Consider the following 72089-nt stretch of genomic DNA (forward strand, 5'->3'; position numbering starts at 1 on the left):
TAGATCATCTTCTTCACTCTTAAATATCTCACTTTAGCATTATGAAGTACCTTGCTGGTATAGTAAATTGATCGTTGAATTTAGTTTCCATCCTCTTGGACAAGTATCGAACTAACTGCTTCTGTGGAAGTCGTCAGATAAGATATAAAGTTTCTCCCACTTTTGATTTTGTAAGTAATGATGGAGATGTCAGATATCTTTTTAGATCTTCGAAGGATTGTCAGTATTCGTCTGACCACGAAAAGTCTTTCGCTTGTCTCAAGATCTTGAAGAAGGATAAACATCTTTCTGCCGACCTTGAGATGAATTGGTTGAGTGCAGCGATCTTCTATTAAGTTATTGTATCTTTTTTTTGGAGCTTGGATGCTTCATATTGATGGTAGCCTTTATTTTCTCGGGATTGGCTTCAATTCCTCATTTGACACAAAAAATCCAAAAAAAATTTGAAAGTTACTCTGAATGCATACTTAGTCGGATTCAATTTTATTTGATGTGGTCGAAGTATACTGAAAGCTTCTTCCAAATCCTAAATATGATCAGAAGTTTGGTGGCTTTTCACCAGCATATCATCAATGTAAACTTTCATATTTCATCCGATTTATGCCTTGAATATTTGTTGACTAGCCATTGATATGTAGTTCCGACATTCTTTAAATCGAATAATATTACTTTGTAACAGTAGATGCTTTATCGATTATGAAGGCATTGTGCTCCTCATCTTCGGATGCCATCCAATTTTATTATAGTCCGCAAAGGCGTCCATGAAGCTTAAGAGTTGATGTCCCGAAGTCGCATCAACTAGTTGATTGATCTTTGACAAAGAAAAATTATCCTTCGGACAAGCTTTATTTAATTTGTATAATTGATGTAAATTCTTATTTTCTATTGATTTTTCTCATATCACTTCATTGGGAGCCAATCGGGATAATTGACTTTTTCTGATGAAGCCAGCCGTGAGGAGCTTATCGACTTCTTCATCGATGATCTTCTGTCTTTCAGAGATAAAATATCTTTTCTTTTGTCTCACCGGTCTAACTTTAAGATCAATGTTCAGTCGGTGAATTATTACTTCTGGAAGAATTTTAGCATATCGGTTACTGACCAAGCAAAAATGTCAGCATTCGCTCTTAGTAGATTCATCAGTTATTGCCACTCCGAATCAGACAACGACGATTCAATTTGGATCGTCTTCTCAGGATCTTCTTCTTTTAATGGGATAGAAACAATTGCTCAGCTGGTTCATCCCTTTCTTCATTTTTTTTTGGTCTAATTAATCAATAACAAAGAGTCTTCAGATTGATTATTTTTTATAAAGACCAAAAAGCAACGTCGAGCAAGTTGTTGATCTCCAGTATTTCTTCGACTTCATTTTTTGTTAAGAATCGGATCAGCAATTGGTATGTTGAAACTACTGCTCTCAAGGTATTAAGTCCAGATCGTCCAAGTATGACATTGTAAGCCGATGAAACTCGAACGATCATGAATGTTAGAAAAATAGTACTTTATCATGGATCTATTTTTGCGATTAGTGGGAGAGTAATTTTTTCTTCCACGATAACTGTATCTCCAATAAAATCGATTAATGGCATCGAGACTCTTCTGGGCAGTCAGTCGATAGTCGTATTCAGCAGAAAGTCAAGTAAAAAAGAACATCAGTTGAGCTTTCATTATCAATAAATTTTTTTTTACATCATAGTTTGCTATTGTCACCGAAATGATGATAGCATATCATGAAAAGTTTGTATTCTCCTGACATCATCTTTCAAAAAAAAAGTATATTGTGAGTCATCGTTTCTTTGTTGACTTTTCTTCGAAAGTTGCCCCCCAGTCTGATTGCCCAGAGATCATATTGATTACCCCGCCATTGGCCAATTGTTGATTGTTTTCTCAGCTTGCGGCTGAGGCTACTGGTCGGTGGGAGGTTGAGTCGGACAATCTTATCAAAATTTTTTGAGGTAGCCATATCGAATCAGGGTCTCTATTTCGTCCCTAAGTTGAATACACTATTCGTATTATGATCGTGATCATGATGAAATTGACAGTATTTTTTCTGTCATGACTCTTTGGTGGCACTTTCATTAGTGGGGGATGTTGTAGGTATTCCTCTCCTTTGATCTCCATTAAGATCTACGTACGGAGAGCAAAAAGAGTAGTATAGGAGTCATATATGTTGCCAAAATAACTCAACCTTGAACTTCATTGACGAGGTGAAGCTCGCTTATTGGTAGTTGACCGACTTGGTTCGGTCAGAGCTTTCATTTTTTTTTTTTTTTATCTTTTCCTTCTGTCTGGTGCCGGTCAGAAGCACCTTCATCCGCATGAATATATTTGTACACGCGCTCCAAGAGTTCAGCATAGGTCCGAAAGAGAGTTTTATCCAGAAAATAGGTAAATCGGATCCTCTCAACCCCCTCTTTATGGTCGATATGGTTATATCTTCATTGAGGTCTTGACTTCAAGTGTGGCTGCATTGAAGTGAGCCATGAAATTTTTCAATATCTCTATCTCGCCTTGCTTGATTGAGAAGAGACTGTCTGATATTCGTGGCACCTTTGGCTAGTGCTGAAATAGGCCACGAAAGAATGTTCGAGCTACTCGAAAGAGTTTATGCTTCTCAGCTGTAGTCCAGAATACCAGGCTCGAGCAGCCTTCCGAATAGTCGCTGGAAAGCCAATGCAGAGGAGGGCATCAGTTGCCCTCTGGATCATCATAAGAGTCTTGTATCTCTCTAGGTGATCAATTGGATCGGTGGAGCCGTCGTATGACTCCATCTGCAGCATCTTGAATGAGATAGAATCGACTCATCTAGGATGCGCTGAGAGAGAGATTGGATAATGAGAAAGTCATAGTCATTGGGTAACTTCCGACCTTCCATCTGAAGTCGGACAAGTTGGTGGTCGATCTCTTTAAACTTGCGCTCGTAGTCATGAGTCGCCGTTGCTAGGATAATCCAAGGGTAGAATTCTCCAAAGAATTTGAGGAGGAAGAAGGAGAACACGCGGCCTTTTCTCCTTCTTGATGCTACATATATGGGAAGGAGAAGGAGATCATCACGAAAGATGGACGGTGTGACGAGAATGCTGAGAATGCGACTGCTCGATTCGATGAGAATACCGACGACTGTCGTTTTGGAGATGAAGAGGGTGAACTGTGGGAAAAATTCAGTGCAGGGATAAAATGATAATTTTAAAATTTTTTCAAAATCACTATTTTACAGTAAAAATTATTAATTAATCTAATTATTAATAAAAATTTATCCTACACTAGGATCTAAATATGATATATAGCATGCATACATTTAAATTTGAAATTCGAATTTGAACAGTAAACACTTTACTGTAATATGTTCAGAACACAATATCTTTGTGCGGGTAGTAGATCGTCACAATCTGATCACCGTCGAAAGAGTCTGATCATCGTGATGTAGCTACACAGTGTGTTTGGCCTCTGTGGATCATTCACATGAAACTTCCGGTCTGATCGACTCCTCATGAGTGCTAGCTCATTGTAGAGCCATTTCGACGGTGATGCTGATCGAACTCCTTCGATCGATGTCTGTCGATTCTTTGGATGCTTGGATCATCAACAGACATGCTTGAGAGAATGTTAAAGATCTCTCTAAAATTTGATGGGCTCACGACACTCGTAGCTCACCTTCTCACTTTCCGAACTCCAGGCTGAAACCCTGAAGAACTCACTGAAACCCTGCGCACACTTTTTCTTTCTTTTCTTTCTTTTTCTCTGGAAGGATATAGACTTCACCTTGCACACAAAGATTCCTCATGCCTAGATTTTCTCTTCAAAATTTTTTTTCACACGCCCCACTCTTCTCCTCTTTTTAAAACAATGTCAAACATCTTATCCACGTGAGAGGATAAAGATGAGTAATTGCACATTTGAATTCAAATCAAATTTTGAATTCAAATGGAAACAATTTATCCCTATCCACTAAGGATGTGAGAAGAGGAGGGGTGGCTTAATTTGTGCATGAGTGATTTCATGAGAAAATTTTCTCGTGTAATAAATGGGGTGCTAAAAGAGGATAAGGTCAAGGCCTAAGATTGGTTGCTCATTCAAATTCAAACTTTTTTTGAATTTAAATGGCCAACCAATCATCCTTATCCACTCATTTGGCACATTAAAGTAGGACGTGAGGAGGGCTTTGCGTGAGAAAAAATTCATGAGAACTTTCTTCTCGTGAATTCAAATGGGCGCAGTGGAAGTGAGGTGGCGCAGGGAGAATGGGTCAAGGTGGTTTCATTATTTAAACCAACCTAATTGAACCAAATAAGTTAGGCCCAATTAGACTAATTTAAATCTAACTTAATTAGGCTTAATTAGGCTCAGTAAAATCCTAATCAAATTAGAAATTGATTAAGTCCAACCCCTGATCAAATCAGGGACCAAACCATCTCGATGATTAAGTCAACTCTTAACCTAATCGGGTCAAACCCAATTGAATCCAATTCAATTAGACTTGATCCAAAAATAATTACTCAATCAAATTGAGTTAATTATGATCAAATCATTAATTAAACCTCTCATAAATATTGAGTCCAAATTCGATGGGTAATCGGGCATCAGAATTCATCGTATATAACCTGATCGAAGAGTCCCAAACCAGTGGACTCTTGACTCCGGTATCCAATATGTGTGGGACTCATGATCAGAGAATCCTGATTCTTGATCATAGAGTTCCAGACACGTAGGACTCATAGTCCATGAGCATTAGGACTCTTCATCAGCCATCAGATCAGATAGGAACCTCTAATGTGTGTAACCCCGCAGGTTCGAACCTAAGCCGGTAGCACAGGAACCAATTCCTGTACTAATCGAAGTGACCATCTAGCAATGGTACCCGACGACCGGATAGGTCGAATAGTCACAATCGAACACTCAGAATCTACGTGAATATGGTTACTGTATAATTCATCCTTTTGACCTCTGTGTTTAGGATGACTCAGGGTTAAACTGTCAACCCTGATTAGATCATCCGAATCGTGCTCAACTCAAACAGTCCTGTGACTCCTCACAAAGACTATCCTGGTCAAGGTTTTGCTAAATTGAAACATGACTGTATACAGCTCCTGAACTGGAGTGGTCAATCCCATATTGACACACGCACCGACAAGTCAAGTACTTGACTATACCCAGCAGCCTTCCGTCACTGAATTAGAAATTCAGGTAGTCCAGTGCCTAAGTGCAGTGAGTTGCTTGCAAGTCACCGTGGCGGTCTCAGATCGGAGGGACATTTATATCCATATTCCATCGGAGTAAATCTTGACAGCAGAAATAACTCCGGAGTCGGTCACGTTCAGTGCAGATGTACCCTTACATCTCACCTGTATGCCATACCAGTGTCTCCACACTCATTGGTTAAGAGGAAACCAACCTATATGGCACATAACGACCTATGCTTGATAAATGTTGTCGTCCTTGGTAACAACGTATCATTTGGTCACGAACAGATTTAAGGACTAAAGATAAATCCTCCTTTGTCGAGTCTAAATAGTCCTAAGGACTTCACCATAACATAGGAGTTCATTAGAAGATGAAACATTTTATGATGAAAAATATCAAAATAATTTTTATTAATTTATAATTCATGTACATATATAAAAATGAGCACAACCGTCAACAGACTGACGATTGCTTTGGGACACTATTCCCAACAATCTCCCACTTGACCTAAAGCCAATCGGTGCAGTATCTAATACCCATCTTTGACTTGTAGTCGTCGAACTCCTTCACCGCAATGGCTTTAGTGAATGGATCGACCAGGTTCTTCTTTCTGTCGATCTTCAGAAGGTCGACATCACCTCGATCCATAATTTTTGGATGAGATGGTAGCGACGCAGAATATGCTTCGTCCACTGGTGTGCCTTGGGTTTCTTCGCTTGAGCAATGACTCCAGAGCTGTCACAGTAGAGCAGAACTGGACCAATAAGGGAGGGTGCTACTCTGAGCTCGGTGATGAATTTCTCAGCCACATCGCTTCTTTGGCAGCATCTGATGCAGCGACATACTCCGCCTCGCAAACTGAATCAGCCACTGTGTGTTGCTTGGAACTCTTCCAGCAGATAGCCCCACCATTAAGGGTAAAAATAAATTCTGACACACTTTTGCTGTCATCGTGATCAGACTGGAAACTAGAGTCTGTAAACCCTATAAGTCTCAAGTCCGATTCACCATAAACAAGCTACTGGTCCTTAGTATTTCTTAAATACTTCAGGATGATTTTAACAACCTTCCAGTGATTCTCCCTTAGATCAGATTGGTATCTACTCACTACCCCTAGTGAGTATGCCACATCTGGTCGTGTACATGTCATGACGTACATGATAGATCCCACTGCCGAAGCATATGGAATCCTACCCATACGCTCTCTCTCTTGAGGTGTTGTCGGACAATCCCTCTTCGAGAGAGAAATTCCATGGCCTATCGGTAGATAGCCTTTCTTGAAATTTTCATGCTGAACCTCTTCAGCATAGTATCTATGTACGTAGACTGGGATAAACCAAGCAACCTTTTAGATCTATCCCTATAGATCCTCATCCCTAGGATGTAGGAAGCTTCTCCCAAATCTTCATGGAGAACTGTGACGACAGCCAAATTTTTATTCCTGTAATGCAGGAACATCATTCTCGATTAAGAGAATATCATCCACATACAATATAAGAAATACCACTACTGGACCATTAGCCCACTTATAAATGCAGGGCTCTTCTCCGTTCTTAACGAAGCCATACGTCTTGATCATCCTATCAAAAGTATGTTCCAACTCCGGGATGCCTGCTTAAGTCCATAAATGGACCTCTGTAGTCTGCACCCCTTAGACTCATCAGTGGATGTGAATCCTTCAGGTTGTATCATATACACCTTTTCATCCAGCTCTCCATTTAGGAAAGCTGTCTTCACATCCATCTACCAGATTTCATAGTCCAGATGGGCAGCTATCGCAAGCATAATCCGAATGGATTTGAGCATTGCCACAGGAGAAAATATCTCGTCATAGTCTATACCATAATGTTGACGATATCCCTTGGCAATCCAGACGGGCTTTATAGGTTTCCACCTTTTCGTCTGCACCCCTCTTCCTCTTGAAGACCCACTTACACCCTATGGATTTTACTCCTTCAGGTGGGTCAACCAATGTCCACACATCGTTGACCTTCATGGACTCCATTTCGGATTTCATGGCCTCTAGCCATTTTTCAGAGTCGGATCTCTGCATTGCATCATGTAGGTGATCGGATCCTCATCGTTTTCATCAAGTTCGATAGGATCATCATCCCGGATCAAGAAACTATAGTATCTGTCCGGTTGACGTGGTACTCTACCAGATCGCCTTATGGATGCTTGAACAATGGGCTCTGGATCTGATCTAATCAAATCTGATTTAGGTTCAGCAACTTGTGTCGATTTTTTCACCTGTCGAACTTCATCAAGTTGACCTTAGAGGCAACAGTCCCTTCACCAAGAAACTCTTTTTCCAAAAAGATTGCCTTAAGGCTGACAAACACCTTTTGCTCATCAGTCAGGTAGAAATAATACCCTTTGGTCTCTTTTGGGTATCCTATAAAATTACACTTGTCAGACCTAGGTCTTAGCTTATCCGTAATTAAATGTTTAACATAAGCCGGACACCCCCAAACCCTAAGGTGCGAGAGTACTGGCTTACGTCCTATCCATATCTCATATGGTGTTTTGGTTACAGACTTACTCGAAACTCTATTTAGAAGGTAACAAGCCGATTCGAGCGCATATCCCAGAGAAAATCGACAGACCAGCAAACCCCATCATGGATCGAACCATGTCCAACAAGATCCGATTCTTCTTTTCAGATACACCATTATGCTGTGGTATTTCAGGAGGAGTCCATTGAGAGAGAATTCCATTCTTCCAAGATATGTCAGAAACTCATTGGAAAGGTATTCACTTCCTCGATCAGATGAAGAGTTTTAATACACTTTTCAGTTTATTTTTCTACCTCGTTTCGGAATAGTTTGAACATTTCAAACGACTCCGACTTATGCTTCATTAAATAGACATACCCATACCTCGATAGGTCGTCTGTGAAGGTTATGAAGTAGAAATATCCACCTCTTACACTTGTGCTCATGGGTCCACATACATCAGAATATACCAGACCCAAGAGTTCACTGGCTCGCTCATCTTTTCCAGTAAAAGGTGACTTGGTCATTTTGCAAGAAGACAGGACTCACAGATTGAAAGTGATTCACAATCACCTACTTCAAGAATTTCTTCTTGAGCCAACCTGTTTATCCTGTTCTTATTGATATGACCTAGCCTACAGTGCCAAAGGTAGACTTCTGACACATTATCTATTCTAGGATGTTTACCGGAGGTTTGAACCACATTAACAGGTTGTGATAGAAAGTAAATTCCATTATAAAGTTGTCCAATAAATATTGTAACACCATTCAAAATGATATTGCTAACGTTTCTTTTTATTAAAAATTGATAACCGTTCATGGCAAAAGGCCTACAGAAATAATATTTAATAAAAAGCTTGGACAATAGTGACATTCACTCAGAATTATATTTCGAGAATTGATTACAAGGTTCATGATTCCTAATGCTAGAACTGAAACTTTGCTTCTATCTCCAACGTTCAGGAACCTCTCGCCTTCATCAAATCTCCTACTGACCTGTAGACCCTGCATCGAATTGCAAATATGATAAGGGTTTCGGTATCCAATACCCAGGCAGTAGTATCACAAATGAAAAAGTTGCAAGGTGTTATCATATAAGTACCTTGCTTTTTCTTTGGCCTGTTCGATCCAGTGAGGCAATGTATAGAGGACAGTTCCTCTTCTAGTGCCCCTGCTTCTTGCAAAAGAAGCACTCCGCCTGGCTCTGGTCGGCTTGCGCTTCTTGGTCTGACCCTGTGCAGACGTCTCAGCATGCAGCTGCACCTTCTTATTCTTCTTCTTCTTGTTCTTCTTTCCTTTCTTAAAGGGTCGACAATCAGAAGAAGACCCTCCCACAACATTCACCGACTCCTTATGGAGCTGGTGATCCTTCTCAAAGTTCTGCAGCAACCCCAACAAGCCGTGGTAGTTCACTGCAGGCTTTGTCATTCGAAAATGAGTAAGGAAGGAAGGAAGGACTTGGGCAGAGAATGAAGGATCGCATCCTTACCGAGCTGCTCGTGCAAGGAAAAATCCAGTTTACTTAGGCGCTCAATCATTTCGATCATGTACAGTACATGATCAGTGACTGAGGCTCCATCCCTCATCCGAGCATTGAAAATGGCACAACTAGTTTTATGCCTTTCAATGTCGTCAGGCGTGCCAAAAGAATCGTTCAATATTTGAAGCATCTCCTGTGGCTGGGCGTTCTCGAACCTGCGACTGAATTCATCATTCATTGCCGCCAGCATTATGCACCGGATGTTGGTGCGGTCGTTAAGCCACTTCTGGTAAGTATCTCGGACCGTCCCTCTAGCATTCAGGGCTGGCTCCTCAGGTGCCGGATCCGTTACTACATAAAGGATCCGCTCATGCTCAAGGATGATTTTTAATTTTCGATACCAGCTATCGAAATTAGTCCCATGAGCTTGTCATTATTTAATAATGATCGGAGCGACAGGGTAGTGACCATAGCTGCATAAAGAAAAATCAAACCTATATTAGTACGTAAATTATTAATACTAAAGACTTGGACTTTAGTCTAAAGTTTCTCCCAGTATTTTTACGAATTGGTAGCCTCAATCTCCAATTCGAGGAATTACTTTAATTCCTTAGTGGGTACTAGAATCCACACAGACTACATACGAGCCCAACTTTGGTTGGTCAACCTATGTGCATCTATGGTAGGTTCATAACCAGTTGTTTCTCTAAACAACTTCTAGTAATTAATTTTGCCCCAGAACCTAATCAGTAGGCTTTGGCCTCCATTGAAAAAATCTGGTTAGGTCCAACCATTAACATGATTTGATTTGGTGAATCGGACCAATAAATGATCAAGCCTGACTTTGGTCGGCCAACCTAACCACTATCAGAAAGACTAAAACCAAATTATCATACTATGAATGATAATTCCATTAGTCAATAAGCACCAGGCCTTTGGGCCTCCAATGATTATTAAACTAATGGACTCATTATCACTCACTTAATGGGAGGCTATGACTTAGTTATCAATATAACTTAATCATTTTTAGGACCTAATAATTTTTTTTTGAGGATTTTATTAAAGAATAGATGAGAAGAAAATATTCAGCCAATTTTAATCCTCCCACTGACTTCACCAAGTCAGATTAAAAAGGATTTACTTAAAGCTGGCATTAGGAGCACCTAAATCAGTCAAACTGATTTACCTAATGACATGGGTGAGCCCTAATCATCAAGTGATCTAATCAAAACCTAATTCATCAGGTTGGCCAGGTAAGTGAGATCAGTGGTGGGGATAAGCCATTAACTCGTCAGAGATCGAATCACTGCGAGTAGCTCCCGCTTAAAAATCACTGGTCAAACTGCCAAACTTATCTTAGACACCAACCAGTTCATTAGTTTTAATTTGATCAACTTAGTAAATAGGGTTCCACCGCGTAGCCATGAATTAAGTCCATCTTGGTCTAGTTAAAGACATGGACCCATTCAACTACAACTATTGGAGTTGAGTCTAGAGTATCCTTGACCTAATCTAATTCAACTTTTGATTAGATTTGACCAATTACTCTAATTTAGTCTATTTCTTTAAGCTAACCTTAGGTCTAACCCAATTATGGACCTAATCCATCTAACCCATTGACCCACAAGTTTATGCAATTGTCTTAGGTCTTAATTCACAATTCTAGACCTACTAGACAACACTTAATTCTTTTAATTAAGTATTTGAGCTGATGGGTCAGGGTTTGGCATTTCGAAAATAATTTTTAAATTTGAAAAGTTTTATTTTCTGTTCACCAAATATGTTGACTTATTACACAAATATATCAGCACATTTCATAAATAGCAATCCTATTGCTAATTACATAACAGAAAATAACTCAATCAAAATAAATCATGAATATTCCTTTCGCTGCTTCATCTGCATGGGATATAATCGCATCGGCACCCCTACCGCCATAGGAGACCCCATCGAATGGGAAGAGAGGGCCTTTAAATCCTACTTTTCTCCTATGACCGGACGGCCATGGCAACCAACCCAATTCGATTACTTGCTACTTGGATCCAGTATATCTAAATATACTAATTTTAAAATTTAAATTTAAATATCAAATTTTAAATTTTAAATTTTAAATTTTAAATTTTAAATTTTGAATTTAAATTTCAAGTAAATTTTAAAATTTTGAATTTCAAATTTTGAATTTTAAATTTTAAATTTTAAATTTAAAATTTAACAAATTTTAAATTTTAAATTTTTGAATTTTGAATTTCAAATTTCAAAATTCAAAATTCAAATTTAAAATTTTTGAGTTTTGAATTTCGAACAACTTTCAAAATTCAAATTTTAAATTTTAAATTTTAAATTTTAAATTTAAACTTTTAGATTATAATTTAATCTACGCATGCAAATATATATATCATATCTAAGACCCGCTCTGATACCATTTGTGGGGAAAATTCAGTGCAGGGTAAAATGGTAATTTTAAAATTTTTCAAAATCACTATTTTACAGTAAAAATTATTAATTAATCTAATTAATTAATAAAAATTTATCCTACACTAGGATCTAAATATGATATATAGTATGCATGCATTTAAATTTGAAATTCAATTTGAACAGTAAACACTTTACTGTAATGTGTTCAGAACATAATACCTTTGTGCGGATAGTAGATCACCGTAATTGATCACCATCGGAAGAGTCTGATCATCGCGATGTAGCCACACAGTGTATCTGACCTCTGTGGATCGTCCACACGAAGCTTCCGATCTGATCGACTCCTCACGAGTGCTAGCTCATTGTAGAGCCCTTTCGACGGCCAATGCTGATCAAACTCCTTCGATCGATGTCTGTCGATTCTTTGGATGCTCTAGATCATCAACAAACATGCTTGAGAGGATGTTGAAGATCTCTCTAAAATTTGATGGGCTCACGACACTCGTAGCTCACCTTCTCACTTCCCGAACTCCAGGCTGAAACCCTGAAGAACTCACTGAAACCCTGCGCATATTTTTTTTTCTTTTCTTTCTTTTTCTCTCGAAAGGATATAGACCTTCACCTTGCACACAAGGATTCTCATGCCCAGATTTTTCTCTAAAATTTTTTTTCACACGCCCCACTCTTCTCCTCCTTTTAAAACAATGTCAAACGTCTTATCCACGTGAGAGGATAAAGATAATTAATTGCACATTTGAATTCAAATCAAATTTTGAATTCAAATGGAAATCAATTTATCCCTATCCACTAAGGGTGTGAGAAGAGGAGGGCATGGCTTAATTTGTGCGTGAGTGATTTCATGAGAAACATTTTCTCGTGTAATAAATGGGGCGCTAAAAGAGGATAAGGTCAAGGCGCTAAGATTGGTTGCTCAATCAAATTCAAACTTTGTTTTGAATTTGAATGGCCAACCAATCATCCTTATCCACTCATTTGGCGCATTAAAGTAGGGCGTGAGGAGGGCTTTGTGTGAGAAAAAATTTATGAGAACTTCCTTCTCGTGAATTCAAATGGGCACAGTGGAAGTGAGGTGGCGCAGGGAGAATGGGTCAAGGTGGTTTCATTATTTAAACCAACCTAATTGAACCAAATAAGTTAGGCCCAATTAGACTAATTTAAACCCAACTTAATTAGGCTTAATTTGGCTCAGTAAAATCTAATCAAATCAGAATTGATTAAGTCCAACCCCTGATCAAATCAGGGACCGAACCATCTCGACGATTAGGTCAACTCTTAACCTAATCGGGTCAAACCCAACTGAATCCAATTCAATTAGACTTGATTCAAAAATAATTATCAATCAAATTGAGTTAATTAGCGATCAAATCACTAATTAAATCTCTCATAAATATTGAGTCCAAATCTGATGGGTAATCGGACATCAGAATTCATCGATATGTAACCCTGATCGAAAAGTCTCAAACCAGTGGGACTCTTGACCCCGGTACCCAAAATGTGTGGACTCATGATCAGAGAATTTTGATTCTCGATCACAGATCCCAGAACATAGGACTCATAGTCCACGAGCATTAGGACTCTTCATCAGCCATCAGATCAGATAGGAACCTCTAATGTGTGTGACCCCGCAGGTTCGAACCTAAGCCGGTAGCACAGGAATCAATTCCTGTACTAATCGAAGTGACCATCTAGCAATGATATCCGATGATCGGATAGGTCGAATAGTCGCAATCGCAACACTCAGAACCTATATGAATATGGTTACTGTATAATTCATCCTTTTGACCTCTGTGTTTAAGACGACTCAGGGTTAAACTGTCAACCCTGATTAGATCATCGAATCGTGCTCAACTCAAACAGTCTATGACTCCTCACAAAGACTATCCTGGCCAAGGTTTTACTAAATTGAAATACGACTGTACACAGCTCCTGAACTGGAGTGGTCAATCCCATCTTGACACATGCACCGACAAGTCAAGTACTTGACTACACCCAGCAGCCTTCCGTCACTGAATTAGAAATTCAGGTAGTCCAGTACCTAAGTGCAGTGAGTTGCTTGCAAGTCACCGTGGCGGTCTCAGATCGGAGGGATATTTATACCCATATTCCATCGAAGCAAATCTTGACAGCAGAAATAGCTCCGGAGTCGGTCACGTTCAGTGCAGATGTACCCTTACATCTCACCTGTATGCTATACCAGTGTCTCCACATTCATTGGTTAAGAGGACAACCAACCTATATGACACATAATGATCTATGTTTGATAAACGTTGTCATCCTTGGTAACAACGTATCATTTGGTCGCGAACAGATTTAAGGACTAAACGATAAATCCTCCTTTGTCGAGTCTAAATAGTCCTAAGGACTTCACCACAACATAGGAGTTTATTAGAAGATGAAACATTTTGTGATGAAAAATACTAAAATAATTTTTATTAATTCATAATTCATGTATATATACAAAAATGAGTACAACCATCAACAGGCTGACGATTGGCTTTGGGATACTATTCCCAACATTAACGCCGTGGAGGACGGCGGCTATGCTAGAAGCATTGAATAAGCCATCGGTTCCTCCACCGACGGTCGCTACTACTGTTGTGTTTGTTACTGTTGGAGGCTGTGAATCGCCTCTGTTAACACCTTCATTTGCTGCATCAAGGTAGCAATTTGTGCATTCGTAGTGACTCTAGGACGTGAAGAGCTGGGCTTTGCCAATGGAGGAGCAAGAGAAATATCTTTCCAATGGGAAGATTGCCTCACGGATCCTGTTGAATGTTAAGCTCTGATCTTAGCCATGGTTGCTCATATTTTTTTCCTACTTGACGCGCCAATCTGTTGCGATCAATCCTCTGTTGCACCTGTCACCAAAGAAGAGTACCTGCAAAAGAAGTCCGCACTGATCAAAATTGTGTCCGACAGAAACCCTCCGATACTTAACTCAGTGGAGAGTGATGAACAACAGATAGAATATTCAAAGTGGTAGAGTATTAACTCAGAATTGCCTTACCAAATGCTATTCATTTACCTCTTTTTATAGACGAGTAGTTGGTAACCGTCTGTAATGGTTAGATATGTGGGTCCCACTCGTTTCGGTATTATATGATTATGGGATGGGTGGTTATACCAGTTACTGGTCATGTTCTAGCCATTATGCACTTTCTATGCTGGCAGTTTCAAGTAAGCCGACTATACGTCGTAATCAAGATATTGAAAAATATGTCTTAAAGTCAATCATCTAGGTTGTAGATGATTGTGTTTCATACGAGTATACGAATTATAAAATGATAAATGTTATCTGACAGATTCATCATAAAGAATACATCTTCTAAAATAGAACTCATATGTTATGATGAGTCCTTAGAACTACTTCTAAAATGATAAAAGAGGATTTATCATGTGGTTCTTAAATCCTGCTTGCGACAAATGATACAATTATCACAAAGATGATAATTGTATCGAGTATAGATCGTTGTATGTCATATTAGTTGATTGTCCTCTTAACCAAGATATGTGATGACATGGGTATAGCATACGGGTGATATGTAGAAGTACATTTCATTGATCGTGACTACTTTCGGAGTACTCTATTGTCAGAACTGCTCTAATGGGATATGGGTATAAGTGTCCCTCAGACCTAAGGCTGCCTCGGTGACTTACAAGTAACTCACTGTACTTTGGTATCGGACTATCCAAATTTTTAATTCGATGATGAAAATTTTTGGATACAGTCAAGTATTTGTAAAGTCTGAGTGCGAGTCAAGATGGGATTGACCGCTCTAAGTAAAATTGGAGATGATGCATCATTATGTTTCAATTCAGCAAAATTTTGGCCAAAATAGTCTAGTGAGGAGTCACAGAATTTTTGAGGTTGAGACATAATATGGACCACTCTTCTTGGGTTGATAACTTAACCCAAAATCGTCCTTAAGCATCAAGTGTCAAAGGGATAAATTATATGGTAACTATATCCACATGGGTTCTAGAGTGTTGCTAGGCATACATTCGGCCTATCCGGACGTCGGATTCCATTGCTAGATGGTTACATCAAATAGTATAGGAATCATTCTTATGTTACCGGCTTAGATTTCAATCTATGAGGTCACACACATAGAAGTACCTGTCTGATCAAATGGTTGATCGACGATTATGAATCATTAGAGGGTTTAATTATCAATTTGATTGATGATTAATCCTATGCAAAGATTATAATAAATTATTTACTAATGGTTAGTAAATTAAAAAAATAATTAATTAATAATATGATTTTAATTGACTCAATTTGATTGAGCAATGAAGATTGGATTAGATCTAATTGAATTGGATTCAATTAGATTGACTTTAAATTAATTGGATGTAGTCCTATCGAATGGTAGGGCTTATTCCAATTGATCTCAAGGATGCATAAATATGAAATTATTTTATATATATTTTGATTGAATCAAATTTTATTGGATAATAGGCTTGATTGAATCAAGCCCTATTATCAAATAGTTTCTCTGATATCCATGAAGATTGTATCCCTAGATCAATGGGGTTTTTAATCTAACTAATTCTCAATTAGATTAGGGCCTAATTAGATTCATAATTGGGTTATGATCCAATTAGTTAGTTTATTATAACTAATTTTTAAATTGGTTAGAATTAGATCCAAGAATTAGTTAGAAGTTGAAAAAGATCTTGAGTCTTATTTGGAATAAGACTTAACCAACTTGAAACCGCCCCATATGATATAAGATTTTCATGCACCACATTTCTTCACATCGAGAAGAAACCCCATGCCTCATTTTTTTGTGTGCCCCCTTTCCTCTCTTCCTCCTATGAAAAAGGAAGAGGCATCCCTCCCCTTGTGGTCACCTAAGAAGAAAAAAAAATATAAGGGGGCATCCAAGAGTTGGACGCCCCAAACTCCTCACGCCTACTTTCTCTTCTTCTCTTCCTTCTTAAGATTTTGTTGCTGATTTTTGTGCATCAAAGAGAGACTTCTCTGCTAGTTTTATAGTAGAAAATTGGAGAAATTTTTTTTTTTCCAATGAGAGAAAGATAAGGAAGAAGATGGATCTTCTTTCTTATGCACAGTCTTGAAGAAGAAGGAGTTTTTTTTTTTTATTTTATTTTTTTAAGATAAAAATTAAATTATATTTAATTTTTAATATGTGGATTTAGAGAAAAAATATCAAAAAAAAAAATTGGTTGGGGTTTGGGGCTTCTTGAAATTTTAGATTAAGGAAGAAGATAGATCTTTTTTCTTATACCAGCCTTGAAAAAGAAATTTTTCTTTTAATTTTTTTTAAAATTTTTTTTAAGATAAAAATTAGATTAAATTTGATTTTTAATATAAAAATTTAAAAAAAATATATCAAAAAAATTTGATTGGACGTTTGGGGATCTCTAGAGTTCTAGATCAAGAAAAAAAAGGGAGAAGAAGAGAGAAGAACGATTCTTCTCTTGGATCCCTCTTTTGGATTTTTCTACATCTCAAAATTTTATGTGATTTTTAGTATGAAAATCAGATTAGATCTAATTTTCATCATAGAAAATCAGAGAAATTTTTTTTTTAAGGACGTGAAAAAAAGAGAGAAATATTCTCTTTTATGCATAAAAAATTAAGAAGAAAGGGTTCTTCTCTTGATCTCTATTGTAGAGATCAGATGCATAGATTCAGAAAAAAAAGAAAAGAGTCTCCTTATTCTTCATTTCCATCATGTTTATCTTAGATTAGCCAAAGGATGGTGTTCTTGCGAGCTAGCACTTCTGGGGATATCGATCAGCACAAGAACTTCGTATGGATATTTGTAGAGGTCGGACACGTGTGCGGCTGCCAAGCATCATCAAGAATCATCTATCATGAATTTTGAATGCGGTGATCTATTACCCGTGCTCAGGTATGAGATTTTGATCTCAATTAATTTTTAGATGTAATCTAAATATGAATTAGATATAATCTAATTACACATAGATATGATCTGTACTTACTAAATTTTAGATTTCAGATATGTATACATACATATTAGTTTACGTCATAGACCCTGTATGGTGATTTAGATTTGATCTATGTATGTATTATAGATTAAATTATTTAATCTATGTATATTTTGCTATAAATTTTTTTTGAAAATACATGCACATCACCCACCACGTTTTTCTTCACAAGATTGTCGATCGTATGTCAGTAGTTGTGGAAGCCCGAATGACCATCGATCGGTAACTCTGATATGCCGACGGTTATCGATCTGAAATGAGTCGAGTCGTTATAATTGGAGCCCATCAAATTTGTGGATAGCCGACTGTCAGTCGGCTAACCGATTGATAATCGGCAAATCATGCTTATCAGGTCGATCGTAAGTCGGAATCGAGGAGTCGGCTAAATCGCCCCAATAAAATTCATCTAATCATGATAGATGAATTTCTTTTAAAGAAGTACATGATTATTCTTACAAGATTTGTATTAATAATCCATTTTAATAGAAAAAAATAGTTGATTAATGTTAGGGAGCAAGAATAGCATATCATATTCCTTCTCATGTAGCTGGATGCTTCAAAAAGCTCTCCTCTCTGCTACAAAAAAAAATCAAGAATTCAAGCCTTAATTTCAATCACTAACACTATCATCAAAATTAATTTTAATAGACGATTATGAGCCAGTTAAAAAAAAAGTGCATGGTCTTTAATGAATCGATAGAAAGAATTCTAGAAAGAGATTCTGCTACCATCATCGATTGGATCCAGAATGATATAGGATAGTTGGAGGTCTATTTACTCCATGACATTTAGATCTGTCTTCATGATTTCATTATGATATATGCTCAATATGTCTGGAAGATGAATAGTACTGTTATTGGATCATTTCTTACGTGGCTGAGTATATTGATGATTGAATCTAATGTCAGAATCAAACATATATGAAAGTCTTATAGAATATTTTATTTTATGATTTTATGGAATGTACTTACATTAGATTGGGGTGAGCGGCCACTTACACCAAAAGAAAAAAAAATAAAAATCTAGTGCCGAGTGATCAAGCAAACAACGATCACTAATATTTCATAACAATAAAATGTATGTCCATTTTGCCAATGTCCAAAGTCTAGCTGTATATTATGATATCATCACAGCCATTGGATACCTAGGGCTGTCAAAATGGGTTTGGCCCATAGGGTCGGCCTGACCCAACCCTGTAAATAAGGTGGGCCGGACTGTCATATGAATAGCCCAAATAACAACTGGGCCTGTTTGGCCCACCCCACATTAGCCCAAGGGCTAATATGGATTGGGTCGGGCTAGCCCAAGTGGGCCACAAAAATTAAAAAAAATCTTAAAAAAAAACTATTATTATTAGGTTTCTAATTCCAAATGTCTAATCGCTCTGGAAGGCTGGGGGCCTGGGATCCTAAGTTTTTTAATCTCGACTCCCAACTGCTGCCCCCCATCGTCGGCCGCCGCCACTGTCCTGCTGCCCCCATATCGTCGGCCACTGCCGTCGCCCCGCTGCCCCCACATCACCGCAGGACGACTGCCTCCGTCGAGCAGTAGGATGACCACCTCTGCTAGTTTCTCTCCCTTTCACCCCCTCCTCCTCCTCATCATCGATGCCGTCATCTCCGGCTTTCGAATCCGATCACGAAGCCCCACATCGCCGACCTCCTCCTCCTTTCCATCGACGGATGCCTCTCCATCCAACCTTCAGACGATCCTCCTCCTCCTCCGAACCCCTCCTCATTTCCATCGACTGACGTTCCTCCTTCTTTCCGACCGTCGCCGACCGACGGACGATCAATGTCATCGATCGGACGATTCCTCTCCTTCTTGTCGTCGGTGCTGCCACCTCCGAGTCAGGCTCCAGTTCGATCTCTCCTTCTCAAGCTCTCTGCCTCTCTCGATTTCTCTCCATTGCCGGCCCCCTCCTCCTCCTCTCTCGATCTCTATCTTGATCTTTCAAGGCCCATGGGCTGGCCCGACTCGATCCGACCCGTGAGTCTTAAAGGACTAGGTTAGGTCAGTAATATTATGTTCTATTTTTTATATAAATCTAATCTAATTTAATTTATTAAATTTTAGATCTTTATGTGCCGAACCAGATCAGATCGGCCCATTTTGGTATCACTATGGATGCCTCTCTTCAATCCAAGTTTTTTATTTATTTTTCTTTTCGTACTGCGCGGTGGATTCCTAATCCTCTAAGCTTTGAAAACCTCCCCACTTCCTCGCGAGTCCAAGTGCTAGAAGCAAACTCGGGGGATTTGGCGCGCGCTCTCTCTCTCTCTCTCGCTCGCACGCATGGCTTCGGTAGCTTCTGCTGCGATCCCACGAAGCCAGGTAGCTCTCTATCAAACCCTACGTCTCTACCCCTGCCGCGCTTCCGATTCCGCGGATTCTTCTTACTTTCGTGACTTTATCCCCGCTCCTAGGCGGATCTAGTCGCTTTCGTGGACTGGAGAGGAGTCGAATGCCTCAATCAGAGCACGAGTCACTCGCTCGACAATGCGTTGAAACAGGTGATTGATCGGAGCTGGCATCTCTCTTTCATCCGTCGCTTTTAATTTGATTCCTTTTTGATGAAGTTGTTGCTGGTGCTAGTTGAATTCACTTCATTTCTTTTTTTTTTTCTTGGAATTCTTGTCCTGTTTTGATTTTAGGGTTACAGAGATGATGATGATTTGCATCTCGAAAGCGATGCAGATGAGCAGCTTTTAATTTATATTCCCTTCACTCAAGTGATCAAGCTGCATTCAGTAATTATCAAAGGGCCAGAAGAGGAAGGTACTGCTAGATTCTCGTGAAATTAAGATCGAAAATTGAATTAAATATGAGTTTCAGAAATTTCAAATATATACTAGTGCAAGAGAGGGGAAGACCATGTTGATGAGGTTTCAGTGATTCTTTTTTTTCCCCCCCTGTTGCGTGGTTTCTTTGGCTGTTAATTCAGATCTGCGCTACTATAGTTTTTGTGTTCATTATGTTGAATTGGTGGGAGCACCACCTGGACTTTCTGTAATTGATATCTGTTACAATTACACAAATTCTATGCCTTTCTCCATGTAAAGATGGATTGCCATTAAAATGTTGTCATAATTTTTGTTTTCATTTGCTTTATATTAGTACCTTATGTGCTAAGCATAGTTGAGTGATAGTGCATTAAAAAAGGAGAATTAGATCAAAAAAGCATACTCAAGTATTCTAAAGCTAAACTTGGAATTTGAACTAATTCTCAGAAACTTATCGAGGAGTTTGGTGGGGAAGGGCGAAGATCTCCTTCCTTTTTCTTATCAAAATCCTCGAGAGAAAATCCAGGAGACCTATGCTGAACCTAGTCTAGATGGGCTGACCTATGTGCGTAAGTAAAAACTAACTAGCTAACAAAATTAAAAGAAAAAGAGAGAAAGGACTTCCCTGGATATGCTCATGCCCCTGTCTGAACTCCTGCAACATCATCGAGCCCTCTGTGGCCTAAAATGCCGTATAAAAATAATAGTTTTTGGATACCTTAGTTAAGCAAACCACAATCTGTAGCAATTATGCTTGTTGCAAGCTAATCAATGAGCTCTTTCTGTGATTGCTTGATGATTTTGGCCTTGCCTAAAGGGTATTTATAATGCTTAGGATTGTTGTATATTCAATGTCGGACTAAAGAAAACATTAGAAAAATGCGTAAATTGTGTGAAAATTTTAGGGAGATGAAACTTTAACATTTCAAGTTGAAGTAGGATGAGAATGCATTCTAACAGCAATTGACACCGAAATCCAACTAAGTTAGCTAGCCATCAAAATGGAATTGGTTAATACCAAATGTGCTATCAGAATGATCCAAGACCAATGGAGTTGTTGATGGCCATGACCTCTAGAGGATGAGGACCTTGACTGGCATTTCCTCTTGAAAAATGCTAGTCAAGGAGGGGCAGCTAGAGTCACCCTAGCTTTTCACAATGCATGAAAAAGCCAAGTAATTTGTGAAAAATGGTACTTTGAGCATTATGACCATAAAAAGGGCCTTAACTATGACCATCACCATGATTTAAGAGGGCTACAGCCAATTTATGAATCAACTGAGGTTAACCATCTTGTGTTCGAAAGCTTAACTAATGGCTTTTGGTCAGATCCATCTGAAGGTGCAGCTATCACCTTTAAATTTTCCTCTGATGATTATCTGTTAGTTGAATTTTGATGGCAAGTATCTTATTATAGAAATGGATTTGAATCCACTTGAACTTGAAATCTTAAAATTTTATCTCCATATGTTATTCCTATGAATTTACTTGATCTTCAAGGTTTTTCTTTAGTCTGTCATTGGATATGACATAAATTAGGGTTGAATATGGGTCGGATTTGGTCGGGTTGAGAAAAAAATTTCATCCGACCGAACTCAATCGGATTGAATAAAATTTAATTCGCTGCCGATCATTTATCATGTATAAACCGTTTGAAATCGAAGTGAATGGTTTATAGCGGGTTCGGGTGGGTTGTGTCGGTTTGGATTTCAATGTTGAACTAATGTTGATTTTAAGTTCAATGTTGGCCCACTTAAGCTTATTTGCTTTTTTCTTTGGTCAATTTAATACAAAAAATGCCTAAATCTTATCAATTACAAATTTTGAACTTATTTTTGAATCTATACAAAACAAAATAGAAAAAAAAAATTTACTCATCTGAAAGTAACTACATCTGGAAGCTTTTATTTAAGAATTGTCTCAAATTGATGTGCTTCCATCAATAATTCAACATCAATATTTTATGAATCTAAATGGATGATGTGGTATTTTTTAGAATGAAGTATTGAAGTCTAAATCATGCTCTCCCAAAATAAAAGTGAGTTTGTGAAATACTAATTGGTTGGGTTCGGTTTTATACGGTTTAAAAGTATAGAAACTGAATCCGACCGTAAATAATTGATTTTCTACAAACCCCAACCTGATTTCATCCGATTTATGTCTTTCAACCGACTGAAACAGATGTTTATGGGGTTGGATTGGATGGGTTTCTTCGAGTTTCAGTTATTCACTCAGCCCTAACATGAACCTACCTCCTGAGGAGCACTATGAATACCTGACAAGCCCTAAGGCCAGAACCATTAAGCAGTTTCAGTGAGGATGCATAGCTAGCTAGCAAAAAGCATGCTTGTAAGAGCTTGAGGCTTGCTTGACTAAGGTGACCAAATTAATTAAATTTTTTTCTGCAGTTTTGGAGGGTGTGTAGGGTTCGATGGTGCTCATAGGAGATCACTTAGGGTGCCAAGTATATTCAGGAAAGCCCTTTCTTTTTCCTTTTCTCCCCCCATTATTTCATGAAAGAGAAATTAAAGGAACATAATAGTTGAAACAAATTGCAATCATGAGAAGCACATCGGCCTCACCATGCTTTACCCTGCTTGGAAGTGAACCTAGAAGTTTTGGCATCCATTAACTCAATTAAAAGAATTCTAGGACCCACTTCTCCAGAATTAAAATACTTAGAATTTCATGTAAAAATTGTTAACAGAAGTTGAAGCCTGCAAGAGACTGGTCAGCCATCTTGTTGTCCATCAACCTTCCTTTTGAGGCTAGCTCAACAACCATTTGTCTCCATAGTTGCTGTCTTATTAAATAAACAAGGCACTTCTATTGTTCAATTTATGCCTCTTGCTCCTTTCAGTTTGGTTAAATGTCCCAGAATTAATATGAGTGCTAGAATCAAAATCTCCAATGGTCATCTGGCAGGCCCAAAGATGGTTAAGCTTTTTGCAAACAAAGAGCACATGGGCTTTAGGTATGCTCTACTTTGGTTCCAGATAAACCCACTTTGTATTTGAAAGACACATGAAAACTATGGCTATTTCTAGCTTAAGTCATTTATTTTTTTGGTATTTTAATAACTCTTGCAGTAATGTTAATGACTACCCACCAAGTGACTCAATTGCTTTATCCCCAAAAAATCTGAAGGTAAAGTTTTGTCAGATATCATCCTTGTTCATGTTATGGTTAAGCTTACATTGCTATCTGTGTATGGTAGGCCTGCAAATGGGTCGGGTCGGACAGGATCCTGAGTGATCCCGACCCGACCTAGTTTCTTGATCGGGTCTTGATATTGGACCCATATCCATCCCAATAAAAAATTGGATCGGGTCGGTGGTCGGGTCCATATATAACCCGGCCCCAATCCATGAAATACGGTTCGGGTCGGATCGGATCGCGGGTTTAATTTATTTGAAACCTACCATCAGTGAATACTAATGCTAGATGACAACTAAGAAAGGCCTCTTTTCCTTCAATCCTCCAATTGTTATGTCTAATAATTAATTGTATTGGATAGCAGAGGAAAACAAGCAGTTTTTGAGAAGAATCAAGATTTTAGAAGTCCACACAAAAGAAGAAAAGTAAAAGAAAAAAAAATATGAGTTTTATATAGTGATAATTATTGTTCCAAGCTAAAACATCATACAAGAGGAATATTTGTACATGATTAAAAATGAGATTGCATATACTGTGGATGATGCAACATCTGTGCACATTAGAGCATGCTCTGAAATTTTTTATATTCAACAAAATGAATTAGAATTCAAGAAGTTCTCTTGCTTTTGTACCTCATGGCACAGTAAACATAAACCAGAAGGTTTAAAAAACTGAGTCCAGCAAAAAGTCAGAAGAAGTAATCGAGATGTCCTTCATTTAAATTATCAGGAATCCATTCAATCTTTCCCCCTCGGATTGTTATAGATGTTACAACAGTCCGAATAAAAGAACTGAAGGGTTTGAAAAATTTTTAGTTTTGAAGATTTTTAGTTTGAGAATCGAATGGGGAAGATCGAAGGGTTTGAAAAATTTTGGCCTAAGCCCAAACCCCAATTTGGGTGAGTTACTCTAACTGGGTTCGGATCCTATGTTTGGGTTCGGGTTGGGTCGGGTTATGTATCTTAAGATTCAAATTAATCCAAAAATCTCCACGGGTCGGGTCAGGTCAGATCAGGTCCAAATTCGAAAAATCTAGATCCGATCCAGAAAAGAGAACGGGTCCAATTTTTGAACCCGACCCGGCTCGGTCTTTTAAATGGGTTCGGGTCGGGTCTAACTGGGTCGGTCGGGGCGGATCACGGATCAACCCGACCCATTTGTAGCCTTAGTATAAGGATGCAAATTACCTATTTCCCCTAATATGTTACTGTAAAGACTGTTTATTTGGGGAACTATTCATGTCATACCTTTGTTTCATTTGCAGGAACGGCCTGTTAACTTAAAGTACATCAAGTTTCAGGGTGTTTGCAGGTATGAACATTTTGTATTCTGTTTTCTTGTTTTTGTTATTATTAATCATCTAGTTGCATAAACCAATACTATCATAAGATTATCTTATTATAAGTTAAATTTGATCAGCCTGACAATTTTTATTGAGGACAACCAAGGAGGTAATGACATCTCTAAGATTTAGAAGATTGTCCTTTATGGAACTACGTGAGTACTTGACCCATTACTTGCTCACCTTTGTTTTTTTCCATTGGGACATCTTTTGATCCCATTGACTTTTATCTCATCATAATTTTTTCTTTGCTGGATATTTCACTGTAATTATATCCAGATATTCTCTCTCTCTCTCTGTATGTGTTTGTGTAATGTGTGTATTTGTCTGTGTATATATGTATGTGTGTATACATATATGCGTACCATCACTTATAAATGAGTGATTACAGACCAACTTGTAATGGTTGGTGGGTCGTTGGCAGTGGTGGATTTAGGAATTTTATTTTGTGGGGTCAATATAAAAAAACAAGTGAAAGAGTTATTGGAAGAAAAAGAAGAAAGAAAAAATAATTTAAAAATAATAAAATATATAAAAAATGATAATATGTAATATCTTAAATATCTTTTATAATAAAATATTATAAAAGAGCATCGTAGTAAAATCTTAGATATTATTAAATATTAAAATTATAATAGCTAACCAAACATTATTTAATCATATATATTTGATATGAGTGAAACAAAGGAGAAGACAGAAAAAATTAAAAGAATGTTATAAAAAAGGAAGCTAAAAGGGACATACGTGATTCAGGTTGAGAAGAGAGACATGAATAACATATAGTTTTCTATTGCATTTGGATTGATTAGGATATAAAAAATAAATTGATGTGGAATTTTAAGAGGTAGAATAGATGGAGACCATGGGATTGGGTGGGGCATTAAAAGATAAATAGAGAAATAATAAATAAAAAAATAAAAAAAAAGAGAGGGGAGAGAGGTTAAAGTGGCATAAGAAAGGAAAAGAGAGGTGGGATATGTGAATCATTAAAGAGAAAGAATGTAGGTCATAATTACTCTTTTTATTTTTTGATGTGGTCCTTTTAGGATATAAAAAATAAATTGATGTGAAATTTAAATATGAGAGGTAGACGCATAGAGTTAGGATGGGGTATTAAAAGATAAATAAAGAAATAATTAATAAAGAAAGAAAAAGAAAGAGAGAGAGGGAGAGAGGTCAAAGTACTGTGTGAGAGAGAGAAAGAAAGAGATAGGGCATGTGAGTCATTAAAGAGAGAGAATGTAGGTCATAATTACTCTTTTGATGTGGTCTTTTTTATTATTTATTTCTTCAAAATTTTATACGAGTTATGGAGTCAATTTATAAAATTAATGGGATCAATTTTGGCTTTTTTCACTAGTCAATTTGGCTTTTCTTACTATTATATATATGTGTGTGTCTGTGCGTGCGCATATGTGCATGCGGGCGGGTGGACAATTTTTTTTTGTGGGGTCAAAATTTTTTGTGTGGGGGGTCAATTTTTTTTTGTGGGGTCAATTTTGTGTGTGTGTGTGGGGGGGGGGGGTCAATTGACCCCACATTACCCCACTTGTATCCGCCAATGGTCGTTGGCCAGAGTTCTGTGTGATCCAATAAGATCAAGTTTCTAGAATGTGAAACTATTTTCAATTATATTCCTTGAGATTTTCTCTATTTAAAAATGAAGTTAGTGAGTTAAGGTTTTGCTGTGGCCTTCTCAGAGGGTTTCCTCCGATGATGATCTTATTCTGAGTTCTGACAAAGGGCAACCTAGGGATTGCATATTTCTCATGTACGCTATATGACCATAGCACCACTTCCTTTGGACTGAAAACCATCATCTATTCCTGGGCTCTCATTATTGCGAAGTAGATCACCATTTTTATTCTGTGGGTAGGTTAATCTCAAGCCTAGTTCATTTGTTGATATAACATTTTATGCTCACAAAATATTGAAATATTCCACTTGGCTCCTTGAGAAAAAGAACAGATTTTAAATAATTATCTTATTTTTCATCAGTGGTATGCTAAATATGTAGGACCTAATACATTTGGCAATCTTCTCTACTTGGTCGTATGTTTGTGTTTTAGACACTGGTGTAGCCTGTTGAATTCTAGTGACTCAATATGGGATTTGTGATTCAAACTAGAGATATTTGGATAATTAGGTTTGCATGTGTACACATTGTTTATGCTTTATTTTGCATAACACTGATGATACTAAGAAAATAATTCACAAAATAAATGAGTGAACCATTTATCATTGATTATGCTTGACATAGTAAACTTGTTAAGAAGGATGTCCTATACATGCAATTGACTTATTATTATATTAATTAATATAAAAACTGTGTCAAGTCTATACATGTCTAATAAGTAATACTTAAGGTGGAAGAATCTAAGTAACACATATGAGAGCAAACATGCCTAGATGCTAAAAGTTAGTGAAATACATTATTTTTCCTATTCGGTGGTTAGACATCTGTGGTACATCTTGTGCTAGGTGCAGGCCTAAGTTAACACCAAGCATCATTCTAGCACGGTTTGATGAAAACACCAAACATGAAGTTCCCACTCTGAATGCTTTCAAGGGATTTCTTTCCCCTTCTCTTGTGGAAGTGAAATAGTACATTGAAGAGGGTATAAGCTTGTACCAACCCAGTAAAAGCTGATCTGGAATGAAATGAGACTGGATCGATTAAATTTCTTCCAGAGGTTATAAATGAGACCAACTGTTTAGATATTGCCTTATATTTTAAGATCAGTTAATGTTTTATTATGTAGTACCATTTTTTGTTGAATAATACGTATGAATTTAAAATTATCTAGAATACATTCTGTATTCATAACATGGACACTCAGTGCAATATATATGAAAAAGTATTCTATACAAATCTGCATACTATTTATGAATTCAGTGATATTTGACGTGTAAAAATATGATATATCTGCATTGTCTGTTTCAAGTATCGGTTGTCTGAAGTGGAACAACATGCCGAAATACACGGCCGATGTTGGGATAATTCCTGCTGATAATCTCAAATTTTAAACCTTAAACCATCATGCTAGATTAATGTTTATTAGTCCCATTTGTGCTATCTTCCAGAGAAACATAAGATGGTCTTAGGACAGTGATAATTGCCTCAAAATAAAACAATCACTTAGCCTGTTTTAAAATTATTTATGATGTAAAGGTAGAGATATAGGGTCTGGCAGCCCATATTTCTATGAGCATGCTGCAGGGAATAAAGAAGTGAGAGTACTTTCAGGAGACTGTGAAGGAGAATCAGCATGTGTGGTTGACTAGGTGTTTGGTTTTTGTGGCTGGGTTATGTAAGTTGTGACCCTCGATGCTTTAAAACTAGTGTCAGGTCATATTCCTCGAAAGAGAACTTACCTATTAGAAATTTTAGGGGAGTGAATAAAGAATGTTATGTGTATACGAGCACTAATTTATCAGCAATGGGTTCTGGGGGCCTATCAAGATTGACATGGCATCTCTTTTTCTTAGTCTGGTGATCTTTTTTCTCTCTGAGATAGGAAAAGTAAGTTAAGTTTTTTTAAAAAAAAGGTCTTTGTTGATTGAAATTTAAGATTTCTGGTGGAATCCCACAAACTACTTGAGTTTCATCCACAGATCCTGAACCTCTGTCCGTTTTTGAAGTGCTGCCACATGTACAAGTCTGCAAGGTGCTTGATATGTTCCCCCTTCTGTAATAAAGATACTCTAATTAGTTCAGCTCTTATACGAGGGAGAGATGCGAGGGGAGAGCACCAACAAGAAGGGGGAGTGCATTTTTCAAATTTGAAGCACTAGTCGTGAAAAGCTTTTTAAAGCATCTACTTCATCATTTTAGGATATGTTTGGTTGGGGAGAGTTGGACTCTGAAATAGGAAAGGGGATGAGTGACTGTCATTCTAGCTGGTTGGTTAGGGAGAGTCCTATTCCTATTCCAATGCCAGGAGGGAATGGGAATGCCCTAATTTCCCAAAATCTGATCCTTTACCTTAATATTCAAATCTCATTCTGATTTGGTTCCAATTCCAATCAGGAACCAAAAATGTTGGGGGATATAGCCATTCCGATTCCATTCCAATCCATTCGATTCTGTTTCTGTCTCCGATTCTAGTAGTGAACCAAATGTGTCCTTAGATTTTTTTAAAGGTTCACAGATGAATACTTTCTCTTAAGTATTAAACTAGGCAATCATATAGGCAATTAGCATAACCAAAGACAACAATATTCTTTGGAGGGTTCAGATTTACTACTCCTTTGCAATACTTTTAGGCCCTCTTGTGGTTGTAGCATAACCTGGAATAAATGGAAGAATAACTTACTTTTCTAGTTTATTCCATCCTATACTGCAAAACGCCAATTCTTTATGCCAGAATTGAAAAAATTGGTATGAGGGCACTTTGGGGACTTCCAAAATTTTTTACTCATTTATTCCTGAAAATCGGAATAAAAAATTCTGAATAAATGGCGCAACAGTCATAATCATCATGATTCGTCCATTTGCTATGTATTTTGTTCTTCACTTCAGCCATATTTTGGGATAATTCTATTCTGCAATGAAGTGGCCTGTTAAAGTATATGTATTGGTTCAATACAAGCTTTTCAACTCCACGTTTGCGCTCTCCACTGTTGTATTCTTTGGTCCTCTTTTCTTTCCTACCCAGTGAAGCTCAAATTCAAGCGTCTCTTATTATGGTGCTACTGTTGCGGGCGCACATGGTCAGACCAAAGCACTTTGCACTTACATGACCTCTTACAGGTATCTTGGTCATATTATAATGTTGTAATGAAGGTCACTCTTGAAGGTTCATTTATTTGCCAGGAAACTGCTCGTTGTTGAGTATCTAATGATGAGCTATAGATTAGGTTGCATGATGTAGCCTTTTCCTATTGAGCTGGAATATATATTAAATCACTATTGAACAGTGAGAACAAAAACATCTTCTAAAGCCCATGAAACATAAATGAAATGCAAAGAGGGCCTGAGGATTGCTTGAGATCATGCTAGGCAGTTCAACGTGTATGTTTTTTTTATGAAGCAGGAAATGACACAATATACAGTGCTGATAAGGACGATAAGGAGTTTGAACTAGAGTTCAAAGATAAGTGAGGGCAAGCATCTAAGGTTAATACAACATATATGTCAAGACGTAGCTTAATAGAACATATATTTTGCATATCATGTTTTACGTTCTTTCAGTCTCTTCTATTTTACTTCTGTCGGTCCTATCAACACTCAATTTGAATGAATACTATATATGCAGCATGCACATTTATGCATCGCGTTCATAAAATGCTTTGCGGAATCATGACTTGTACTGTCTCTAACACCAACCACTCCACCATTGACGGAGCAAGTTGGCTTGTAGACTCAACTATTTCGAAGTCTAGGTTTTTACGGAAACTTGAATAAGAACACAACATAGTGAGTGACCTATCCATTGGTAATTTTCACCCTTTCCGAATCTCTATACTCAAAAGTAACTCCAGTCAACATTTAGCCACACCGACCCTTCGACTGAAAGTTCTTTTTCCCTTTTCTTTTTTGGTAATCACTTTAACTTGTCGTGGTGGGAATGCATGAATGTGTACGGTAAACATTGAAGAAGTCTGTCTATGACCCTGTTCTTATATGACATATGGCTACTTGTGAAAACCCGCTCCTATTACAGCTCTGTCTCTCTCTCTCTCTGGCATGCGCGCGCGCAGCTGTGTATGCGCATGCATTCATGCTGCCATTCGCTTCATGTGGTATCACTCAAGCATCCGGTGGCATATGTGAGAAACCATGGGAACAAATAATGTCCACTGTAACTTCACACCATCTGTAGTGAAGGTTTAAGGGCTTGGTGTTATAAAATGTAATCTTCTACATCGTGCAATATAGACACCTGTTACAATTATAATGGCATAATATGGTAGGTATATGGTTTTATATGTAGCATCATCTCAATGTAACAGTATTTAATATCGTTTAATATTAATGCTTCTCATCTGTATCTGTTGTAGTACAATTTGATTTCACGATGATAGTATTTAAAGATAGAGATGGCAACTATTCTGTGAGCTATTAAGTCCATTTGACCATGCCTGTTGCTTCAACTAAATAATGCATGGTGGTTGAAGTTTGCGGCCAAGAAGTGTCTGTTGTAGTATATGATGGTTTTGGCGTTGCAAAATTTTTAACACATATATTGTTACTGCTTGTAAGAGCTGGTCACGTTCAAGTTAACATGAAACATCCTGTACAAGTTATTGTAAAAAACTATTTTTTTCCGTTTTCACTGTCATTTCATCATGACGACTACATTTACAATAGCATTGAAATGCCTTAGTTAACGTGTTTCGCTATTCTTACATCTGTGTCGCTGTTTTCCAGCGATATCTTTGGTACTTTGCTTTATATGCCATTATTGCCTTATCGATTGTCTAGATGCGTTGGATCATCATGCCGGTTATTTTTGTACAGAGTCCATCCATCTATCACTTCTCGAGCGATTCGCAGTGTCCCCTAGGATTTCATAATTCATACAGTATCTCTGGTGAGAATAGAAACATGAGGCCATGAATCTAACATCCTTCAACATATCACATCAAAAAAAAAATCAGTGATGCAGCTTTCTTTTCCCATATTAAAAGAGATGTGACCGTCTTTCTTGGATCCGGTCGGAGCTTACCTATCTCCATTAAATGTAGGAATCATAGATAGATGTTAAAAAACCCTACTTCACAGGATAGAGGTAGATTGATGACATACTAGCTGTGGGCAGAGACGACCTTCATCAAGATCCAATAGAGTGGCATATCCTCAAATTTATACGATTATTCTGTCAGGGCAGTCGTTCCTAGGTTCCACTTGATTGTCCATTCTTTATGTGATCTCCCTCTCTCTCTTTATTTGAGGGGAAAAATCCCTCACATTCAAAACTGTAATTTTTAAATTCTACACGTTAATTGCCCCTGTTCTTCTGTTCTTCTGCATGCAGGGTGGACACAACAAACATGAAGGATCTGGAGAAGATTGAAGAGCACTGAGTGTGTGATATCGGATGAGATGTAAGCAATGACAACCAGTACACATTTTTATTTTTCCCTCTAATGGATTCTCTTTTAACAGAATGAAATCATAATTTACTAGGTTCTTACATTGCCCCCTTGAATGTTCTTAGCGTGCTCCTTGTGGTATATGTCTTACAATTTTGTGGTTCAAATGATCCTGGATTTCTATTTTGTATCAAATAAAATAATGTATTCTCTCTCATTCGTGGGGACAAGGTGTTATGAGGGGGTGGGGGCGTGATCTCCATCTCTAGATTTGATTTGCCCTCCCGTTCATTATTGTGATGTGATCTCCCCTAGCATCGCTGCGGTGCTCCGCTTCTGTATTCCCTCTCTCTCCCATCCTTTCTCCTCTCTTTTGTTACAGGCACCTCCCCTGGCTTACCTTTTACTTTCTCGAATCTTGCGACAGCTCGATGTTCCTCCGGGTGACCTGTTAAAAGGCACGGCTTCGGTACCATTGGGTGGTCAAAAATCCTCTGGTGATCTTACCAGAGAATGTATGGGGGGGGCTCTCTGTAAACTGACGCATGCTATAAACGCATGTCCAAAAGCAACAAAAGCAATAAACATTCATGTAAAAGAAATAAGAAATGACGGGAGTGGATCCCGTTTGTTTTCTCCGTTTCCCTTCTCTGTTCCAATCTCGTCTCTCTTCTCCAATTTGCTGATCTAGCTCCTGTATACATAGCATTGGGAGTTCTCTCTCTCTCTCTCCTCTCTCTCTCTGGACATCTTTTATACTCATAGATCTTAAATTTGCTCGTATATGACGGTCTTTGCCTTGCTGTCGGCAGCCTTCACCTCCTAACATCATTGTCCTCATCCGACAAGGATAGCACCGTATCAAAGATCAAACTGGCATGGATAAGGTTTAGAAGAGGGCTCAAGTGTGTATCACCTAATCATGTATTATGTATTAGCAGGATAACAGTTTAGGCTATGTAACTTACAGTTTGATATGTATATTTATAAAACACAAGGTATGTATGAACAAGATAATGAGTGTGTATTAATGAACTACTAAATACATACCGGTGCACGTGGAAGGTCATGCATGCTACTTGGACATATGTTATATATTAGCAAAATAATGATCTAGACTATGTACTACGTCACTTTGAGGCATGTACAATATATTTTAAGATGAAAACAACTGATCAATGATCTGTTGGGTATGTATCAACATACCGAGAAGTTTGCATTAGGGGTGGTAGTGGCAGCAGACATTTTGGGTGACAAAGGTTTTAACATCAAAAGGGATCCCGTGGAAGAAGGGGCAGAATGATAGAGAAGAGGGGATGCTATAATGTTGATTTGGAGGAGGGGCTGGCATTAGAAGCCGTCGAGATTAAGAGACGTTTGAATGTAGGGAGAGCTTGGAAGGAGAAAGGGGAGATCACTAAGCTACTCATTGTCTTCCACTAGTTTATTTATTTATTTTTTTAACTGTGGTTTGGCCCACTTAATGGAGGCCTCAATTGGCTGGGTGAGAATCAAGTGATTGGGGCTTCGTGATCCATGCAATAGTGCAACGTGGCACGATAGCAGTACGGAGCCTATATGATGTCCTTTGATCAATTTCCCAGAGTTTTTTTTTTTTTGTTTCCACATTGGACCGCTAGTTTTAACCGTCTGCTCTCCTCTCTCTCCCTGTTCACCCTTTTCTCTTTTTGTTTCTTTTGTAGCTTTTGAATGACCTGCATGATGTCCGGTCTCCCTTACGTGAACGACATTTCCTTTTGCTGGAATCCTGCGTTGGATTGGCATATCAATTTTACCGTCATCGGTGCCATACGGTAAAGGAGCCACGAGGTAGGGTATTGCTGAGTTAAATATTTTGAATGTGTAGGCTCTTATTTGCTGTCATCTAGAGGATTCATTGGCATACCTGGGATGTATTGTTGGGCCATTCATGAATAACTGCCAGCAGCTGTGTTTGATGACAAGAAGCCGCATATATTGAGTTCTGGTTTTGGTGGTTGGATCAGTGTAAACCAGGCAGGAAGGTTCACGTGTGGCTGAATGTGATCTTTGTAGCTGGGTGGGCCTTGTGAGTTGGATTGTCCTGATATAGGCTAGCTTGTGGCTCTTTGGTTTCAACTCATTGTGGTTTACTCTTATGGAATCCTTTTCACCATTCACTCTTTGTTAACATGGAGTATAGATATTTTCTCTCATATCTAAACTTAGATCCAGCCCGTACCCGTTGGAATCCGCCTGATTGGACTCGAGAATTTCCAATTTATCTGTCAAAATTTTGTTCAGGAATCTCGATATAGCACCAGAAAATAGGCTTGGCTGGAAAGGAGACCTGAGGTGATCAAACCCGGGCAAGTGGTGTGTCGGATTTGGGTCTAAATACTTGACCTGAAGACAACTTGTGGCAAATCTGGGTCAAGCTGGACCCAGACCCCACTTGCAGCCTTACTTAAAGGTTCGAGCACCCTGGTAAAAGCCCTGAGTGAGAACTAGTGTCAAATTTAAAAAATTAGATGCCATTATTAATGTCAAATTAAACATTTTATACTTGTGCCTCTATTCATATTTCATAGATCATGGGTGCAGAAAGTTAGTCGGTGAAACCTTTACACTTTCCTCTAACATGGCTTCTTTTACCTTTGTATCTGAATTTCTATCATAGCTGCAGTATTATCGCAGTACACTAAGTTGACCCCTTATTCCATCTGCTTGGTCACCAGTGATAGATTTTCCAATACTCATTGTAGGGGAATGTGAGCAGGTATTGAATTTGTCACTAGCTATACCATTGGTCCCAAAAGCCTAGCAAACCTTTCTTTCTTCATCTACAGTGGAGTTGGATTCCAAACTGGCAGCCTTATTCATCCATGCTCGTGACCCATACCGGTATTCTTTGAGAAGACAGCAAATTTAATTTCGTGTTCCTCTCTCTCTCTCTCTCTCTCTCTCTCCTCTGTTTCAATCTAAGCCATGGCTTCTTGTTCGACCTAGGTCCACAATATTTCAAACTCTACGCTGGTTTCAAAAGGCTAGTGGGTGCAAGGATGGGTTGGGGAGACAAGCTGCTTTCTTTGGTCCCTTTCCTTCCCTTGCGTCCATCAGATTTGGAGAACTCCAGGCCCACCCCAGGCTCTCTGCTTTCCATGGGAGGGTACAAATATTGTCGGTTGCCCATGCATGTATTGGTTTGGAGGTATTCACTTGTGCCTCTCCCATGTAGGACCGGTAGATGATTGGAGGTGTGCAGTGATAGAAGGATAGTGTGGAAAATTAACTTCCTCACTAGAGACAATGAACATCAATGCATTTGTTTCTGCTTGAGACAATAAGTTAGATGAGATTCTCCAAAATTTCATGCTGTGTGGGGCATCAAGAAGGTTAGAATAGAAGAAGGTTTTGTTGGGTCCATGTCCAGCTTGAGATTTAAACCTGAGCAGGTTCATTGATGATTCAAGTCGGTCGGGTTTGCTTTTGAAATTTTCTCACATGAGGTGTATTGGCATCATTTCTTTTTAATTAAGGTCTAATTCGGTTCGCACAAATGTTAGATCAGATTGGAAGCTCTTCGAGGCTTGGTTCGGGACCATTCTTGATTCATGAGATTGCCCGACATGTCTTGCTTGCAGTCATTGTCATCAAAATCCTAGCATATATGGATTTAGTTTAGGATTGAATATAAAGTATAACTCTAAGTTGAGAAAGGCTCCATCATAGGATTGATATTTTATGACTTGCTATCACCCTGACCCTGACTTCTGAGAAATTAGTGTCGAGTTTCTGGTTACAACAAATTTAGGTAGGAGAAAAGCCTGCTATCAAACCTATAAGGTCGTTTGGTGGATAGGGCAATCTACCTTGCTCTTCTGGTGTTCAATTAAAATCAAGATTCCATTAAACAAGAAAGATAAACATGTGGTTGTTGTGCATCAAGAACATGGGAGATTTTGGATTAAATGAGATCATGTAACAACATCAATATTTTATTCAGCAAAAATATTCAGTAGGGACAAGACTTGGACCTGCGAACCTTAAAAGATGCCAAAAACTTGTTTGGAAAGATATGTTGAAGATTGAAATATCCAACATCTATAATTAGGGTAATCAGCTTTCCACTTCATAAGCAACAATGTAAGCCCACCTGATGCTATGAACTTTGGGAGCAAATAAAAAAAATCAGATGATTCGCAAGTACGACGACAATATATGGCAACAGCAGCAACCACCACCATCACAACCACCTACCCAACCTCTCTCAGACAAAAGCAAGGGCTTAATAAGGATGGATGGAACACTCATGTGAAAAAGGCTATGAAGGAGCATGGTGAGTGAGGCCATTTTGTGATGAGCTTTTCCTAGACACAACTTTGGATTGTGTTGTTGACTTGCACCAATAGATGCTAAGAAGATCCCTTTACACTTAGCCATGAAGTGTGGTTAGTGATGATGCCATTTTGTGATGAGCTTTTCATAGATGCAGCTTTGGATTGCGTTGTTGACTCTCAATCCAAGCACTAATTGATGCTGTGGAGATTCCTTGTACACTTGGCCTTAGTACTGCCCAGTGCATAACTGTGGATGGAGACGCCTCCTTATACCTCTCTTGTGCTCCTGACACACACCCCACCATCTCATCCTCACCCAAATGCCTATCCCATCATGGGAAGGACCAGTGGAGGCAACTCCCACTTAGCTCCAATCACATCCTTTGAGCTCTAATGGAACGTGATTTGAAGTCCATGATGTTGGGAATTGATGTCCTACTCTTCTCAAATCCAATTTTTCATTTAGTGGTGGGCATCCAGGAAAGTCAAGTAGCATTATTGTTGGTGTTGCTGCCATTATTGGTTCCATTTACTGTTACAAACATCCTTTGTATCCAGAAAAAACCTATCTGCATCATTAGTGAATTGAAAAGGACTGCAGAGCTCCTCCTTCGTGAAAGTATGCTGCAATTTGCAGCGCCATTGCCCTCGTCCGAGGTGCTTGTTACTTGCTTATCCTTTGTTTAGGACATCATTGGACTAAATATGAAAAAGAAAATCCATTTGGGACACCCTTCTTTCAACTAGATTTTTATTGTTCATGTGGGTTAGACAAGAAATATTCCTGAAAACAAGGTTAAAGAAGATATAGATGTTTTTTACTAAAGAGGGATAAAGCAAGATATGTTTCTCACTCGAGCAAGAGATACACTGCATGCTTGTAGACTTCGATGGCATAACTCAGGTAATTCGTGGATTGATGATGTTAGTAGATGATGAAGTCTAAGGATATTAATTAAGAACTTGAAGTAAAGCAAGAGAATTTTAATATACAGAGTTGAACAATGGTAGTGGAATGTCTGCAAGTGTTGCCACGAATCCGAATTCCCCAACCATGGAAGAGCTTTCCTTTATGCTTGATATCCAACGTGGGAGACAATGACAGTGTGGAACGTCGTGCAACACAAAAAGGATGGTGTGCTTGTTCAAAGGATTATATTTGTTGAAACTCCAGTTTTAAACCAATAAACAATCCTCAATGGGAGTTGTTCTTTGTTATGCTCTTCACTCAGCCTCCACTTGTCAGGCTTGAGGGCTGCTCTTGCGAGGTCTATACTTGCCACCTAACTAGAAGATATTTTGCTTATATAGTTGTCAAGTTCCTGCTTCGTACCATATACATATTTACTAGAGCTTGACAAGTAGATATCTAATTCATTAAGAGGGTCCCATGCAAATTAACATTGAAGTCCTGCTAGCATTTCTCATAAATGCGTGACAACCAAGCAATAAAAAAGTTCTATATACAAAACAATCAATGAGAATGAAGTTTAATCTCTTCTTTTCCTAAGTTCTAACTTCCACAACAAAACAAGATTATATGCACAATAAGCAAAAGGAACAATAATCTTACCTGTTAGTGTTATAAGAGCATATACACTATATATAGGAATCAAATTTTAATCTATTCTCTTCAATTGTTCTAACTTTGATAACAAAACAAGATTATATACTTTTACCAAAGAAAAAAAAAAAAAAAACAAGATTATATACACAATTAGCAAAAGGAACAATAATGTTATCTGTTAGTGTGATAAACATCTCAAACGAAAAAGGTTAAGCAGCTGCAAAATATCAAAAAAAAAAAAAAGGCTCCTCTAATGGTGATTGATTGATTGAGGGAAAATTTTGAAACCCTTCCAGCAGTAGGCAGACTTGTGACTTCTCCGGAGCCTCTCTGGCGCTGCCACATGAGCTAGCCGTCAAAAGGGTGTGAAGGGGTAGCCGTTGGAATTCTTCTACCGCCATCATTCCTTGGTACTTGTACTGTGGGACCTAAGTATTTGCTTTGTTTATTTCTTTTACTTTGTTTATTTATCAGGAAATAGGGCCGCCCTACCGTTTGCAGGTTCATGATGATCCCCAGATGCCTCTGCCCTCCACAATCCTCCCTTACCTTTCGCTTTCAGATTCTCTTTTCACACATTGTTTCATATTTATACAGTTGCACCAAATGATTCACCAGTGCACAACTCTCTCTCTCTCTCGTTCACACAATCCTCCCTTACCTTTCGCTTTCAGATTCTCTTTTCCACATTATTCTCTCTCTCTCTCTCTCTCTCTCTCTCTCTCGTCACACCTTGATTTACCTGGATGGATTGGAGAAAGGGAGAGAGGATAATAACTGATGACCAATTCATTTGTGATGATTTTAACATTTATAATATGACCATAAACTTGAGGGTTCGAATCCATGTTTTGATTGTTAGACACATCTCCGAGACTTAATATAGCCCACATATATGATTTAATTATCGGATAATTATGGATGGTTATGACAACTATCCAAGAGATGGCTAAGATAGTTTTCTTGATGGAAGAAAACTGTCAAGATTTTGGTTATCTAATGTGAATTCGTAACTTAGTTTATTTAGGCCAATGATATTCTATTGTTTTATGGTTTTTATGAAGGTATAGATTAGAAGACTTGTTATTCTTAAAGTTTCCTTATGGGTTTGCTTCGAGAGTAAGAGATTTTGATCAAATATTTGAATAATCATGATTGGAGATGAGCATCACTGATATTATCATTGTATAAGAAAAATATTTGCTTGTGATATTTTCTCACATTCATAACATATGACTCACTGTATTTTGGGGGCAAATATCTCTTACTTCCTCCCATGAACATGAAGTATGTTTAGAGCTGTTGGAAATGATGACAAACCCCACCTGAAGTAATGCAGCAGGGCCGGACAACAACATGGAGCAAACAAATAAGCCAAGGGAAGCAATGCCTTGAGAATTTCTTCATTGGTTATGACTGACTGTGAAGTAGAAATTCTTAGTGCAATCATGTACCATACCATCTAACCTGTGAGAGATTCTCCACCCTTGGAATTTTTTTTTGGGGTGGAATCTAGTCCTGGAACTTTGTGCCAGACACTGGGGTGGTCCATCACAAGGGTGGCCCAAACTCGTGATCATTTCATGGCCCCATTCTGCTCCTAATGTGGAGATGAGGCCTTCACACATATAAGAACACACATATAACTACAAGAAAGGAGAGGGGGCAAAAAAAAAGAGAACGAAAGAAAAAGAAAGAAAGGATTCCAGTGTTACATGTTGCCTTTAATTTTTGCTGTGAGAGTTGCTGATCTGGTTGTTGGGCATTCAATAGCTCAAGCCAACCGGCAGTTAATATTATTACCATGAAAGAATATATAATGCTTCTCTAAAAGAAGAAAACAACCAAAGATGTTATGACGATGATTGTCATATAATTATTCTATATATAATTTGTTTTGGATTTACAAAGTTTTATTTAAAAAGTTTCACATATATATTTTTAATCCTTGATGATCTTAATTAGTCTGAAGAAACCAGATAAAATGGAAGCTCAGGAAACAATTTCAGTATACTCTTTCTACTACCTTTTTTTCTGCCTTGCAGCCTCAGAATTCCTGAGAAGACAACTGATCATGCCGACATTTTTAATACAATAATTGCAACTCCATTAGAAAACTAAACATTTCTGTGTAATAATAGAAATTTCTTGTATCTTCCAAAAATCTTGGCAGCCCGGCAGTATTTTCTTAATCAGAAAAGCCATGCAACTGGCTAAGGAATTTAATCACCACCCAACACGAAGAGATCTTGAATGTAATAGCAAGGCACCATGGGATTGGTGGCCTCCACCTCTTGGAGAGGATTTTCTGATTCGAGATTATATGGGGAGACGCATTGGTGTTGCCTCCTAATTACTGCCTTTAAATTCAGTGCCTGCACCTGTATTACAAGCAGCTTGAGAAGGCTTGTGTGCAGCTCATTGTGGCTTAATGCCACATAAACATGGCCAGAGAGAGGCTCACAATGTGTAAGGAATCCAATAATCTCGATCAAGTTAACAGCTTCTCAAAATCCTTTGTGTCATCCAAGCTCTCATGGTTACTCATTATTGGGACAAGCAGGAAGGATAACAAAAGAAAAAAAAAAGAGCACACAATATTTATATGGTTTAATCTGTTATCTTACATCTACGTATGAATAAAGACAATGCAAAAATTTTACTATAAAAAATTAAAAATTATGACATAAAAGATTTTCTCACAGATTTTAGCATGGAATTTCTGGAACACTTAATTATTTGCTCATTTTATTGTTATAAGAGATATATACAACAGAATAAGTTGATTTGGACTTGAATTAGTGTCCTATGATAATCAAGTTAGTCCAACCTGTAGGGGGTCTGCTTCTGCACCATCAAGCTAAGTAATTATGCGATCCAAACAAAATATGTATAGCAGTTATGAGGACTTTTTTCCTTGTTTCAAATCTTTTACTTTTTACTTTTTGGTCTCCAAGCTAATGAATTCATTTGGTTCCTAGGAAGTGGAGGGAGAAAAATGTGGTCAATGAAAAGTAGAAAAATTCTTGTTATTTGGTTTAAGTTTTCAAAGAAAAGGATTGGAAAAGGATATTTTCATATTTTATGGGAAAGCAAATTTTATATATGATATATTTTTGGAGTTTCCAAATTGGAGGTCTTTTTTTTCTAAAATATCTTTTTAAGTCATCAAAGGATCTATCTTCGAAATGAACACTTTCTCCATGACAACATTTCAAACCCTTCTCTACTATGATTTAGGCCAAGAATATTCTTAACTATCGTAATCTTTTATTTACAAAAAATGATAATGTATAGAATAGGATATGATTTTTTTATGTATAATAGGTATTTTATATAGTTTTTTAGAAAAATAAATGTTAACTAAATATAAGTCATTCTTAAAAAAAAAAAATTATGAATAATCAAATATGTCAAAATCATCTTATGATATTATATTTTTAGAAATCAATTTTTTAAAAATAACATTTCACAGAAAAAAAAAAAAAAAATCTTTCCACGGACCAAACCGATCTTTAGAGAAAGGAATCAGCGTGCTGACTTGCTGGTCAATAAAGATGTTGGCAAAGACGCAATTTTGATGGTCGGCATCCAAGTTCTTGTTCACCACCTTAAAGTTTAAAGGTAAAATATCTTCAAGTTCTTCTCTTGCGTCAATGCTTGCGAACAACTGTCTTTCACCTAGAATTAGAAGAAACACAAATGATTAAGGATAGAAAAGTAACACATAATAGGCCTAATTCTTACTTTATTACAAAAATCCGATTAATAGGAACTTTATTTGAGCATAAAGGGGACACGAAGAAAAGGTTAAAGGGAAAGCTGGTGGGTTTTCGCTTTTGCTCAGAAGATGGTCCGTAGGGGGACAAGAGCCTCAGATGACGACGTCCCCAAGGCACGCTCTTGGTCTCATCTCACTCACTAAAGACTTGGAAATAGACCATCTCTCAAATCCGCCAAAAAGAGAGATGCTTTGATCCTTAGAGGTTAAATTTGAGATGGAAATTGAAATCATGTGGTGGCCTTTGGAGGTGGCCAAGACGTGGAGGATGGAACCCAACATGAGACACATCAATACGTCCCCTTGACCATAAATTTGGCCCCACTTTCCAAGATATATAATAATATGGCATCATTAGGATAGGTTGTAAAGCTTAATTAAATAGTCTACTCGTGTTCCATCACCACGTTATTGGGATGGAGGAGCAAGGACTAAGGAGGCCTTCTACCAAAAAAAAACAAAGGACCAGGGAGGCCAAAAGATGGGGCCCTTTTTTTATGTTTGCATGCTAACTTTGGTGGCTCGGCTCGAGGGAAAGGACGTTTAGATGGCCGCTTTATCACGTGGAATGGCGAAATCTTGGAATTATGTTTAGATGCGGAGTACATAGGCTTGAGTGCACGAATAAAGTCCAAGACATGGTGAGCTATGGAACAGCCTAAAATTTTGTATGCAAGGAAAGACTTTGTATGTTTCTTCAAGATGCTTTTTTTTTTTTCCTTTAGGAAACTTGAGAACATCAGTTTGTTTAATCATTTTGCAAGTTTGTTCATTTGAATCCTATTCATTAGAGTTGCCTTGGATACTCGCTTTGGATGGAATTCCCTTGCATATTGCAAGAGGGACTTCTTCCCTTTTTTTTTTCTGAAAATAATACTAATAATAATAATTACATGAATGATATAATACTAAATTAGGCATCTTTACTTTATGAAGAAGAGTAATTTCTTTATAATTAAAGAATAAAGAGATTTAGATAACAACTTATTGGATTATAAGCGTGAGATGGATGGTTGGATGGAGGGTGCTGGAGCCGATCTAACATTCTCTATGTATCATGCCATACATCGAGTTGCTTTCGAATGATATCATGTTTTCCAAACTAATCATCTACAATGTATTGTGATTGCAAAAGGTTGAAGCTTAAATCAATTTTTCTTTTCATTTTGTCCTCATTCATTGATGTTCCCTCATTTGTCTTCGGAAATGGGAGTTCAAGATCTTGTAATTTCTACTGAGTTCAAAATTTCAATTATCTTTTAGGATGATAAGGAAGGCCCAAATCAAGCCACCTAGCCTTGGTTAAGAATCAAGAAGATTTTTCACTCGAGGTAATTGATAGATAGGAGGTTACAAAAGCAAAAGATGCTTACAAAAGCAAAGGATGCAATGTAGATATACACATTGCTGGCCACATCATCGGGCATTACAAAAAAAAAAATAGAGGAGCTTAGAGGAAATTTTAATTCAATATTAAGATTTATGATCATATCGCTGAAGTGATACTAGAAAGGGATAAGTTGTGACTACTTGTCTTCACATGGTCATGGATCTATGACTATTTAAGGATGAAAATGAAGCAACTAGCCATTAGCCTATAGTGGTCCTATGCTATCCATTCAAGCTATACTAAGTAAAAATATCTGAAATATAGCTAAAGTAATATGATCCAATACCTATCTTTGTCGGACATACTTCCTCTATACTTTTCATAAGTAGACAATGTTTAGAAATCTAATTAGATGAATTTTAAAGAACATGAGTCTTAATGGCAGGACATTTTATCAGTGGATTGGCAAATCATCTAATAGGTTTAAAAATGTGAATCAATAAACTAAATAAATGTGAGTGAAATGGGAGTTCAAGATCTTGTAATTTCTATTGAGTTCAAAATTTCAATTATCTTTTAGGATGATAAGGAAGGCCCAAATCAAGCCACCTAGCCTTGGTTAAGAATCAAGAAGATTTTACATTAGGGGGGTGTTTGGTTGGGGGGAGTGGGGGTCTGGAATCGGAATCGGAATGGGTGATTCCTATTCCAACCGTTTGGTTGGAAGGAGTCCCATTGCGATTCCAATTCTAGGATGGAATGGGAATGGGTCCATCTATATAAAACTTAATCCCTACTCTCTTCTATGAATTCAATTTTTCATTCCAATTTCGATTTCGATTTTTATCACGAACCAAATGCTTCGAAGGATTTGGCCATTCCGATTTCAAGCCATTCCCATTTTGATTTCGATTATGAACCAAACGCCCCCTAGAAATAATTGATAGATGGGAGGTTACAAAAGCAGAGGATGCAATGTAGATACACACATTGCTGGTCACATCATTGGGCATTACAAAAGCTTAGAGAAAATTTTAATTCAATATCAAGATTTATGATCATTTTGTTGAAGTGATACTAGAAAGGGATAAGTTGTGACTACTTGTCTTTACATATGGCTATGGATCTATGTCTATTTAAGGATGAAAATGAAGCAACTAGCCATTAGCCTATAGTGGTCCTATGCTATCCATTCAAGCTATACTAAGTAAAAATATCTGAAATATACCTAAAGTAATATGATTCAATACCCTATCTTTGTCGGACATACTTCCTCTATACTTTTCATAAGTAGGCAATGTTTAGAAATCTAATTAGATGAATTTTATAGAAGATGAGTCTTAATGTTAGAACATTCTATCAGTGGATTGGCAAATCATCTAATAGGTCTAAAAATGTGAATCAATAAACTAAATAAATGTGAGTGAAAAATGTAGCCATTTGATTAGATAGTTTTAAAAGTTAAAATTGTAGTGTTTTACACCAAGATGACCGATCGGATTAATTTTTAATGTTAGATTTATGCTATGGTGGTACAAATTTAGCAACTAACCCTTGGCATATTTCTCTTCCACACCCCCCCCCCCCCCCCCCCTCCCCTTTTGCAAAGCCTGTGGGTGACCATTAGAATATATATCTCAATTTAACAAGTGAGACAGCTAAAACATAATTTTTCCTTGACAGGCATGGCTAGATTTTAATTGGTCAAATCATTTGTCATCAAGACAATTGTTACCCTATACCATTCGTTTTTCAAGTATTAAAAAACACTCAACATGATTACATGAAGTTTCATCTTTGTACCCTAGCGGACCCCACCAACTCATATTCATGGCAAGGCCCTCACTCAAAGAAGTGTCCCTCGTTTAATAAAAGAATGGAACCAAATACATTGGTTGGTCAATGTGATGTCATAATACTGATTCCATTTTTCAAGTTTCTCTGATGATCGACGTATCTAAATGATACATGGATGTAGGTTGTGTCTTTGCATGAAAAAAGGATTTATGTTTCTTCGCACGAATCCACCATTGGATCACCCATCAATAGCTTTGAGATTTATCAAAAGAATATCCAATAACAGATTCATGCGAAGAAAGAAGGATTCTTTTTCTAGACGCCAGGATACAATCCCAATCCACAGTACGCACTATTTCCTTTGGAAAACAAAAAAAAAAAAATTCTGTCCTTTTTCTTTTGGGGGTCCTTTCTTTGTCATCTCATGGCCGCTGGGAACGCTCGGATTTTGTTATCTCACGGTAAGTTTGGGCGCGCTGTTCATAGCCCGCTGATTGACGTGAAAGTACACTGATCTCCCCGTCTATGACTGCACTTAGACTGCCGTATCGGTGGTCCTCGGTTCGGACCGTACATGGACCAGCCACTAAGTTAATGCGCTTGAAGTTGTTAGGTGCGTACATTACGATTTGGAAACAATAATTCTATGTGCTACTTGAGCTGCATTGAGATTAGTTAAGTTGTTGCAGGTTGGTAGCGTTGATTTGGGTTTAAATCATATTTTTACTGTACCAAAAAAATTGCTCGGAGATCTCCTTAATTTAGGACCAGCTTCGTTATTCATATCTTTCAAGCTTAAAAATTTTCAAAATAATTCTAAAATTAATTAAAAGATTCAAAATAATTTTGAGTCCCACCAAGCATACAATGATAAGATGTTATCATGAAAGATAATTTTATTTTTATTAAAAAATATATTTTATTTTTAATTTCCTATCTCTCTTTTGTTTCCATCACCTCCTCTTCCACACCGTTTGCTTTTTCAATCTCATATTTATTTCATCCATCATCTCCATCCTCTTTCTTTATTTAACTTGATCTATTTAGTTTGGTCCCATTCAAGCCCCAGCTACTTCCACCCGAGCCTCATCCATTCCTATCATCTCCTTTTCCAACACCTCTCTAAACCCCACCATTATAATCATCCCTCCCTTTTGTCCTCCTCTCCATCAATTTGGTTCTAAGCTTCACCCACTCCCATAACCTCTTTATCTTCCACTACTTCTTCCTTTATAAATACCGCAATCATCTTCATCCTTTCTCTCTATCTAATATGGTCCCTAATCTCACCCACTCTCCTTCTCATCCGTCCTCCTCATTGATCTTTATTTTCTCTCTCTTTTTTTCTTTTCTCTTACATCATTGACCTTCTCTTCCTCATTACTGTCGCTATTGCTATATTGTATTTTCAATTTTTTCTTCTCCCACATCACCATCTCTATTGTTGTTGTTTGCTCTATTTTCCACTTTACCTCTATAACCATGTATTACATGGAGATAAAAAAATTATAGTACCCTCTTCATCTCTACCATATTCGATCGTATTATCATCAAAAAAAATTATCAAAATAAAAATAAATTATCCTAAAAATTTTGCATGACCATTGCAAAATAGAATCCCATGGTGGGCCCAGGTAAACAAAGATGGATGGCAATTGAGTAATGTCGTGATTTATTTTATGCATATATCAAATTATTTAAATTCTTTTACACATGAATCTCAAACTTACAATAGCCTAAGATGACCCTTTTTTTCATAGGATATAATCTTTTCTATTATAACATAAATAAAAAATCGACCATCCATTATTTGTTCCCAAGTCCAAATTTTCTGAAAAAGAAAAAAAATGCTACCTCTAAATCCACTTAAAGAATCTCTAATATATACACAGCATACTATTATTAAACTTCGCTCATGGTCACAAAACAAGAGGTTGTACCTGGAAACAGTGGAAGTGCATATGTGTCATCAGAAATCAAAATCTTCAATTTATTTCAAGGCCATTACCTTGAGCCCAGAGCTCTGTCCATCTGCATGAGGCCCAAAAGCCCATCACATCCCCATCCATCCATCCATCCATCCATCCATCCATCCATCAACACTGTTAAGGGCACCCAAAAGTAATTCTCAAGGAAACTCATTGGTTACTCCCCCCTTCATAACCAAAAATTATTGAAAAAAAAGAAAAAGAAAAAAAAAAAAAAGTCTAAAACCTCATGAGCAAGCCTCATTGCACCATCATTCCCTTCCCCTTATCCGCGGTTGGATCCGAGTCGAGGGCATTTCAGTACTTCAAACTCACACAGAGAACTCTACAACGGAGGAGAGACTTTAAAAACCCCATCACGGCCCAGTGATTTCCATCGTCATAACGCCGAGCGGCTCCTGATGGACGACCCCAAAGACCCCTGGCGGCCGGAACACCCCCACCCGGCCTCCGCCCTCCGGCCGCCGGAGGCCCCCCGAGACCCCATGGAGTTCCTCTCCCGCTCCTGGAGCGCCTCCGCCTTAGAAGTCTCCAAGGCCCTCGTCCCCCCTCTCCCCTCGCCGCCAGGGGCGATCCTGGAGGACGCCGCCGGCGAGCTGGAGGAGGCCGCCGTCGCCGGCAACCCTTCTCCTTCGCTTCCTCCGCCACCTCGCAGCTCGTCATGGAGAGGATAATGTCGCAGTCGGTGAGTTGGTACCCCGAAAGAGTTGTGAAACAGGGGAGGAGTTGGGTACTTATTTGATTTATTCCCTTCAGAACTGGGTTTTTTCTGGATTTTTTGTGTATAAATGGCTTGGAATTGGTTCCTTCATTTCTCTCTCAATGCTTTACAGGGGTAAAGGTTTTTACTTTGTTGTTTTTTGAAATAATCTCCATCAATCCTCTCATAGTTTTCCCATCCATTTATCAAAACGAAATATCATTATTTTTCTCTCTTTGCCTGTTTAAATTTCGGGTTTCTTCCATTTACATCAACCTTATATTGGCCTTTTTCTTGTATATTTATTCATTTCTCGTACATTTTTCATTCAATTTGTACTATGATTCAACAGCTTTTTAAAAATGGTTTAGTTAAACTAAAAAAATATTTGCAAAATCTTTATTACAATACTTTCCTTTGTTTTGAAGTTATTTATTTATTTATTCATATTTTTATATCTGTTAGCTGGTGTAGATAACCTACAGCAGAGCTATTTTTACTTTTTATGTTATGTTCCATGAGTTCCTCCCTGAATTCTTAGAACATTGGCAAGTTAATCCAGAGGAAAACAGAGAATTTAGTTGTGGTCACATCTGAACTCTTGTTGAATTTTAAATGATCAAAAATGTTCCTTTTAAGCTTTTTCTCTTGGATTCTTCTGAGTTTACCTCAGATCATTGCACCCATTCGTAATTTGCAGCCATAAAAACTTCCCACACTACCGAAAGATGAGATTTTTTTTTTTCCCTTTATTTTTCATTGTTCAAAGTCTAATTTTCTTCCTACTCTGTTCTCTTCCCCTGTTTCCGTTTCTTTTAAACAGCAGGAAGTGTCACCACTCACATCGGGGCGTTTATCCCACAGCAGCGGGCCTCTGAATGGTGGCCAGAGCGGCGGATCCCTGTCCGATAGCCCTCCCGTCTCCCCTTCGGACATCGACGACGTTAAGGTCCCTTCTTTGCTTTCCTCCTCTCTCACAAACTTGCAACTAAATTCTTGTCTTTAGAAAAGGATTGCTTGTTTTCTCTCTGTTTCTTTATTTTGTTTTTGTTTAATATACTGTTCGCTCCTTCTTTAGATAATTAAATTTGTTTCTTTGGAAACTGGAGCACTGAAGACAAAGCGACCAAATCTCAGGCTCTCTCTGTAAAAACTGTCCATAGAAGAGAGAGAGTCATGCCTTTCTCTTCTCCCAATAAAGTACCTGACATATGGATCACCAGGGTTGTAATTAAATGAACCCTTTCTCTCTCTCTCTCTCTTTCTCTCTCTCTGTTTTTTTTTTTTGGTAAGAACCCTCTCTTTCTTTAGGAGTTGGTGAGCTTTGTCTCTGTTTTCTTGCCATTTTTAGTCCCTTACCCAAGTCTTCCCACTGTAGCCCTGCAACCATGTTTCCTATCTTCATCTCAAAATGCCCCTATAATTTCTCTACTTCCTTGTAATTATTTTTCTTTGATCAGTGGGGGTGTTTTGGGCATTGTAATTTTGTAATTAACGTAATACCCCCTTAATCATCATCTTACTTTTTATATTAAGACAAAACTGGGTTTTGTCCTTGGAGGTCAAAGTCAAAGATTGTGTGAAGATAACTGTAGGTATTTGCGTATTGGAATAAATCCAGTGGTGTATTGTCGTCATAAGGCCTGTCCTTTTTTTGTCTTGTAGCTCTGTGAGCTTAGCTTGTGCCGGGTTTTGGGCTTTTGTATTGCCTTGGACGCAAGAAGCTGTGATTCTTCTGCAGAGATGTCTCCTCTGTCCCGGTTAAACAAGACACCCCACTCAGTGCTTGCCTCCCAACCGCCCTTAATTACCGAGACTGCCCATAACTTTTATCTTAATTTAGGGAGTGATCTCCCCCTCTTTATGTATCTCATGGCGAGGGCAATTTGGTCATTTAAAAAAGTCATCCTCTGTGACCCCTGCCATCCCTGAACTCCCCAAGTCATCATGATTCTATTAGTTTCCAATATCAAAAATTCATTTCTGAAAAGAATTTGGGTTCCACCCATCAATTAATCTCTCTAATAAAGTGGGATTAATCCCATCTCTGGAAAATGGTTTGAAATAAGAGCAAACACTTGGCAAGAAGTAATTTTTGAGGTCGTACTGACTGAGCCGAATCACTTCACTTGCAATGGACTGTAGATGCAGTTGTGCCGAGCTAGCATCACGCCAAAGCCCCAAGCGTACAGGGGTGGCAGCAAGACGGTGGGGAGGTGGCTGAAGGACAGGAGGGAGAAGAAGAAAGAGGAGACTCGGGCCCAGAATGCCCAGCTCCACGCTGCCGTCTCGGTGGCCGCCGTCGCCGCGGCGGTTGCCGCGATCGCAGCCGCCACCGCCGCCACCTCGGGGTCGGGCAAGGACGACCGTGCCGCCAGGACCGACATGGCGGTGGCGTCCGCCGCGACCCTCGTAGCCGCGCACTGTGTCGAGGCTGCCGAGTCCATGGGGGCCGAGCGCGAACACCTGGCGTCGGTCGTCGGTTCCGCTGTTAATGTCCGGACCCCTGGGGATATCGTCACTCTTACTGCAGCTGCTGCCACTGGTAACCATGATTCTTGTTACAGAGATTTCCTCAGCCCGGTTATATCTCATCCAGTTGAGAGACGTAAGATTTGCTCTGGGTTGGCAGCACTGCGTGGGGCGGCGACATTGAAGGCCAGGGCGCTTAAAGAGGTATGGAACATAGCGGCCGTCATCCCGGTGGAGAAGGGAGGGATGGGAGGCCACCATGATCATCGCCACCATAAGCAGCACAAGGAATTGGATAGCAATGGAAGCAGTTTCAGTGATGAGCTTGTACAGGACGAGGAGAACTTCCTTGGCCTCTGTAGCCAGGAGCTTCTCGCCCGGGGGACAGAGCTTCTCAAACGCACCCGGAAAGGTCTACTACAGTCGTCATTGCCAACCTTCTTATTAATTAATGATTGAAATTAGAGTCCAAAGGAAGCATTGGCATTGATTTTCTTTGTGTTTGATGATTTGTAATTGCAGGTGCGCTTCATTGGAAGATCGTTTCGGTGTACATCAATCGCATGGGCGTGGTAAGCTGGTTGCTACCATTTGTATCTCATTGTTAGCATTCTTCACTCCAAGATGTTAAGTTATTTTGTTCTGCTGAGACTCTGCAGGTAATGCTTAAGATGAAGAGCAGGCATGTTGCAGGAACTATCACTAAGAAGAAAAAGAGTCAGTCCCACGCAGCTCATTAATGGAAGTCCAATATTGCAGTTCTATTTCCTTTTCATGGTCTAATGGGGATGCTCTGGAACTGTTTGCTGCAGGCGTGGTTATGGAGGTTTGCAAGGATATCCAAGCATGGCCGGGCCGACACTTGCTGGAAGGTGGAGAGCAACGGCGCTACTTTGGACTGAGGACGGCGGAGCGCCGGGTCATCGAGTTCGAATGCAGGAGCCAGAGGGAGTATGAGATGTGGACGCAGGGAGTATCCCGCCTCCTCAATATCGCCGGCGAGAGGAAGCACCTCGCATGAGGGGGAGAGACCGATGCAAATGATCAGCCATTTGCTAGCTGTGGAGTTGAGGAAAGGAATGATGGCTTGTGACCCAACTGGAATTAATGGCTTGGCAAGAATTTTTGTAATCAGAGAAATGTGTGAAGTGGGTTCCATCTGCCATTGTAGAAAGAGAAAAGAGAAGTTAATGAAATCGACCAGAGGGGTTCTTTACTGGATTTGCTTTTCCTGTTTGGTTTTTCTTATGGAAGTGATAATGAACAAAGGGTACCATGTTCTGCTGTTGCACAGTTGCGGATGGAAAGAATCTTTGACTGAAGAAAAGCAAAAAAAAAAAAAAAAAAAAAATTCGCGGAAAGAGCACAACTCTGTGGGCTCCTGTCTTTCTTTCTCATCTGCCGAAAAGAAAATCTGTCCATTTTGGCTCTTTATACATGACTGCTCATTGATAAATAATTTCACACAAATGAATACTTCATATGTAAAGTTATAATCCCCTCCATACCGACAGTATTTCAATTGAAAGACCCATTCAACACTACAAGGCCACTCTCAGAAGCACATTACAATTTGAAAGTCTGGAAGTAATTGCTGATATATGGTTACAGTTATGTCAAAGCATACAGGCAAAACCTGTTGTTACCCATGACCAACTTGCAATCTATGCATTAATAAGGTTGAGTATTATGAATCACTACCACTGAAGAGTGTTAGCAAAGCCATGAAAAGATTGACAATGTCGAGATACAAAGAAATGGCAGCACAGACATATTCATCATAGCTATGGCGCTTGATCAGATTGTCGGTGTCGTAGATGATGAAACCCGAAAAAATAAGCGCCGCCAAGCACCCATAGATCGTCGTTCCGACCTTTCCAAATGGGATGAAAATCTGCAGGAGCATAGCAGAGAAGCTCAGCACCAGGTCATAAAGAAAGGAATTGGGAGAGCTTAAACCTTGGGATGGTTACACAAGGGACAGGGGAGGTCCACTGACCTGGACAAAGCAGTATATCATCAACACCAGAAGGGCTGCAAACAAGAATGGCCCAAGGAAGTTGAAATCATGGCCTCTTTTCGCAGCCCAGAATGTGTACATGGTGAGCCCAACAACAACAACAGCCGTCAGAGATGCAGCTTCCAGTATAACTTTCCCTGCACCAAAATTGAAACAAATGACACAATGAACTGTAAACCTAGAACGTCAATATCATCATGCGATTCTAATACTGAGCTGTGTGTCCAAGTATCAATTTCAAGACACACAAAAGATTAAAATAATCAACTAAATGGATCAGTTAGTTGATGAGTAAGTAGAACTATGAAAGAAGAAAAATCCTTGACAAGCAAAGAAGACTAATATCTGTTGAAGGAATTGCTCATAGACAGTAAGTTTGAACGATGTAATAAAGAAACAAAAATCAATAAAATAGTGAACTACTCTCACTGACAACCCCGAGAAAAAAGAAGGGTTAACCCTGTTTAGGGATAAAAGGCTCATGATCGGGTGGCCGGCGACCTCATAAGCAAAGTTTTTCAGGCATCAGCACCATCGCTAACTTTGCAGGGTTGTTTAGCAGTACTCTAACGAAAATGAGCAAGCATTTTCCCTCTTCTACTTGGGCTGATACATTTATCTAATATACATATATATGTTGATTAAGGGAAGGTTTTAAGATCAGCTCCAAATTATACTGTCAACTCACTGCAACATAGTGCCAAATTCCTGAATGACGTTCGTTGCCTATTGGCAGGAGGTGTGCCCATCTTGACTACAATAAAACGGTACCGGCAATTCATCCTTTTTAAAAAATAATCACTGTCAACATACAGTAGGAGTCCACCTAGCCAATCAAATAGAACAACGAGCAATGCTCCAACACCCCCAGTGTAGTCACATTCTCAAAAGTACTTTTGGTTTGGCGGTCCTAACCCTTCTGAACAACCGCGCAGTAAATGGTCAGGAACAAGTGACACTGAACGATCAGAGAGCACAGACAATGTTATGATCTTTATAGGAATGGCACGAACAAGTGACAGTCAAAGATACCGTAAGGTTTCAAGTTGGTCTCCTGCCAATGGAATGTTAGAAATGATGTTATGATATTTATAGGAATGACAAAAAATGTCCCCCCAGAAGTATAACATCCGAAGAAGATAACTCAATCATAGACAAAGGGTAATATAGTGGATCACAAAGAAACACTGAGCAGTGTGCTTGAAGATGGAATGTTCATCAAGGATGAAGTTGAATCCAGACAGTTGATGAAGTAATCTGAGGAGAAGTATTCTACCATCTCAGAATGGGAAGGACTGCCCATATAGGCAGTGACTTGGTGGAATGGAACAGAACAGTTTAGGGAAACTGAAAGACTGAAACGAGAAAACTGAAATGTAAGGATGCATAAAGTGTTGCTTCTTTCTGCAAGCTAAGATGATTTGGCTATTTGGACCTGGACGCCAATTTAAGGGAAATCAGTAATGTCATCTATAGAATGCAACAGGGCTACATTCAGCTGTAAAAGGCTGTTAACAAAATGGGCTTGAGATCCTTTACCAAAAAAAACGAAAAATCGGGCTTGAGAATCACAGAAGCCAGAGATCTGCTAACCAGTCAAAAGACTTCACTAGAATAAGGACAGCCAGGAAGTTACAGTGCAGGCTCTGTAGCATGAAGTTACAGTGCCAGCAAGCATCTGAAATCTCGCCAGAATGCTGAAAAAACATCAAAAGACTACATTTTCTTTATGTTGTTTAATACTGGAATTCTCATATTCTATGCATCCAAACAAGATTCAGTTGTTTTTTCTTACTGAAACCATTGTTGAAAGTCACCTCAGCATGCTATCCGAAATCAGTGTTTATTCAGAACTAAGTAATTCTTCTTATTCTTTTTACCCAATTTACACCAGCTTACCGACTTTTAAGATCCAAAGTCCAACTAATAATTTAACTGAATAGTTCAGAAACTGTATCTATGTTGCACTTTGTCCACTATCAGAACCAAATCTGAAGCTTATCACATACTTCTCATCCAAAAAAAAAAACAGAAAAAAAAAGAAAAAAAAAATTTAGAAAAAAAATTACCCAGTGAATACTAAAAGTTGATAACCCTCCATTTTATAAACCCCTAAGCAAATTACTGTAGCCATGTCCGTATATATAAACTAATTGAGACCCTACAACCTTTCAGTGACAGAAAACAGCCTAAAATTTTATGTAGAAGTGTGTGTTTTTATTCATATTTTGATCATTTTAATTAAGCATTGGCATTATCTGTAATGTATAAGTGTCATTTATTTTTTCTTTTTGTTCTATCTTCACCCAAAACTTGTTAATATCAACAATTTAACTACAAGTCTAACAGCAAAGCACTCAACAACAGTTTGCTTCTCCAACTCTTTTTCCCCAAAAAATCAGGGGTTTCCTTCTCTAACAAAATTCCAAAATATTTTGTTGGGGTATGTGGTGGGGAGTATTGATGCTCTGTTTATGTATTACTCCCTCTTTTGTCATGGTATTGTATAATTTTGTCTTGTATATATGCCATTAATAAATCTGGGAGAGGCCATCGCTTCCTCCATTCCACTAAAAAAAAAAAAAAAAATCCAAAATATAAACGTTATATATAAAGATTTAGTGGTGCTCTTTGCCCATTATACTCTCTGTATAAAAAAAATTTGATGCCGTCTTATATTCTGTTTTCTTACTACCTCATAATTCAAGGAATATTTAGAAGAATAATCTAATTACATCGTTTCCTTCTCGAATTCAAATACCAAAAGCAAGAATTCCCTTTGCCACAAACTTAACACAAAAACAGGCATCAAAATGATTGTTTTCTTTCTCTGCTCATGGGATTTCTTTCAGCAGTAAGACAAATATGAATGCACATTAAAAACAGTTTGCTCTTTACCGCTCCTTGTTGCACATGCTAACCCGACCGTAAGGCTGATGCAGATCGTGAACAGAATGAGGAGAACCAAGTTTATCGGATGGCGCTCGCGAAAGTATATCATTGGCAGCATAACTGTTCCGCGGACGGAGGACAATGTCATCAAAATCACAACTTTTTTCGCCAAAAATATCCAGAAAACAAGAAAAGAATCATCACAACATGTGAATTCCATGAGCTTCGGAAAAAGTACCGAGTAATGGCGCGATGCTTATTAGAATAAGGACGGCCAATGAGGCAGGGGTGCGAGCGAGGAGGAAGCGGGAGATGGGTGGGACGAAGATGACGACGCAGGCGACGGCGATGGTGAGCAGAATCTGGATGACGACGATGGTGTAGACCTTTCGAACGAAGGCCCACCGAATCTGTGGGTTCTCGATCATGTTGGGGTATAGAGCGCCACCGCCCACCCCGGCCTCGATGTCGTGCTGCTTGTTCTTCCCCATCTTGTGCTCCTCGGGCTTCTCTTCCAAGAGGTGGATAGGATTGGCGATGGCCCAAGGTTTGGATTGGAATGGAGAGAAGGGGAGGAGAGGGGAATTAGGGTTTGGAAAAGGGGGTGAGAGGATGGTGGAGGGGCGGAAGAGAAGGGTGGGGAAGCCCGGCCACCAGCACGTAAACGGAAGGGGCGGGGCACGCGGCTTTTCTATTTGTATCAAGTTTGGGCTGGAGTTGGACCGTTTTGGACCAACTGCTAACGGTCGCAGGGAAGGGGTTGTTTTCCTTGTTTGGTTGAAAGACGGGGTTTTATCTTTAGCTTTGAGACATATGTAGATAGATTAATAATATTTTTTATTAAAAAATTTTAAAAATATCATAAAAGATTTTTAGTTGATATTAAAAAATATTATGAAATATCAAAAAATATTAAAGAGATATTCAAACGATATGTCATATTAGACAATATCAAAAAATATTAAAAAATATTAGAAAAGATTTTCAATTAGCTAATGTACGGTATTAGAGAGTATCGGAAAAATTTCTACAATATGTTTTATATGTACTAAAATCATAGGATTTCGATTCTGTTTATTTCTTACACATGGGATTTCAATTATCTACATCTTTATATTTGTGTGTGTGTATATATATATATATTATTCTAGTCAATACAAAATTGTAATAAATTTTTCTACTCAATTTTAATACATCTGAAAATCTTTCTTAATTTTTCTTGATATTCTCTAATACTTTTTAGCACTAAAGATAAAAGTGGCCCAGATAATATCCATCCAGATCGTATCCAAATTTATTGGGATATAAACAAAAATTTAAACATTCGACTAATATTTGTATTCATATTCGCATCCATATCTATTAAAAAAAAATAGATATGGATATGAATAGACAACTATCTGATCTGTATTCAATTATCCGATTCTACTTTTAACTCTATTTAATTTTATATAGTACTTATTAAGTTTTAAAAAATATATATAATCATATTAATATGCTATCCGACTAATATTTGTATTCATATTCGCATCCATATCTATTAAAAAAAAATAGATATGGATATGAATAGACAACTATCTGATCTGTATTCAATTATCCGATTCTACTTTTAACTCTATTTAATTTTATATAGTACTCATTAAGTTTTAAAAAAAATATATAATCATATTAATATGCTATTAACTTCATCTTTTTAGTAATATCTTTAATTTTACAGTCAAAGTTTAATTATTCAATTTATATTCATATTTGTATCCATACTTTCAATATCTGATTTGTATCCGTTTAAAATAAATATGAATATAATTTTTACATTCAACTAATATCTATATTCATATTTATTTTCATCAAACAAAACAAATATGGCTATAGATATATTGATATCCAGCCGTATCTAATCCAGTTTTAGTCCTATTTAGTGCTAAAGATATAACACCTATTTGAGGATGATAACGGATTGGATATGGATCAGATCTGCCAATACTTATACCCATCTGTAATTAAAAATCTTATACCTATATCTTGCAATTAAAAATCCAATACCTAACTCATAGTTAAAAATCTCATGCGATCCAAATCAACTTTGGACATTTTATCTAGCGCTCATACCTATCTTGGGATTTAATTGGGTCTAATAAAATTTACCCTATTCAGACCGGATTCGGTGTTTGCTTCCCTACTTGTATACTCACTTAGGCAGTTTTTGTGATCATGCCCATTTTTGTTAATAACTTTATTATAACTTAGGTACTACAAGCTCCAAACACAAACAACCTTTTTAGAAGAGGATAAAATTACATCGACAATACATCCAACCTTCTCGAATCTTGCAGTAGTTAAAGCCTCGGTCACCGTGACACCCGTTTTAAAACATGCTTGATCGGATGCCATCAATCAACATATAATCTCATCCCAACTGATTCCTCATGATGCAACCCAGCATTGTCACCAATCCAGCATTTCTGGAATGTTTCTACTTCCTACTTGCCTTTGTACACTTCTGGAGGAAGAAAAAGCACAGAATTTTCTAATATAACAGGTCAGCAAAACAGAATGAGAAGTAGAAATGAATGCATTGTGAAAGCCACACAAAAGGAAATTTAATCAATCCGTCCCAACAGATTGGCTATTCCCTCCTCAAGCGATTTCCAAGAACAGGTACCAGATTGCACCACCGTATCGCCACAGAGAATTTTATTCTCGGCAAACTTTTCATTGTCTTTTGGATGAGACTTTAATATCAGGTGACATCTGAATTAATAAAAAACAGGGTAGAAAACTGGACAGGACCACATGACCTCAATACTCATTAGGAAGACAATCCACAGCTTTAATATAGATAACATCTGAATTCATACATAGCAAATGTTAATTCGATATTACATGCTTGGTCAGCTAACTGTGTATATTTCAACTATCAGCTGCTCGGAATAAAGTAAGCAGAGAAAGAAACAGGTTGATGATGTCAAGATACAGCGCAACAGCAGCCCATATGTATTCATCATATGAATAGCGTTTGATCAAGTTGTCAGTGTCGTAAATGATGTATCCAGAGAAAATGATTGCCGCCAACCCACCATATATCATGACAGAAATCTTTCCCAGTGGGAATAACATCTGTAAAACAAGCAGATATGCACCCAATTGTTAAAAATATGCGCAGATAAAATAAAAGAATGACACAAAATGGTGTAATCGTCTAATGGGTATAGTTTACCTGAATGACAGCAAACACCAACAATACCAAAACAGCAGCAAACAGGAAGGGGCCAAGGAAGTTGAAGTCATGGCCTCTCCTTGCTGCCCAGAATGTGTATAGAGTAAGACTAACGACCACCGCTGTGGTGAGAATAGCAGCTTCCAAAATGACCTTCCCTGTTTGCAGAGAAGAACTTTTAGCATCAAGAGCACATATCTTGACAATGCCAAAATCAAAGACACGCTAGAAAAAATGGATTTCAGAGCCTCTTACGAAGATCTTATGACTTACATTGAACAAAATACAAATTCTACTGTAATATGGGATTCCTAATTACAAAAGATATAGTGAGAAAAAAAAAATTTAATACAGAAAATCCAGCAACTGTCTTACAGATCATTGTCAAAAAAAAAAAAACAAAAAAGGAAGATCCTACAGCAGATACAACAGGATATCAGACCAATGCAAGCTAATTTAGATCAACCCACTATGTGTTCTTAATCTATCTTCACCATTTTAATCTCTCTCTCCTTGTGCATCAGTGCATGCATTCATGCATCAACAGACATAGCCCATAAGCCCTCACATAAGACAAAATGGCATGTACAAGCCAGAGCTGCTGAACTATGTGAAAGCTGATCGATGTTGAAGTATAAAATTATCCTTCAAATGTTGGTGCCCATAATGTTAGGTAACCAATCTGCAGCACTATCGAAAGTAGAGGTGAAAATTAAACTTGCATGAAGCTCAATCATCAAACTTTTGATGCTTTCAGTCAGATTCAGTCTTGCGCGTGCGTGCGCACAGAGAGAGAGAGAGAGGGGGGGGGGGGAGGGGAGGGAGAGAGAGAGTCTTTACCATTTCCAAAGAAATATAATTAACCCCTAAATTTCTAATCCCTTCTGAAGACAGATGGCTTATGTTAAAAGTATCAGCTTATAGTTATATAATACTCAGAGAATTCTTAACAAACAGAATACCCCCAAGGCTGCTGTTAAGGAATGTTAAACAACATCTTCATATCTAAAGTTTGCAACTTGATACAACCGATGTCCACCTGCCTACTGCTGATCTAAGCATCATTTTTCCTTGATAGGAGAGTGCTACCTCTACCTCACAAGCAACCATGGGTAGCCATGAAAGCACCTACCCGTATCAAGGATTTACTTCATTTCTTCAATAGTATGTCAAATTATTATGATGGAATTCTTTCAAGAAACGAATGCTTTTTCAATTGAAACAGATACTGTTATTTATCTACTTTTGGTGGATGGGACTCTTTAACTCCCAAAGTTGCAAATATTGTTGCTAGTCAGTTGACTGATGAGCTTTAAAAGGATCCTAGTGAAAGATATAGCAATTAAAACCCCCAACAACCAATCACCTAAATCAAAAACTGATTTTTTTTTTTTTTTTGAGATAACATATCCATCTCCTACCATTGAAACCAAACAAGTTGTTTCTTTCTAATTAACAAGTATCCGCCACTTCCAAACTTCCACCTACAAATAGAAACAATGCTAGCATGTAAATAATCACCTCTTATACAAATTTCCAGTCATGAGCAAATCAACCCACAATTCAAAGTTCAAGCTGCTTTTTCCAGATTGCAGCAAAAACAATGGAAAGCTTGAAACATCCTGATACTCCAATCCTACACTGACACAAATAATTTCTTATAAAAATTTGGTTTTATTGCCTCTTATACCAAAAGTCGGAGTACATGTAGTGACTAAAGTTAGAGCCACTCCGACACCCAATCTCCATGTAATACGAAATCAAACAAAAGCACTTCAAAGAATTAACTTAAGGATAAAGCGTTCTTTCACCAACAACAAGAAGCTAGATTTTATACCTCACCACTTGTAAACACACAAGAATACTGTACTTTTATCCATAACCATAACATTTCCCAAAAGGAAACTTCATAACAATCATCTAAATATCCAGCTTTTGAACAACTGAAAAACAAAGAGCCTTCTTTAAACTCTTCTTATCAAGAACAGAAGAAAAGGCGACCTAGTGTGAGGCTCCCACCACTGTAGGGTCTGAGGAGGTTCGGATGTACGCAGCCGTACCCCTGCATGTGAAAAGGTTGTTTCCTAGTTCACAATCGAGCAATCTTACTGTTGCGCCAGGGCTCACTCTGAACTTGAACTATCAAGAACAGTTTTAGTAAAATCTTCTCGCAAGGAATTCAGTTCAAGTTGTTAGTGACATGGAGTACTCCTGGATTAGGGTTTCTTTGTCGCAAAGAATTCAGTTCAAGTTGTTAGTGACATGAACTATTACTGGATTAGGGTTTCGTTCCAAATTCATAATCAATGCTCATTCCAGCAACAATTTTCCATGCATGATGAAAAATTGGGGGCTATCCACCTAATAAATCCATGAAACAAAAAATTCTTTCCACCAACAAAATAGGATAAGGAATTAGATGTTACCACTTGTGAACGCGCATGTCAATCCAACAGCGAAGCTTATCGACGCCGTGAACAAACCGAGGAGAAGGAAATTCACCGGATGCCGCTGGTGATAGTAATACAGAGGACATAAAACTGTAGAAATTCCACAAAAAAATCAATTTTCTTCTTGTTTAGATAAAAGCCAGATCGGAGAGAGGAACGGAGTAAAAAATAAAGCAACAAAAAAAACCAGAAATTGAAGCAAAATTCATAAAGGATACCAATGAAGGGGAGAATCAAGAGAAAGATGTAGAGGCCGAGGCCGGCTCCGGAAGAGACAAAGAAGTGTGAGATGGGTCGGACGGTGACGACGACGGAGGCAACGGCGACGGTGAGCGCCATCTGGGCGGTCAGGATCACGTAGATCTTCCTGATGAACGCCCACCGGAGGTCGGGACTCTCCAGCATCATCGGGTAGAGCAGCCGCGGCCCGGCCTCCAAGTCCCCATCCTTCCCGTCCGACGGACGATGCCACATCCTGTCGCTCGAGATCGAACCCAGATCACAATATTGAAGAAGATGAGGGTTTCTCTCGCCGATCGGGCGAAGATTTCGATCTTAGGATTAGGGTTTTAAATTGACGAGGAAGGCAAGAAGGGAAGACCAGGAAGGCAAAAGCCGGAGGGAGGGAACAGGTACACGGTAGCCCCATTGGCTACGTTATACGTGGCAAATACTTTGTTGACACGTGGAAAGAGACTCAAATATACGCCTCCTATTGTATGCACCAGGTTAAATTGGACCGCGACAAATCCCACGGTGGATAACACGCCACGCTATCCCTTGCATGCAATGATTTCCCGCAATCCACGAGTCATGCAATCGTTCGCTGTGGGGTTTGAAACGATGAGTATATGGGCATCCAAACGGTATGCTACACGTGTCCGTTTCAAAAGTCGGGCCCATGGATGATGAACCTCTGAAGGCTGATTGCTGTGCTGAGCGGGTTGTCCGGTATATACTTCGCCTGAACAGGACGCAAGCGGGCGACGTTGTTGCGGAGAAATTATTGACGAGAATGGTTCCATCACTTGTATTTTGAATCATTCAATAATAAATTTACATATTATCTAAAAAAATAATTTTATTATTTTAAATAATAAAAATTATCTATTGATCAACCATAATTAATAGAATTTTTTTTTTATATTTCAAATTTTCAATCATAATAATATAACTTTCCCGCTGATAGATGATGTATTGAGTTGTTATTATATAGTCTATGATATATATGGCAGCACTGTGCTAACCAATAATTTTCCGTTGCGGATGCTGTCAGTCCACGAGTTTTAGGTCAAAAGACTAAGAAATCGGACGGATGTGTTTTCTTGGTGATCTATACCTGCGGAGTGCTGGAGCTTTATCTTTCTCCGGCTACGATGGTGGTATAGCCATTGGCCATTAAGCGGACCCACAGCTGCAGTCCCCCACAGCTGCATAGGACTGCAATGTAAAGTTGGAAGAGAGAGAGAGATATGTATCGTCGTCCAAATAAACTATTAATGTAGGCCACCACGCAATGACGGTGGCTCTCGCTTTGGACACCAGGGTACCGAGTCTCAGGCTCATTAGGCAGGGAGGTGTTGGTGAGAAATTTAAATTTTGAAAACTCAAAATTTTCAATTCAATTATCATCAAATATTATTTCATATTATTTTTAAAATTTTTAATCTCACATCTAAATGATAAGATTTTTTATATTTTTTATATGAAAAATAGATTTGCCTATATCCTTGAAGAGGTTTGAAAGAAAATCTTTAATATGCATGCGCGAACCGAATTAAACTGGATTGAACATAAAAATTATTTTATTTTATTTTTTAATTATTATTTTAATTTTTAATTAGTATTTTAATTTTTTAAATATTATGATTTTAATATTTTGAACGTTAAAGTTTATGAACATTATATCTTTAATTTTCTGATCAGTTAGACTTTTAATATTTTGAACATTTGGGCCTTTAATCATTTGAACATTGGAGCTTTAATTTTGCTATTTAATTTTCGTGGCTATAAAAGGCCCCTTGGATTCTCATCCGTTATCGATCAAATAGCAGTTTGCTAAGCTTCATCTCTTCTTTTCTTCCAAACTTTTCTTCTTTCTAAATATTTTTTTTCTAGGTGCTGAAGAGCCTTCATCAACCTCTCGATGATCATGCTCGTAGGTAGAGAAATATCGATCGTACTTGGGATGGTGTTTTTAGGATTTCCAATATGAAAGATAGAAATACACCTTAAGACAGTGCTTCGCACGCTTCCGGTTCAATTTTATTTTGGTTTCGCGATATATTGTGAGTTGGTTTTCATCTTTTGTAAAACAGATTATTGTATTTGTTAGTTTTCTTACACTAAATCCGGCTTACTGTTCTAACAATTTAAGGTGTATTTCCCGGATTATGTTTAAGAAACTAACAAAGTGCTAATCCAGTTAGATAGTTATTATATATCTATTAGAATTAAAACTGGATTAGTACTCTATAGATATAATTGTCTGATTTAAGTTATTCAAAATTTACTTACTAGTTTATATCTAGTTTATAACAAAGTGCTATTTTATATCTACTTCATTTTGTTGGATTAAATCCAATAATTATAAAGTTTAAATATTTTTTTAAAAAAAAATATTTAGTAGAATTTTTGGGTTTCTTTTGCAGCTCATCTACTTCATTTTTTCTTCTCTGATTCCCTTCATTAAACTTTCTAGAATGGATAGTGATGAGGCCTCTAGTCTCAAGTCTAAAAAATTTCATGGCTCGGGGTTTGCTAGATAACAAAAACATTTAGAAGTCTGGCTCATAACATTGGATCTTATATCTGCTTTAGAAAAAGATCTTCTTATCCTTCAAAATTAGATCCAGACTCTAAATCTACAATAGATAAATCTTCAGAAGAAATTGACTTTCACGGTAGGTTTAGGATTCTTAGTTGCCTTTCAGATGAATTGTATGAAACCTACAGAAAATATAAAAATACTAAAGATCTTTGGTATGCCTTAGAAGATGCCTACATTAGAGATAATAAAGGTACTTAAGGATTTACTATAACATATTTTAATAATTATAAAATGATAGATAGTATTTCTATTAATGATCAAATCCATCAATTTCAAAATTATATCCATGAGATACATAGAAGTGGTTCTGTGCTAGATGAAAATTATCAAATATCTTATATTATAGATAAACTACTACCTTCCTAATCTAAGTTTATCCAAGAACTTAGAAGAACTCAAGGAACCCTTAGCCTTAGGTCAGTCATTCAATCCATTAGAATAGAAGACCAACACCGGCTTAGGAAGGCTAAGGAGAATCAGATATAGACTAAGGTAAACCTAACTAAGGTTGAGTCTCATGATAAGAGTCAAAACTTTGAAGACTATCAGCCTAGACAATTTCAAAATTGCAACTATAAACCTAAGTCTAGAAATTTTAAGAATAAAGATAAAGGTCCTAAAAATAAGTCTAAACCCTATCAGCCAAAAGGGAATAAGAAGAAAAATGATGGAAGGTTTTGTTATGTTTATGGCCGAAACAATCATCTAGTTACTGAGTGTTACCATAGGAAGAAACAAAACGTCACCACTTTCCAGAATTGTCAATCAAACCAGCCTAAGTCTCAGGTTAATATGATAGAGGCTGGATCTTCAAATCTTACCTTTAGGTCAGTAATCTTTGTACCTGCTGTTAATCTTATCTTGTCAAGTTTAGATTGGTGGTTAGATTCTGGTGTCAATGTTCATATTTGTACTGATAGGGCTTGATTTTGTTTCCATCAGAACTCAAATAGAGAAAGTATAATTGTAGGTGATGGGACATATGTTAGCGTGCTAGGAGTTGGAACTATCAAGTTACGACTTACATTTGGAAAGACACTAACTCTACACAGTATTCATCATATTTCTAAAATTCGTAGGAACTTAATAAGTGGATCTTTGCTAGTATAGCTAGGTTATAAAGTTGTATTAGAATCAAATAAAGTTGTAATTTCTAAAGGAAAAATGTTTGTTGGAAAAGATTTTGTATCTGAAGGTCTTTTCAAAATCAATGTGCTGCCTCTTTAAAATTTTTTTTAATCAATCTGATGTAATAAATATTGAATCTTATGACATGTGGCATGGTAGACTAGGTCTTGTAAATCATAGGTCAATTATGAAAATATCCTATCTAAATTTAATCTCTAAAATCAAAATTGATCATAGTAAATGTGAAATCTGTATTCAATCCAAGCAGTCTAGAAAACTTTTTAAATTAATTTCAATTAGGGACATCCAAAAATTAGAACTTATCCGTAGTGATGTTTGTGACTCAAATAGGAGACTAACAAGAGGTGAAAGTCGATATTTTATAATTTTTATAAATGAGTTTTTTAAATATTGTTACGTCTATCTCTTAAAAATCAAAGATGAAGTTCTTAATAAATTCAAAATTTATAAAGCTGAGGCTGAAAATCAACAAGAAAAAAAGATTAAAATAATAAGATCTGATAGAGGAGGTGAGTATACTTCAAATGAATTTTCTTTATTCTGTGAAGAGCATGGAATAATTTATGAAGTTGCAGCCCCATATTCACCTCAATCTAATGGTATGACTCAGTGTAAGAACCGAATCCTACTAGATATGGTCAATGCCATGATTTTAAGTTCTGATGTATCTCAGAACTTTTTTGAGGATGCTCTTCTATCAGCCCTGTTATATTCTAAATAGAATTGCACTTAAAGATAATGAAAAAACTCCATGTGAACTTTGGAAGGGACATGTACTTAGGCTAAGTTACTTCTGAGTGTGAGGGTGTTTAGCAAATATCGAAATTCCTGAACCCAAAAGGAAAAAAATTGGACCTAAAACAGTAGATGCTATTTTTGTAGGATATTCTCTTGATAGCAACATTTATAGGTTTCTAGTAGTTAATTCTGAAATCACTAAAATCTCAAATGATACCTTAATTGAATCAAGAGATGCATCTTTCTTTAAGAAAATCCACCCATTGAAAACTTAAGTCTAGTCAATTCTTTAACTATTCAATATCTAGTTCCTCATTAAATCTACCTTCCACATCTCAATTAGATCATAATATCTTAGAACCTAATCTTTCTTCTGAACCTAGGAGTAAGAGAGCTAGAACTGTAAAAAATTTTGGTGAAGAATTTATAACCTTCATGGTTGAAGAAACGTCGACAATTTACCGAGATGCTATAAGCTCTTTTGAAGCTCCTTTTTAGAAGGAGGCTATAAATAGTGAAATAAAATCAATTATTGAAAATAATACCTAGATTTTTACTAATTTACCTCCTGAAAACAAACCTTTAGGATGTAGATGGATCTTTAAGAAAGAACTTAGGGTAGATGGATCTGTGGTAAGGTATAAAGCTTGGCTTGTAGCTTAAGGTTTTGGGCAAAAAGCTGGCTTTGATTTTTTTGACACATATTCTCTTGTTGCTCATATCTCTACTATCTGAGTTCTTCTTACCTTAGCTTCTATTCATGAACTTCTTATTCATCAAATGGATGTCAAAACTATTTTTCTTTATGGTGATTTAGAGAAGAAATCTATATGAATTAGCCTAAAGATTTTTTCGTGCCTGATCAAAAAAATAAAGTGTGCAAGCTAGTTAAGTCCTTATATAGACTTAAGCAAGTATCTAAGCAATGGCATAAAAAATTTGATAGTATTATTTTTTTTAATGGTTTTCAAATCAATAACTTTGACAATTGCCTATATTATAAAAGTTTTAATGATCGTTGTGTTCTTCTTTGTCTATATATAGATGATATACTCATACTAGCACTAGATATTGATTTAATTAATGATATCAAAACTTTATTATCAAATCATTTTGACATGAGGGATCTAGGTCAAGCTAATATAATTTTAGGCATGAAGATTAATACATCTTGTAACTCTTATTGTCTAACTCAATCACATTATACTCAAATGATCTTAGATAAATTTGGATATTCTGTTCATTTTCTTTTGTCTATACCATATGATCCTCGTAGTCAGTTAGTAAAAAATACTGATAATTCTATAAATCAAGAAAAATATACTCAAATAATTGAATCACTTTTATATCTAGCTAATAGAACTAGACCTGATATTGCCTTTGCAGATTCCAAATTGAGTAGGGATACAAGTAACCCTAGCATGTCTCGTTGGATTGCCTTAGAAAGAGTTTTTAGTTATCTTAAGGATACTATTTCTTATAAGCTTAGATTTGTTAGCTATCCAGCTATTTTTGGGGGCTATAGTGATGCCAACTGGATATCTGATTCTTTAGATATTAAGTCTACCTCAGAATATGTCTTTATTTTTTATGGTAGTGCTATTTCTTGACAATCTATAAAACAAACAATAATAGTTAGAAGTACCATCGAGACAGAATTAATAGCCCTTGATATCACATCATTAGAAGCAGAGTGGCTCAAAAATTTATATTCATCCATTCCTTTCATACAAACTCCTATTCCTTCTATTTCTATTCACTGTGACTTTAGAGCTGCAATTGACTTCTGTAAAAAGAAACTCATAAATTCTAAAACAAATAGACATATAAAGTTAAGACAAAGTCTATAAGATGGCAACAAAAGTATGACATAATAGTATTAAATTTTATAAAATCTGATCAAAATCTTACTGACCGTCTTACTAAAAGCTTGAATAGGACTAAAGTCCTTAAGCCATTGAGGGGGATGGGGCTTTACCCATAATAGAACCTTCAATAGTGAAAACCCAACCTCTGTAATAGGAGAGCCCTTGAAGGAGGTTCAATGTGGTAATAATAAGCTAATTGGTTAGTCAGAGAGCACATGTGATTTGTTTGATATAAGAATTATAGACTTTATCCCATTTCTATGGTGTTTAGTGCTCCTATGTAGTGGTAAGGAAAAGCTGTAGCTCTGAATGAGACCCAAGGTGGTATTTTTCACAAGATGTAATTCTACACACATCCCTAGAGGGGCTTACCTATATGAGAATATCTGTACATGGCCGTAGATATGAGATTTGGGCAATGTCTAGTAACTCTCATAAAAAATTAAGATACTTGTGCAGAGTCATTAATGCACAGACTAGTGATGAAAGATCTCTGTACTGTGTGTGTGATAGTTGAAGTCTGAATTTAAGGAACGTAGTTCAAGACCTGATTTACTCCATTTCTTTCGGATGGAAACTATTCACACTAAGTAAGATTAAGTCATCTTACCCATTGCATAGTATAAGCATCTTGAAATTTATATTATTTTATTTAAAAATTTTGAGTTTTGTGAAGGTTTGTTGGTGGGAAATTTAAATTTTAGAAACTCAAAATTTCTAATTCAATTCCCTTCCAATGTTATTTCATATTATTTTTGAGTTTTTTAGTCCCACATCGGGAATGAAAAGATTTTTTGTGCCTTTTATATGAGAAATGGGGTTGGCTATGCCCTAGAGGCATTTGAGGAGGTTTGAAGAAAAATTTTTAATACGCATGCGCCAGTAGATCCGAATCGGACCGGGCGAGGCGTGGGCATGGGTGCTGGTGCGGGTTTAGCACCTAACCAGCCAACCCGAAATTATTTTATTTTTTAATTATTATTTCAACTTTTAATTAGCATTTTAATTTTCTAAACATTATGATTTTAATATTCTGAATGTTGGAGTTTATGAACGCTATGGGCTTTTAATATTTGAACATTTGGGCCTTTAGTCATTTGAACGTCGGAGCTTTAACTCTGCTGTTTAATTTTTGAACGTTGGGCTGGCCCAACATCCAGAATTGCTATAAAAGGCCCCTTGGGTTCTCACCTAGTATCGATAAGCTCCATCTCTTCCTTTCTTCTAAGCTTTTCTTCTTCTTAAATATTCTTTTTCTCGATCGTGCTCATAGACAGAAATATCGGTCGTATCTTGGAGTGGTGTTTTCAGAATTTTCAGCACCAAGAATGAAAATATATCTTAGAACAGTGCTTTGCACGCTTGGTGTTCAATTTCATTTTGATTTAGCGATATACTATGAGTTAGTTTTCATCTTTTATAAAACTGATTATTGTATTTGTTAGTTTTCTTACACTAAATCCGGCTTACTGGTCTAACAGGAGGCTCCCGATGGTCGGTTTGGCCACCAGGCAATGACAATGGCCGGCGGCTTTGACTGCGGCAAGCACATGCTGTGGTTGGGTACCGGAAGGAGGAGTGCCTGTGATAGCGGCGGATAAGGGAAGGAGAGACAAACAAAGAAAAAGGAGGAAGCCAGCTGCTGTTGGAGTTTTAGTTTATAAGAAATTGAAATTTAAAAATAAAGTCAATCCTATCCGTAATTGTTGGTTGTTCTAAATGTTTTTAATTTGGGAATTTTTATCGTCACCCACCGTGCCGTATGTACATGTTCACCGCAACCACCACCTAATCTTGCTAGAGACAAGGTAAGCACCGTCTCTAGTTCTTCCAAATTCCTCTCTCCAAGATTTCTATCAAGGGGAGCGTTGTCTTAATTTGACAAGAAATCGTCGAATCATTCCCGATCTAGACCTTCTCTATTTGGGACCTTTTGTCTAGCTGCTGTCGTCGGTGTCGTCCGTCAACACTTTCCGGCCATGAAAAGCCGCTGCCATCGCTGTCCTTCTCGGTCTCCTTTCCCCCTATAATTCTTCCTAGAAGATGGATCAACCCCTCCTCTGTTTTCATTTCTTTTCTCTTCCTCTGCCGGTTGTTCGTCACTGCTGGCCGCTGGCCAATCACCGTTGGTCTTTGCTATCTGTCGTCGTCATGGCTGCGGCTCTCTGATGATCACCACCACCCCTTCGCTGTAGGTCCCCCTGTTCCTTATTTGAGGAAGCCACACAGGGTCTCTTCCTCTTTGGGCTCCTTTATCTTTCTCCTTTTGTTTTGATGGAGGTCCTCTACCTTGATCGACTTATCGCAGAGGCCCCCGAAGTTCCCTAACGGCCATGGTATATGACATCTTACACCCGATGTCTTTCTCGAGCATGGCTAGATGGTAATGTCGTCATCTTTGCTTTGGGTTGTGTTACATGATTCCACTTAGTTTATAGGACACCACCCACTGGTCATTGACCTATAATTGGGCTCTATCCTTCTTGGACCTATTAGGATGTTATTTTAAAATTTATTATGATTATATTTTTATAAAATATAATTTTAAATATTAGATTTTGAAAAAGATTTTCCGCATTAGTTGGATTTGCATGTGCTCTCAAAAAAAAAGTAGTGTTGCGGCCAATCCCATGTTACGACCGTCAATGAAGAAGAACACCTGCAAAAGAAGTCCGTACTGATCGAAATTGTGTCCGATGGAGATCCTCCGATGCTTAAGTCAGTGAGAAGTGGTGAACAACAGATAAAGTTTTCAAAGAGACAGAGTATCAACCCAAAAGTCCCTTACCTAATGCTATTCATTTACCTCCTTTTATAGACGAGTTGTTGGTAACCGTTTGTAATAGTTAGACACATGGATCCCACTTATTTCGGCACTACGTGATCGTAGGGTAGATAGCTATACCCACCACTGATCATGTTGTAGTTATTATGCACTTTCTGCGCTAGCGATTTTTGATATACCAACTCTATGTCGATAGTCTGAATGTGTCGACCGTATGTCGGCAATTGTAAAAGTTTGAATGACTATCGATCAGCTACTCTGATATATCGATGATCATCGATTTGAAGTCAGTTGAATTGCCGTAGTCAAGGTATTTGCCGGAGAGGTTGAGAATAGTTGACTATTAGTCGGCTAACCGATTGGTAGTCGATGGTTTGTGCTTATTAGACCGATTGAAAGTCGGAATGATGTTGAAATTGAGACGGTACTTGTTTTATGATATAGTTTTGATAGCTCATCATCCATAACCTGTAGATATCGGATTGGCCGATTGTGAGTCGGAGGAGTTAGTTGAATTATCCCTACAGTTGCTCCCCACTCCTAAGTTTAAGATGGCCTGACATATGGATTGGCACGTGGTCTGATACGTTGGATGAAGGGAGTTGTCATGTGCTTTCTTAAGCCCCGATTTGACTGTAGACATTAATGATTTCTTTGAAAAATAAAAAGACTCCAACCATCTTGTCGTTTCGATAACTGTGAGACCATCATTGGAACGTCGGTTTGAGAAGATAATTTGGCATTCGGAGAATCTGATCAATTTGATTCTGACTAGTCAATTTCGGCCATATGTCCAGATATTGTTGGCTCTGAGCCTTTCATGCGGTAGAGGTGAGGTGGCGTGATCTGAAGATAGATGCATCGAATTGTCTGATCGATGGTCGGTTCTGACGTAACCACGTATCGAAATCTGGAGCGATCTTGATTTGAATAACTTCATCCTAACTTATGAAGGGTTCTATACATACAATATCATTTTCATTTCGAGCTTTCTTCATCCTTCATCCCTATCCGAAAGCCAAAGGCTGGTGGTTCTTTAACCCGAGAAAGAGTTTATCTTTTATTTTCAATCTTCCATCGTTTATTCATGGGTGGAAGAACCAATTATTCTTTGTCACTTCTTCATCATCTTGGAGCTTTTCTTCGTCCTGGAGCGATCCAAGAACCGGCCCCAACGAATATAGTCAGGTTGATATTATTGATCGAAAACTTTTTCAACTAAAGGACATGGAAGTCCCAGCACAGCGAGAGCTATTGACAGAGCAAGCTCTCTATGATGCCGGACTTAGTTCGGTGACCTCTTTAGGTATAGCATAGTTGGTCATTCTATTTTTTGTTTATTTTTGAACTCTACAACTGAACTTTTGCTTTCTGATTGCAGTTATGCATCCGACAGCACAAATCTCAGCCGCCGACATTCGCCAACATGCTATGAAGAAGAGAGCAGTGATTGGTGCCGGACCATCCCAAGTGATAAAATAGAGTCGGATTGATTCGGAGTCGGTACCGATGAAGGAGCTCAACATTCTGTCAACGGTGGTTCTTGACACTGAGCCGGTGATTGCATTGTCGGCTCCAACAACTCTTCTTCCTGTCGAAGTGCTGTTGGTTGGGATGGAACTGACGAGAGATGGCGATGTCGCGGTCAACATGCCAGTTGCAGCGATTGAGATGATGCTAATCTTGGTTCTGACAGTGGGGGTTCAAGTCGAGTCTGCAGTCGCGGTCGAATCAGAATCATCTATTTCCATGCAGACCATTCCTCCAGTGCCTTTAGCTGGACTGATGTGGTCTCGAGCACCGTAAAGCTCTGATTTCATGACGGCTTCGAGCGAACGACCGCTAACTGGAGAAAAGGGAAAGACACCGGCTACTTTTGCTGATGATGGATCGTCGACAAGTTTCCCCACTCTCTTCGACATCCGGATTTCTATCGGTGAGTCGATCTTGATCATTTCGATGCTGGCTAAGCGGCTCATCGAGACTGCTTTTCTCCTGACCGATAGGGAGAATAGAAAAGATCAGATCGTGTTCGAGATATTTTCCTCCTTTTATCTGATGATACTCGATGTAAGTTGATGATACTTCTTTCTTTCTTTTTTTTTTAATCTGATTTGTCTTCTTTTCTTTTTAGTTGGCACATGACATGCATACCCTGAAAAGTGGATATCGAAAAATTGCCAATCTCTATCGAGCATGGGCGGACAAAATTGCAGTTGCAAATACCGAGAAAGCTGCTGCCATTGAACAACTCTAGATAGCAACCGAATGGGTATGGAAGCTTCAAGAGGAGATC

At 37.9% G+C, this 72089-nt stretch overlaps 4 protein-coding genes across 19 annotated transcripts; 2 read left to right on the top strand and 2 right to left on the bottom strand.

The window, feature by feature from the left end:
- The first annotated feature begins 19686 nt into the window (after positions 1 to 19686).
- On the top strand, positions 19687 to 33857 carry LOC105046591 (PITH domain-containing protein At3g04780). Of its 16 annotated transcripts, none has more exons than XM_073259823.1 (10): positions 19687 to 19905; positions 19998 to 20084; positions 20226 to 20349; positions 23280 to 23328; positions 23444 to 23501; positions 24775 to 24821; positions 24930 to 24961; positions 29511 to 29605; positions 31833 to 31902; positions 33594 to 33857. In XM_073259823.1, exons 1-9 carry the CDS (start codon positions 19867 to 19869, stop codon positions 31869 to 31871), a joined length of 570 nt encoding a protein of 189 aa, XP_073115924.1. In that variant the 5' UTR covers positions 19687 to 19866; the 3' UTR covers positions 31872 to 31902; positions 33594 to 33857. The 16 variants fall into 16 exon arrangements, 13 of the variants coding, with proteins under 13 accessions (XP_073115924.1, XP_073115925.1, XP_073115923.1 ...); XM_073259824.1 differs by lacking the exon at positions 33594 to 33857 and adding an exon at positions 32703 to 32926; XR_012142204.1 differs by lacking the exon at positions 29511 to 29605 and having other exon boundaries at positions 24930 to 25007.
- A 13148-nt stretch (positions 33858 to 47005) lies between these two features.
- LOC105046590 (VAN3-binding protein) lies at positions 47006 to 51076 on the top strand. The gene is given in 8 exon segments (XM_019851495.3): positions 47006 to 47293; positions 47296 to 47357; positions 48199 to 48321; positions 49518 to 49917; positions 50005 to 50256; positions 50367 to 50416; positions 50504 to 50561; positions 50657 to 51076. Coding segments are annotated over 8 exon segments (1374 nt in total). The 5' UTR covers positions 47006 to 47073; the 3' UTR covers positions 50866 to 51076.
- A 340-nt stretch (positions 51077 to 51416) lies between these two features.
- On the bottom strand, positions 51417 to 55447 carry LOC105046589 (protein LIFEGUARD 4). Its single transcript, XM_010925219.4, has 4 exons — positions 54995 to 55447; positions 54763 to 54876; positions 51844 to 52001; positions 51417 to 51738 (listed from the first exon to the last, which is right to left on the bottom strand). The coding sequence occupies exons 1-4, from the start codon at positions 55245 to 55247 to the stop codon at positions 51532 to 51534; spliced, it is 732 nt and encodes a 243-aa protein (XP_010923521.1). The 5' UTR covers positions 55248 to 55447; the 3' UTR covers positions 51417 to 51531.
- A 2156-nt stretch (positions 55448 to 57603) lies between these two features.
- Positions 57604 to 60945, bottom strand: LOC105046588 (BI1-like protein). The gene is made up of 4 exons (NM_001319911.1): positions 60642 to 60945; positions 60400 to 60513; positions 57974 to 58131; positions 57604 to 57873 (listed from the first exon to the last, which is right to left on the bottom strand). Exons 1-4 carry the CDS (start codon positions 60895 to 60897, stop codon positions 57667 to 57669), a joined length of 735 nt encoding a protein of 244 aa, NP_001306840.1. The 5' UTR covers positions 60898 to 60945; the 3' UTR covers positions 57604 to 57666.
- Between the last annotated feature and the right edge of the window lie 11144 nt (positions 60946 to 72089).

This window comes from Elaeis guineensis, chromosome 6, assembly GCF_000442705.2.
Source record: "Elaeis guineensis isolate ETL-2024a chromosome 6, EG11, whole genome shotgun sequence".
Classification (NCBI taxonomy): domain Eukaryota; kingdom Viridiplantae; phylum Streptophyta; class Magnoliopsida; order Arecales; family Arecaceae; genus Elaeis; species Elaeis guineensis.

Coding starts and splice junctions, on each gene's coding strand:
- LOC105046591 (XM_073259823.1), top strand. CDS start 19,867: ATGGCTTCGGTAGCTTCTGCTGCGATCCCACGAAGCCAG. Junction 23,502..24,774: donor TATCCCCAAAAAATCTGAAG/GTAAAGTTTTGT, acceptor TTTCATTTGCAG/GAACGGCCTGTTAACTTAAA. Junction 29,606..31,832: donor ACTTACATGACCTCTTACAG/GTATCTTGGTCA, acceptor TTCTGCATGCAG/GGTGGACACAACAAACATGA.
- LOC105046589 (XM_010925219.4), bottom strand. CDS start 55,247: ATGGGGAAGAACAAGCAGCACGACATCGAGGCCGGGGTGGGCGGTGGC. Junction 54,877..54,994: donor AAGCATCGCGCCATTACTCG/GTACTTTTTCCG, acceptor TCCGCGGAACAG/TTATGCTGCCAATGATATAC. Junction 52,002..54,762: donor AGCATGTGCAACAAGGAGCG/GTAAAGAGCAAA, acceptor ATTTTGGTGCAG/GGAAAGTTATACTGGAAGCT.
- LOC105046588 (NM_001319911.1), bottom strand. CDS start 60,897: ATGTGGCATCGTCCGTCGGACGGGAAGGATGGGGACTTGGAGGCCGGG. Junction 60,514..60,641: donor CTTGATTCTCCCCTTCATTG/GTATCCTTTATG, acceptor GAATTTCTACAG/TTTTATGTCCTCTGTATTAC. Junction 57,874..57,973: donor TGGTGTTTGCTGTCATTCAG/GTAAACTATACC, acceptor CTTGTTTTACAG/ATGTTATTCCCACTGGGAAA.